The sequence below is a fragment of the Parasteatoda tepidariorum genome, chromosome 4, assembly GCF_982258835.1.
Source record: "Parasteatoda tepidariorum strain Cologne lab strain chromosome 4, Ptep-v5.0, whole genome shotgun sequence".
Taxonomy (NCBI): Eukaryota; Metazoa; Arthropoda; class Arachnida; order Araneae; family Theridiidae; genus Parasteatoda; species Parasteatoda tepidariorum.
In genome coordinates, this window is record NC_141758.1 from 101,463,907 (window position 1) to 101,524,854 (window position 60,948).

Below are 60,948 nucleotides of genomic sequence, written 5' to 3' on the forward strand. Positions count from 1 at the left end.
TAAGATTAACATTGCCAGAAAATGTCAGATCAACGACCGAAACATTGCCACTGAATACATTAATAAACTAGAGGTCATTTTTATGCCTATGTCCATAACTAATTCCTGAAATAGTAAAATCTAAAAACTTGAATTGATTTTAAATGATTTTGAATAAAAATGAGATATATATGGATTTACCCACTATGCAATTAGATTGAGTGACATTTCGCGTTAATACCGTATTTGATTGTAAAAAAAAAAATATAAGCTTAATTTTTTTTACGAACTGTTTAATAAATAACCAATTTTATTGCAAGTGATCTAACTTAGAAAACGCAAGTGAACTAACCATACTACACTAATAAGAAACTTCTCTTCGAAATGAAAATTTAATTTTCATATCTAAATATTCTTCAAACAAGAATAATAAAGAACACTTTATATACATGATTTTCCGTGTACAGCTTTATAAATAAACTCAATTTTCAAGTTTATTGGAAAGAAAATTAAATGAAATAAATACTTTTGTTTTAGGCTAAACTCGTAAAACTATTATTGAAATTATAAACAATTTTGCGTGTTTAGTTATACAAAGAATGAAAAAAAGATATTTCCTAAACTTCTAAAGTTTAGTCGAGTTTACTTTAATAATCTATAATACTTTTCAAAAGAGTTCTACATTGCCCGGTGAAATAGTGCAATCGCAATATTAACAAACAACAAACGTACGTTTGGTATGCAACTAAGTAACACCGATTTTAAAATGAAGAATTTGGATGTGTATGTCTATCACTATATTACAACTCCAGGACCCTCTGAGCTAACCTTCAGAAATTCGAACAGAGGTTTATTTACTTTACTTATACTTACAAAAATTTAATTAGTTTGTTAGAAAGAGAATTTTAAAAATGAAATCCTACTCCTGATTCAGTTTTTTTTTAATTTCAATTATTTATAAAAGAATATCAGTGATATTTGCTAGCTTACAACATTAATCTAAATAGGAGTGTTTTCAAGTTTTTTGATATTTAATTATTCTATGATTTTATATTTAATCATTTTATTTAATTTTTCGACACATGGGGCAAGCTTAGTTATCTAGTATGTAGGGGTTGCGTCACCACTTTAGTATTCCTAAAATTATTGAAACCACTTTCTTTATTTCTCTTGTAATTACTGATTTAAAATGTGTTCTATCAGACTAAATTAAGTAAAATCAAGAGTAATTGTGCTAAGGGTAATCATGTACTAAAAAGCAAAACTAATCGGGAATTAGAACTTATTCACTTAAGGGAATCGTATAAAAACGCCATACTATTCTTGACAGTAATTATGTTTAATTTTGGTAAAAGCATTGCTGTAATTCATACTGCTTAGGGAGTCATTTATATTTATATGGGTACCGAGGTGTTTATTATAGGCACCATGATAATACGTTTGTAACGGCCCCTCGAAAAGGATAAGCACGAGGAAAATTGCTTGCATCTGCTAAATATTGGTTATCATGAGTTGCTATCATGAGTTGATCATGCCTTATGACAATCAATACAGATAATATCTATTTTAGAAAGATAGATTTTGAAAATATGCTTTGCTTAAGCTAGTAGCATCAGAGGCAGAAAACAATATTTATATACATATTTAAAATAAATGAAATTATTTTGACTTTAATCTTATGGGTACATATCATCCAGGTTTTTATATGGTTTCATTATGTTAATCAACCACGATCAATTGAGTATTAAATTACCTTTCCATGCGTATTACGGATGTTGTCCTGTTCTAAGACGGACACAGACCCTCCGTAGAAACTCAATTTTTTAAAAAAAAAGGACTACTAAAGTTTTAAAGAGCGCATTAGACAGTTCGAAAACTTTATACTTAATCCTTTCAAAATGTTCTTCAGAAAGGCCTTTCCAGAACTCGTAAGCACCACGCTGGTGGAAATGAATTTTGCTCCCGGCTCGCACCGACCTTAGTGCTACAAAATATGCTCAGTGGTAGAGAGATCATACATTCGAATCCCCTTTGCCGTCGAGATGACGTTTGGAAGATTTCGTGGCTTTTCTCTCCCTGTAACGCAAATGTGGGTTAGTTCCGACAAAAAGTTTTCCACAAAGGCAGGTTTTCCACCAATGCTTAATCCAAGAGATCCCTTGTCTTCTAAATTGGGTTCAAAATTTTAATAAAACTATGGAGTTGAACACTGATTGTCGTAAACCCAGAATTGGGTGGGCGGTGCATGCCGGTCAGAAAATAAAATCGTGAAGGGTAACTTTCCCTTTTGATACTGCGCTGGCAAATAGGCAAGGAGACTTATTCACAGAGACTTATTATTGCCTCTCCATAGCGAAAAATAGATTTTGATTACAAAAAACATCTCTCTACTTTCTGAAAATTTCTTTTTTTCCTCGAAAAAATTATTTTCATCTCAACAGTACTTACACTAACTATTCATATTTTTCTTATAAGTATTCACTATTAAACGCTTCTTTGATTATCCTAATTCATCCCAGTTTCGTATATTGATTATTATTCCAAGAAAATTCTGGTGCAGCAAAAATTATAAATTGGATCTATTTTTATTTAGTTTTGTTTCCAACTCGACGAAAGAAAATATTCTACTTTAATTGGCAAGTTTTCTTTGGAAAGTTTTTTGTTGGCTTGATAGTAATTTTTCTCGTGGAAAACAATTATAACGTTAACCTTCTCAGACATTGGAAACCTCAAATTTTAGTCAAACATCACCTAAGTAACTACAATCGAATAATGAATTATATTTCAGTTCTATGTTACTTTAAGAGTAGTGGTTGCTTAAAAAAAAAGGAAACGTTTAAAAGTTTTATATTCTAACAGTTTGTAATTTTTTGCAATGAGCGGTAACAGGAAAGGGTTAAGGTAATTGTTAATATTCCTTTATATTTAATTTCTAAATAATCTTTAATATTTATTATTAAATTTCTTATATTTAAAAATTTTTTCCCGAAAATGGCAAAAGAAGCCTTAAAAAATACGCATATAGATTTGGGAAAGTAATTATCCATATTAATCATAATTATCTTAGGACTTTTGATTAAAATATTTCTCACCGTATTGCGTCATCGGTTAGTCATCATAATGATTGGAACAATTGCAACTATATAAAACAAAAAATTCGCCAATAGTTTATTTTTGACTGAAGTCTAGGTGAGAAAATCTAAAATTTTTGTTCAAACTCAAAAGTTTTGCAATTAATATCTGCTGCTCCGCCACTTTAGAGTTAAATCCAGAATTGAAATCTAAAGAATGTGTTTCAGTAAAAGCTCGATATAAAGGGTCACGGTTTACCACGAGAAGTCCACTATTACATCTAAGTTCCAAATCATCGTCAAAATGCTTATACAGTCAATTCGCTATAACTCGAAGTACGATAACTCGAATATTACTATAACTCGATTTTTTTATGAGCTCCCGACCCTTTTAACTTCAATTTCATGTTAATTATTCTCGATTACTCGAATTTTACTCCCTTTAACTCGATTTTTTTTTGGATCTTTTAAAGCAAGAAAAAAACCAAGGAGCTGATATCTTGCCCCTTCCTTTGCAACACACACACAATGTCTTTCGCACTCTTCATGGAGAAGATAAAGCTGTCCCTCTTGAAGTATGTGAACAGTGGTTAAATTAAACGTTACCAAATTTACTTCAAGGATACAGTTAAAATAATGTTTTCAATATTGATGAAATGGGTTTATTTTTTAAATGGCTTCCAAATAAGACTATGATGTTTAAGGATGAAAACTGCTCAGTGGGTAAAATGAGCAAGGAACGTTTGACTGTCCTAGTTGGAGGAAATGCGTCTGGGACAGAGAAATTGCCCTTACTTGTTTATCGGAAAAAACCAAAATCCCCGATGTTTCAAGAATGTAAAAACGTATCCTTTGGATTACAAGTCTAACAAAAAGTTTTGGATGACATCAGTTTTATTTGAAGACTATGTAAGAAAATTGGATCGGAAATTCTTCGCTAAAAAAAGAAAAGTGATACTCTTTATGGATAAATGCACAGCACATAGTGATCTACCTAATTTGAAAGCAGTAAACTTGCAGTTTCTCCCGCCAAACACCACAGCAAAGTTGCAGCCTAAGGACCAGGGTATCAAGTGCTTCAAACAGTCTTATTGTAAATGGCTTGTCAGAAAAATGATTAATAAGCATTAATTAAATAATCCGACAATATTTTGAAAGTCCAAAACCGAAACTAACGGTAAGTCGAACTTCCGATATGTCGAAGTTTTTCGTCAGTCCTATCAGATTCGAGTTATCGCGAATTCACTGTATTAAAGACGTCCAGATAAAATGTTAGTAACGACATTTTTCTGAAAGAAACGTAGCCTCTGCCTTAGATGCATTTGGTTTCACCAAGCAAACTTGCTGTATTAGCAAGTGGCACCTGAGACAATTTTCAGCTATTTCAGTAAGTAATATATATAAAAATGGCTTAAATTGGATATATCATTAATTTTTAATATCGATGTAGAAAAGCGAAAATCAAATATAGTTTCCTTCTTATAAATTTATCATTTTATTTTTATAAATGCATGACCAACCACCAGCTAAATTATACTTTCCCTTACAAAAGGAAAGTTCTGCTACTTTTAGAAATTCTGTTTCAGACTTAAAAAAAATGCGCTTTATGTTAACGAAATATCTATCACATATATTAAAAGACATGTAGATATGTCTGTTTTGCACTAAGCACAATTCAGTTTAAAAACTATATGGAAACTACTCCAGATTATTTTAGTTAAAAATACTTGTACACAATCGAAGAAAAAAAAAGAGGATAATATTATTTAGTCATTTTATTCCTATTTTTTAACATTAAAAGTGTTTTCTTATTAACGACACTATTATCTGCTATTATGAATTGTCATTATAACAAACTTTTACTGTATTTTAAAATTTCAGAACGGTGACCTTTTATTAGGAATATATTCGCTACTGCGATAGAAAATTACAAAAATACGCTACCCTGCTTGTACCTGTAAATGTACGCTACTCTGTCCACAAAACAGACTTACTTGTATCGAAAGCATAGAAAAAATAAGGTATTGCACTCTAAAGAAAAGCAACTCAAATTTGAGTTATGTACAAATTAAGCATCCCAAAATCTTTTAATGAATGCGATTTTGAGTATTAAATGTTATTGCATAAATTTCAAATCTCATAAAATTTGCACTATATTAGTTTAGAACACCAACAAAAACAAGTTTGATATTCGTATAATAATCGTTCTACGAGTCGTGCAATGAAAGGCGCTTATTGTGAAATTCTGTTAGATGGCCTGCAAATTCTTCGATTCACTATGTAAATTTATCTTAATAGTGATATTAGATAGAATAAAGAAAAAGATTCGAAAGATTATTTTTTGCAGGCTGTTGAATATCATCAGAAATTATGAGCGAAAGAATTTAATTATAACTCACTATTGGTGTCATCCACACCAAATGTGAAGTTTGAAAAATATTAATAAGGTAGAGGTAGGGAGCTAAAACCGAAATATTCAAAATAAATAGAATTTTCGTAAAAATTTTATTAGAAATTATGATCATGACTTATGATCATAATTTGAAAAGATGTCAATCTGACATCTTTTCAAATTATTTATATGTAGTGGTGAACATTTCTTTTTTAATTCTGTATTAAATCAGAATCATGCATAATCTTATCTAAAAGAAAAATATTTTCTGAAAGTACGGAAATTTCGTTATAGTTGGAGGGTTGTGACTCCTACATAAATTTTTTTTCCTTCAATATTTCGATCTATAGTTTTTCTACTTATTTTTTTTCTTTCTTTCACAATAAGCGCTTTCATTCTTAGGGTTTCTAACATATGATTCTTAACCCCTTTCTTCCTTCTTATCCTTTCCTTCATTCTTAGCCCCCTTCCTTCCAAAAAATAAGTTACCATTTTAGCATCATTCAGAAAAAAAAATCCCAGCTGTTTTTTTTTTTAAAATCGCGCCCATTTATAATCCCAGTTTTAAAAATCGCACCATCCCAATATAAAATTTCACATAACCCAGGCCATTAAGATGTAGCTAAAGATATAGATACTAGAAATTAAAAAATAAATGCAGTTAAGTATTAAAAAAAACTAAAAATGCGAAGTATTTAAGCACCGTTATATGGAGGCTATATTTACTTCAGATTTATTTAATTTAATATTTAATTTTTAGAATATTTTATCTCTTTCATCAGCAAGTAGTATGATTATATTCGAATTTCGTTTGGTTATGCATATTGTATAAAGTGATGCGTATTATAACTAGTTTACTAATATTTTCATAGAACATTTTTCATAGTCTTCATTTTTTCATAGTCAAGTCGCGAATTCAATTCAAAAATTACTTTCAAAAGTCTTGACTGAAGATTTTAATTTTTTTTAAAAAGTAGAAGACCTTTAGAATGAGATGCTTTGCGGAATTTAAAAGCAAAATCATGAGAGATTCCAAGAGGAAAAAAAAGGTATCTAAGGTGCATTTACTATAGTTTTAGATTAGTGTAAATAATTAGTAATTAAACAAATAAGCACTTTTGCTCTTGCATAACAAAAAACTGGTTTCTAGTTTAACTAGAAAAAAAAACAACTTGAAAATAGTTATTCAAAATATTGCCTTTTTGCAAATTCATAGTTTTTGAAAGTTTTTTTTTAAAATCATAAGTAATAGATCTCCCATTATATTTCCCAATATTTTTCATAATATTGTACATTCACAATATTTTTAAATCTATAAAAATATTTGCAAAATCCTTTAACTTCGGATTACTTTTCTTTTTTGTATTAGCCTTTAACCTGCTAATAAAAGCTTTTCTAAACAGTTTTCAGACTTTTGCAAAAAGCTTCCGTTTGTATGACAGAGCAGAAAAACATTTAAATGAATTCTGTAAAATTATTTGATTATTAAAGGGCTCTGTTAATTTCTTTTTGTTCAGTACGCATCACTTTATTCCACTACTACATCAGTTTTGATATAATCTAAAGGGGGCTAAGAATCCCCCTCCTTTCCCCGAAAAATTCTATTTCCCCATAAATGATGAGATGGGGTTACTCAATCTATGCAACTAATATCAAAAGGATATTTAGACATTACTGCAATGTAAATTGACCTAAACGCGCGCTTAATGCAATTCTAAATTTAAAGTTCGCGGTTACAAAATTATTTAAATAAAACAAGATGTTAATAGGAAAAAAAGAGATGTAAAAATAAAGAGCTGAAAATATCAATGCTTGAAACTTAATAACAAGGTTAAGCCTTTAATTTTTTTTAAAAAAAAAAGTAGATTTAGTAAAATCATTTCATCACAGTGTCTACTTTTACCTCTTTTAAATGTCATACAATTTAAGTTAACATACAATACACACTACCACTCATTTATTTCAAATTTTTTTCTAACGAAATACACAAAACGAAACACTTACCTTCTTTAGCATATCAACTCCGGGACTTTCCTTTTATGTATCCAGTGATTCAGTGATCTTCGACCCAACACACTCTAAGCTTTACATGAATTAGTGCGAAATTTCAATTGCACTGAATCTACACAGAAGATCTTAAACCTTCACAGATCTGTGGTGCACCACTCTGAATTTTCTTTCAATCTTTCAAAAGGGCTCTGTAGTCTGGCTATACCCTATGTCGATGACCTTTCTTCATATTGAACAATATTTTCCACGTAAACTCGAATTTTCCTGTTTTCGAATGAATTTTTGACCAATGGATGGAGAACCTTATAAAGCCAAGCACAAGTGTTGCAAGCAGTTAAAATTCGTAATAAGACTTCTGAGTTCTGATAAATTTTTACACCTTATCTTAAAAACCACGCCTTCAGATATTATTGTTGTGCTTGTTTTTGATTTTTATTTCTAATGGCAAAAGAAAATGACAAACTCTTACATTAACAGTGACCAGCAAGTAAGAGAAAAAAGTCACTGTCTCATAAACAGAAGTCACTGTCTCATTAACAGATGTCGGGCACTCCAGTAGCGCCTCACCTCAGAGTCCCCACGCAGAGCTGAGCATTTCAATAGATGGTTCCTGTCCATAAGTTCATTATTCGAGCACAACGGGCAATTTGGGTGAGCGAGAATGCCGATGCGGCAGAGGTGGTTCGCCAGGCAATCATGGCCCACAGCAAATCTGAATTCTGCAACAGCTTTATTGCGGGACTCATCGGCATTACCCTGTTCTAAGCTGTTCCTCCAACTTCTTGACAAAATACGAGAAGTGAGTAACGCTTTCCAGTTTTGTCTCAGAAAATGTTTGATATAGAGTTTTGCCGAATGAAAGGATTTAAGAGTGCTTGGCTGTTGAATTATTTGAGTGCTTATACTACTTACAATATGAGTTGTTTACCATTTAATTTGTAAATCAATTTTAACTTTAGCTGAAGATTTAAAAAAACTTTATGCCGTGACATTTTTTTCCTTAAAATGATTTATGACTCTCGACCTTAGACTTGAAAGAATACAAAAAAAAATCTTATGAAGGTAAAATTACTTGCTAATTTAAAGACAAATCTCAATATTTAAACTCCCTAGAAAACCAAGCCTGCTCGCATATCGTCTCTTGGACTTGGAAATACACAGAGAATTTTTGAAATTCCGTTAGAATCTTCGTATAGTTTACACTTAGTTCCCTATTCATGCCACAGGAAATTGTGACATAATTAAAAGTCCATATTTAGAGAGTCGTAATACCACACATTACTTTACAAACGATTGCAGAACTCTCTCTATAATTTAAAAAGCATATGATATTTCAATAATTTATCCACGTACTTTTTCCTAACTGATCATTGGTGTAATCCTTGTGAATTTACGGGTTGACCATTCATGCCGTTAAGAGTTTTTCTTGCTGACACACAGCGTCTTCAGCCAGCGGCATGGTCACAAAGTTTGATAGTTTTTAATCCATTTGTTTAGCATTGTCTACAGATAAGTACTTTATAATTTTTCAGAATCGACAAATCTTTCCATGGAACCATGCAAGAACGATATATAAGATCGTTTGCAGTAGGAACATAAATTCATGCTTAAAAAATTCTTTCCACAATTTCTTGAATCCAGTTTTTCTTTACTTACGCCCAAACAACATCACTTGAGTAGTTTTGATGCAAATAAATACTTTTCGTTTCACAGCTGCTACGCTCAAAAACGGCAGTTCTAACCATTTCTACAACCAATGTACAATGAAATAAATTAAAACTGTTAGACAGCAACAACAGTTTTCATTTATTTTCATGATAAAAAAAATTAACTCCGTCGAAAAACAGACATTTTTACTAAAAGAAAACATTTTTGTAACTGAATCCAAAACTTAGTTGAAAGTTCCTAATTAATTAGCATATTTGAATTCAACTTTTACGACCATTAAGACAGAATTTTGCTTTCTGAAAATCTGATAATGAAAGCAAAAGTTATCCGGGGTGAATATTTTATTACTCAACATACCGAATTGCGCTTTGTTTATGATGGAAAAACAAGAAATAATGTAATCGGAGGTGTATTGAAATTTCTGAGTGGTAGGTTTCATAAAATAACGGTCAAAATAAATCACCAAAAGATTTTCAGGGGATAACGTTTTTTTATTCTGCTCAGTAAACTTTTACGATGAGATATATAATGCTATGACTAGTTAAGGTGCACCAAATGAAACGAAACTACAGTTATTTTTAATGAAACTTTATTCCTAATTTTATTATTACAGTTAATTTAGAGCAGTACTACTATATATAATCGCTTAGAACACAAGATGGCATCAGCGTACTAACTCAGGGTTGCTGGTGGATCCAGTTTTCCACGGTCTTCTGTACATCTTTGTCACAGATGAACGATTGACGATCCAAATATTTGTACAGGGATGGAGATACATAAGAGTCAATTGGAGAGAGATCAGGGTTGTATAAGGGATGCTACTAAACAATTAATCGTAATTTCGCAATAAGTTTGAGGGTTTTCTTGACTTCGTTTAGCCTGGCATTTTTCTGTAGGGTGCACTAAGCCATGATAGCACTCCATTGCACCAGATGCACTCCATAGCATGCATATTAAGCTTGAATCTACTTATGAATCCTATAAGCTGTGTTTTAGCTCATTATTCTCCTTTCAAATAGGGATTTCTACCCAGGGTATTTGTATCACCTGGCATAGAGCTGTTATTGATTTCAATCTGAAGTAAACGAGATCAGGGTAGGGGAAAGTGGGGTCAATTGTAACATTTTTTACTTAACTATTTTTACCTAACAAAAAATCCAATATATTATTAGTATTAATTGACAGACGAGTAAAGTAGACTATCCTCTACCAGAAAAAATAAATAAATACCTGATTTTAAATGTTATCATATTAGTTATTAACAATTTTTGACAGTCGTGCACTTGTTACAATTGTCCCCACTTACGGGGTCAATTGTAACAGTTCATAAATTCATCTAAAACAAAGTTAATTATACATACCATCATAGTTGTGATATATTTTTTTATTGATCAGAATAGAAGTGATATTTTAGGAGTAAAAATAATAATGAGCAGAGACCTAAAGGGTTAAACTTTTAACTTTAAGGGGTTAAAAATTTTAATTTATGCTGTGAAAGGTGACAAATAAAATAATGCACATGCAACATAATATAAGTGATATAGGAAACTATTGGTGGTTCTTAAAGAGTTAAGTAATGGTTTGTAAACATAAGATTATTTATTTTCAGCTGATACAATCGTCCCTTTACTTATTGTTACAATTGTCCCCAAGACTCCATTTCAGCTTCATTTGTTAAAAACAATGCTAGTTAATTAGCAAAACTAATCTTTTTTTTATTGAAATGTTAATTAAGGTGTCCACTTACATATTCGGTTACTAATTTTCATTTGTTTAAACAAAATTACTTTGCTACAATATAATATTCTAATACCAAGAAAAGTACTTGCGTAGCGTGAAAATATCTTTAGTGATGTACCTCCTTCAAAAGTACATAAAAATGGTTGCCATCAGGGGCGTACATGTAGATTTATTAAATACACCTAGTGCGCCACCTAGGAACCAAATCTAGAACCCGACACTCGAAATTTTTGCTCTGTTACAATCGTACCGTACCCTGTTACAATTGACCCCACTCTCCCCTATAGATCATTGAAATTTCTAAGAGGTAACCCAGGTTCGAATCCCAGTGGTGGTTAGTCAGTTCGAATTCCGCTTCCAGCTCGTTGTGTTGATGTAGATCTTTAGTTGTAGACGGATCAAGGTTTAGAGTCTTCTTGTATTCTGGTTCACCGTAGGAGGCTGTCGTTTTCTTCACCTTGTGATGCAAATGTAGTTTAGTGCCATCAAAGATTTATGAAGGCTAATTTGTCCCAATACTTGATTTATCCATGTCCTCGCCTTTTGGTTTTGGTTCAAAATTAACAGTCAACGAAGTTGAAGATGCATAGTCGTAAAACTAAAAATGGGTCGATTTTTCAACTCCGGTTACAAAACAAAATAAAAACAAAGCAAATATTTGTAAAACTCTCTAGTTGGAACTTTTTGAGTCAAATTTTTCCTTGTAGATCACATTGCGTTTTTATGCCAATTTCATTTTAGTTTCCTTTAATTTTGCAATTCTATTTTACTTATTTAGGAGTGATCTTTCATACATAAACCTCCTTGGACTAATCGTCTGCTATGATTCTTATTGGTGGATTTAGAATTTTGGAGCTGACAATACTCACAGCAATTGGAACAGCAGAAGAGCGGGAGTTCTGACGACTAGCTGGCTAGCAAGAGGTCAACCAGGATTCCTTTTGTGTAAATATAATTTGCCGATAAACAGAGCTTTGAGATTTTAAAAGAGCTGTTGCGGAAAATTTAAACAGTTGAGGAAGTTGAAGACGAGACAGTCCTTGGTTACAGCCAGACATTTGTTGAGTACTTTTTCTTAAGCTTGTACTTTTCTGTTGAGTCTAGGTACGTTTTGCGTTCGTTTCTTAATTTTAAAGAACTAGTAAAACATGAAAATACAAAACAAAAAATGAATAATAATACGAGCCCTATTAGCTGCATTTGTATGAAAACGAGCAAAATTATAAACCACGAATCTTCGAAAGTACGGTAGACTCTTGCCCGTTACTTGATGGTAAGTTAATACTTGGGTAAATTTGTTCAGAATATAAATAGTTATCCCCGAAAAACCAAAAAGTGATTTATTTGTAACCGCTAATGTAACAATAAATAACAAAATATTAATACAAGCAATGATAATACTTACATATAATAACAAATAACTTCACGTCCCTTACAATTTAATTGATCCCGATTGAAGTATAGGTTCGTAAACCTTGGACGAAATTTAATTCGGGGCAAAACTTGAGAAGCTACATATTTCACACTACTTTGTTTCGCCGGCTCGATCTATAACCCTGGAAATAATGTAAATATCGGAAAAAATTGCCCTAATAGTTTTGTCAGCGGAGGAAAATTAGGAATCCAAAAGAAACATGCGGCGGAGGGAGTAAAATGACCTATTTATTGTAAGGGGTAAAAATTTCTGATTGTCACTAACATTCATCCATGCGCCGCGATGGCTCAGGGGATAGAGCATTCACCTTCTAATGCGGCAACCGGGTTCGAATCCCAATCGATACGAATTCCGCATCCGGTTTTCACCGATCTCAGTGCTGACGTGAAATATCCTCAGCTGATGACGTGAAATATCATAGGTTAGAGTCTCCTTGCCGTCAGGCTAACCATGGGAGGTTCTCGTGGTCTTCCTCTCCATGTAACGTAAATGCGGGTTAGCTCCATCAAAAACTCCTCCACGAAGATTCAATATAGTTTATCATCAATTAACAGTAATGATTACTAAAAAACATTTTTGGGGAAAATGAAATTTTCGTGAATATTTTAAATATTTTTACATTACATAATAGCCGAACATTTAACAAAAAAGAAAAAAGTTAAAAAATTGTACTTATCCATTTCCGGGTTCAGCTCAGCCGGGTTCAGCATCCATTTCCGGATTCAGTTTTCCAAATGAATCCACAAAGTCTCGTTGCAGTCTGAAAGAAACAGGATCAAATATTACAAATTAATTTAAAGAATATATAAAGAATAATAAGACTAATACCAATGAACGAAACAAGCATTACCAATAAAAAAACTGTTCAACTTTGAATAGCTGGATAATGGTTAATATAAGCTGAGATAGGTATAAAAAAAACGGATTTTTTTTTTAGAAATTTTTTCTTTTCTTTTAAATTTGTTTTTCTTTTGATTTATTTAAAGATAAAGATCCCAAATTTAAATTAACTGAACCTTCAAGAAACATTTCAGAAAATATTTTTATAACTGTTTATATTTTTAATACATAATTAAAAAAAAACAACTTTTATATTATAAATATTACATTACAAAAAAAAAATTAACAATAACTCATTTTTATAAATATATGTTTATACATTATACAACTCCACTCAAGGCTCAAATTAATATCTAATAATGCTGGTAAAAGTGCGATTCCCCCTTGACCCTATGCTTAGATTAAAAACCTATGTTTAGATTTAAAAATAAAAAGGTCCAGCTTCAGCCTCATTAGCTTTAATCATTTCATGTATATATAAAATAAACATTTTTCTTTAATCCTATGACTCCATACAAATTTAATGTAAAGAAGCATAAATTATTTAAAGTAATACACTGTATCGAGTTGGTTGGATTCGAAAACCCAATCCTTAAAACTTCAAAATTTGTAACTGTCAAAGCCTCCAGAAACTCTAGCTATATAGAGCGCTTAATTACAGTAAAACGCAGGCTTCAACGGTGAACTAACTAGCTGGAGGGAGACTCGCAGATACTATTGCAGTCACAAGTAAGTTACTCAATAAATATAATCAAGGCGGATTCAGAGTGTACATTGAAAATAAATAGGGATAATAAGAATAGGAAAATTAATACTTTCCGAACGATAGTAGTCATAAATAAATTTAACGCTTTATCATATATCAGGGGTCCGTCCAGACATTTTGTGAAAGGTCCGTTTTTGTAAAATTGTGAAAAAATTACTCGTAATTTGTGAATATAAAATAAATGTTAAGTCACATTTTTTCAACCAGGGTCCGCTTTTGTGAATTTGTGCAAATAGGGTCCGTTATTGCAAAAAACCTTTTTCAATGAGTTTTTAAATTGTAAAGACATAAAAGATTATGCTCAACACTGTAAAATTAGAATTAAAAAAATTAAAGTCTGAAAAATAAACAGCAAATGCAGCAACTAAATTAGCGATGCAACATACAAATATTTGGTATTTAGCCTATACTGCTGAACGCAGAATATTCATTTCGGACGAAATAAGGAAGAAGCGTTTGCCGAAGACAAAACTTAATTCGTTTACATGCATTTTTCTTTTTTTCTGCCCTGGGAAGGGTTTATTCAATTAACAAAACAATAATGAAGATAAGTAAATTTGTGAAGGGTCCGATTATAAGAAAAATCATTTTGTAAAGGGTCCGTTTTTAAGTTAAAATATTTTGTGAAGGGTTCGTTTTTATGAAAAGATATTTAGTGAAGGGTCTGTTAATGGACCCAAATTTCTCCTAAACAGACCCCTGATAAGAGAAACGAAATTTTTTCATCGTTTTATAAAAATTTGGTTTTATGTCCGTCAGTTGATTTTGCACTCAGAGAACTATATCTAGTCTAGTAATTTGTTTTTGTATGTACGAAAATTGAAAATTAGTAAAATAAGCCACATCTTCAATAAATAATCCCATGATCCATATTGTTTGACTATAAACATCATTCGCTACAAAAATTTACAAGTTGGAAATAACAGTCGACACGCTTCAAGCGCACAAAAGCAGGCACCCACTTTCAAGACTTGGCAGGCGTGAATGAGAATAAACAAAAGTAGTTTTAAAATATAAAACGTAAAATATGTAAACAAAAAATGGAAAAATAAAGATGCGAAACAGAACTAGAAAAACTAGAGTAGCCAAGAGAAAGAGAAAAAAAAAGACAGAAAAAAAACAAAGTGGCTGAGAGGGGCAAAATGCATTTTCCAAGATAGGGAGAGGTCGTGAGGAACTAATGTCGTCAACAAGGGAATTAACATTCATGTGACTAAAACAAGATTCCAGGGAGTCAAGATGAGCTGACGTGATTGGAGTGAAAATAATTTTGGCACTGTAGAAATTGAATTTATGCCCAAGATTCTATCAATGCGCAGTAATTGCATTTTCGAATTCTTGATAACAAACATATTTATAGTGTTCTTAACGTCTAAATTTTAAAGCGCGGCTAGTTTGTTTTTAAAATTGCTAATATCCTTTTCCATTTTGGTCTTTAAGTAATTTTTTAAGTTATGTTTTTAAAAAAATTAAATCTCTTAAGGATTCTATTAGTTTTGATAATCGCAGGGGTATTCACAACATTCCTTGTCAGTGCGACTTTGACTATACATAGGGCAAACAAGATGCGGTTTAAAATTCAGGCTTAAGGAACACGACAGATATGTCCGTTATCAAGAACTCGAAAAATCATTAATTGTTTCACATTGTTGGAATCTTCGGCATAAATTCAATTTCGGCAAAAATTATCTCCACCTCAGTTACATCAGCTTATCTTGATACCCTGGAATTTTGTTTTATTCACATGAATGTCGATTTCCTTGTTAACGACATTAGGTCCTCACCTAATATCGTTAACTGGCGGGAGGGTGATCTGGGCGGAATGGGTGAAGTACGTCGGGAGTTTACGCCTGGTAGGGCCACCCAAGACGTGAAGGCCATTCCATTGTGCCCAGCTAAATATTAGTGGGTGAAGGAGCCAATAAGACAGACTTCTACCTACTGGTGATCCGGTCCTTGGACTAACTGAAGCTGCACATTCCCTCACCAATGACTTCGTTGACTTTTGATATGGATGCTGCATCGTCCGTCGCGCAGATTAATCAGGGCCTCGATCGATAAGTATACGACAGTCTCCACAAGACTCAAAACCTTGAAAATATTACAGTGTAATATAAACAGTTTGACCACTCCGGAAGAGAACTAAATTGGACCAACTATTAGAAATTGCAATTAACAGAGACATTCAGGTAGTTGCTGTACAGGAAACTAAACTAAAGAAAACTTCAGCTCTTAAGATCAAGGGATTCGACATTTATAGAACTGATAGATCAACCAAGGGTGGAGGAGGCTTAGCCTTTTTCATCAGTAATGTTAAATATCAAAGTATTGACACTTCAATTGTCCAATCTTCGGACCTTGAAATCCAAGGCATTGTGATTTTTTTGGAGAGGAAAACCCTTTCATATCTTCAACGTTTACCGACTCTAAAAATCTCGGAAGAGTGGAAAACACCCCCAACCCATAATTGGTACAAGGGATCAAAACCAGGTTTGTCCCTTGACCTCCCGTGTGACAGACGTACCCGGACTGTTCTATCAAGGTTTGTTAGCGGTCACATCAAGTGCCTCACTTTCAAAGAGGGCAGGAAAGCCTTCGTCACCTGCACCAAGTGCCAAATGCACCTCCTGAGCACCTCTTGGATTGCATGGAACTCTCTAAGGAGGATCTCCTTAGATCATCCTCTCCTAGTCTTCGACTTCTTTTCAGTCAACGGACTCGTGGATCTTGTCCGACTCCGTCAGACAGTGAGGATAAGCAACAACAAGAACAGGTCCTCACCAAAGTGCGTGGAAATTCATTTTACCCTGATTTACCCTTCTCTGTTACTGTGGTCCATGCTCTGTTTGTCCTTCTCTCTCTCTCAGCTGTGGTTTTTCTAATTTTGTTACTAATTTTTATTTTTCCATTTTTGTTCGCAACTTTACGTTTTATATTTTAAATCACTTTTGTTTCTTTTCATACACGATTGGCAAGTTTAAAAAAGGGACGCCATGTTTTTGAACGCTTCAAAGATGCAGACAGTTATTTTTAATTTATAAGTTTTTAAAGAAAGTGAAGTTTTTAATCAAGTGAAGCCATATTATCATCATCATCATCATCAACTCGACAGCCCAAGGTGGGCCTTGGCCTTCTCAAGAAGTTTTTTCAATGCTAACCTTTTTTTTGCTAGTGTTTTTCATTTGTGTCCAAAAGGTCTTTCTTTTGGCCATCTATCCATCTCAAATTAGGCCAGCCTCTTTTTCGTGTGCAAGCTTGTCTGGCATTGAAAACTCGTTTTGTGGTACAGTCTTCTTCCATTCTGATAACGTGGCCTGCTCATTTCATTCTTTGTCGTTAAATAAAGTTAATAATGTCAGGTTCATTTTATGAGTGATAAAGCTCTAGATTTGATCTTCTAAGCCACACACTATTTTTTTTTTAATTCCTCCAAAAATACTTCTCAAAGCCTTTCTCTCAAAGGTACCCAACATAGCTTCATCCTTACAGGATATGGTCCAGGTTTCACTAGCATATGTTAAAATTTATCTTGTAAGTGATAAAACTTTTGTTTTTCTATGAATTACAATTGATTTTATGTATTTTCAAATTCCATTAAAACAGTTAATGGCAATAGTAATTCTTCTTTGTATTTCAAGACATGTTATGGTTTTCTTAAAAATAAAACCTCAAAAGAACTGCTATAAACGTTGAAAATGGTTATTAAGGAAACATATTTCTTTATAAATGATAATTATATTGTGAATTGAACAACGACGTGGGAAATCATCAATTTTTCATAAATGCATGCTCTTTTCATAATTTAGTTCAATATATTGCTATTGAAAAAATTATATGTTCTATTTAAATATTAGTCCATTTTTTTACTTCGGCATTTCACTTTCAATTATTTTCTAATATCAACCTAACTATTACAAAACAAATAATAGATTATTGATCGGATCTATATATAAAGATTTTAAAAGTTAATGCTGGTTAAAAAAAAAAACTTTCGAAACCCCTCAACATTTCCACGGAACTCTCAAAAATTCTTCTATTTTTATCAACCTATTAGAATTGCAATTAAAACTATTGATAGACTTTCAAACAAGAGATAACATTTCATAACAATCAAACCAACTAATAAAACTACCTGCATCAAGAGCAATGCTACTTTCTCATTTTCCTAACTGGCGCTTATTTTATAACTGGCGCTGAACAGATTACCCAATTCTGAGTTTAGGGCTATCAATATTCAACTCTGAAGTCTAGTAATTTTAGACCCAACCCAGAATACAAGGAAACTCCTTATTCAAGCATTGAAACAAATTAATCTTGGGGAGGAAATTTTTGATGGAACTAACACGCATTTGCGTTACACGGAGAGGAAAACCAGGAAACCTCTCATGGTTAGACCTAAGGTAAGGCGGTTCTAACCCACGACGCGTCTACCACTGATGACATTTTACGTCAGTTCTGTACTCGGTGCGAGCCAGGTGCAAAATTCGTATCAACCAGCCACCTTGGGATTCAAACCAGGGTCACCTCCATTGGGAGGAAAACTCTATATCCTAAACCACTGCAACTCAAACTCTGCTGTTATCACCTACGATGAACAGCTGACTCAATTTTGAGTTTACGAATGTCAATGTTCAACTTTTTAGTTTCGAACTTATTCCAGAAGATCAGGGAACTCCTGGATCAAGTATTGGGAGAATTTTGCCTTTGATGAGGACTATTTTTATGTAACTAACCGCATTTGCGTAACAAGGGGAGAAAAACCACGAATATCTCCCATGGTCAGGCTGACGGCAAAGGGACTCTAAATCATGATCCGTCTACCGCTCAATCAAATTCTTATTCAGTGGCACCACTGTATCGCTAATTGTGCTTCATTTTTCTTCTTCAATAAAAATTTTAGCATACCAGGAGATGTCATTTTCTACAGCAATTTTAAAGATTTTTCAGTTTTTTCTTCGATCTGTCTATTACTCTTTTGTAATTATAGCGCATAAGTGAAATCGCTTTTTTAAAAGAATCAATCGGTAAAATAGAAAAAGTTATTAGATTACGTATAACGCAAAATAATTATAGGAAAAATTACTTAAAAAATATAATTTATATCAGTGTTTTTAACAAGATTAATAATGATAAATTTCAAAATTTGAAATCTAAAACGAATTTTATAATCAAATTATTTTTTTATTTGCGTAAGGATGACAAAAAGTATTAAAAATAGCAAATTTTTAAATTCTTAGTTGAATTTGATTAAATTTTCAAAAATAGCATATTCTTAAAATAGCATGAAAGCTTGAAGTAGCGAGACTACGCGGAACCCAAACGATACTGTGTATTTCAGATAGCAAAACCGCATTTGGTAACTTTGACATAAATTCTAGTGGGGAAAAAAACTAAAAAACGAGGACGGAAATTAATAATAAAAAAAATTACTATAGTAACTAGAAAAGTTGGAAATTTTCTTTAATCCAGAATATAAATACTCGTTATGTCAAATGTCACATAAATCCTAATATTTAAAGATGTATTCACGAAAAACTCAATGTATTTCCATATGAAGAAAAAAAATACGCTCAATTCTTTAAAAGCTTCAAAGAATAAAATGTATTTTAAAAAACAGACTTAACACAAATATAAAAACAGAACAATAAGTCAAATTATAGTCAGAATAGCATTAGTTAAAATAATATTAGTAAAAAATAAGTTATCACAGAAAATTAAAAGATTACTTACCATTCAAATGAAAGATATGAGACACGCAAACCACATAAAGTTATCCGCAACCAAAGACAACACACACGAGAACTGAAATAGAAAATGCTTTTCAGAATACTGAACATCAAAAAAGAAAATCAGAGTTAGTGACGCAACAGAGCAGTCGCAAGTAAAGGGACAGCTCTCCCTTGTTTTTGCCGTTCTCTAATTTAAAATCATAGTTTCAAGGAATAGGATTCAAAATATCAATTTTTGAACTTTTGATTTTATAAATCTTATCAAATCCAATTTAAAACGTGGAAAATCTTACATCTTCTGAAAAGACAAATTTCTTGAAATGTACCTTTCAACTTTTACAAAACTTACAAACTGTAGCCATATTAATTGTATTTCAATATTTTAAACTCAAAACGTGTTTTTTTTTTTTTTGAATAATAATAATAAATTTTTTTCTCTGCAAGGAGCAAGATCACAACCTCTAGAAACAGAGGAGTGTTTTATACGCATAAAAAGTTAGATTTATTTAGACTAATGTCCTAACAAATTTAGTGTAATTTGATGTGGATATTTATCTTATTCCCCTCGCTACTTCTCTAAGACGACTTAATTATGCAAATACTTTTTTTTTACAAATAATAAAGAAATAAGCTATTAGTCAGGTGTAGCTAATAACTGTTTATTATAAAGTTATATCGCTTCTTTTTACTGTAACCATTCTTTTTTTAAATTATACTTTTCTTTTCAAAGTCCGAAATATTTTCTTTACTCTTTAGGTTTCACACTATTAATGTTTCTTTACATCGTTTAAGTTAGAGAATAACAAAGACTTCGAAACCTTCGGAAATATATTCCATTAAAAGTTTTTAATGTTAGATATTTTAATATGATCTGAGATATTCAATCTATCAGTTGTTTAAAAAAGTCATTTTTAATTAATTTAAATGAAGAAAACTCAAAATTAATGGAAAAAATAATAGTCAAAGTTCACATGTTTATTTATTTTTTTGAAGTGATTGTGAAGATAACAAATTCGAATTTACGTCGGCCTTTTCGGTTTTGATCTAGAAGTAATTTGTTTTGACAGTGATTTTTTTTACATAAGTAAAGGGACTGGTTAAAAAAATTATTCTCTTCTAAACTTTCCTAACATTAGCATTTTAAAAAATATTAAACTTTGCAAAAGTAACTTAAAATTTGATTTGCAAGCTAAGCTGATTTAAAACTATTAAAATCCTACATTAATAGTACTAGTTGCAACTTCATTATCTGCACTTATGTAATTAATTGATGGTATTTATTTCTTTGTTAACAATACAATTTCTAATTAGATATAAATATAGAAATAACATAAAATCCTTGTTCTGACAGTTACAAGATAATTTTATAATTATACTAATTCAAACATTTTAATAAATCATCCATCCTAAAATAACCTTTAAAAAATTAAATAACTTAACAACATTCAATAATTTAATTTCCAACAACTTTCAATAACTTAAATTCTTTCAATAACTAAAAACCTAAAATCAATTAAATCACAATAAACATAGTTATAAAAAAATGAAAAGAAAAACAATATATATTTAGATATAAATGTCGAAATAAAAATAAAAACTTGCAAGATAAATCCAAATCAATACCTTTAGAATGCATTGAATTTCAATTAACCACTCCACTAGAAGAGAGAGAATACTACTTTGGTTTTTTATTGTTGTTATAATCTTAAATTGTTTCCCCCTAATTTGTTATTTGGAATGATCCTAACTAAAGTCACCAACTTAAAATTAGCTGAAAACGTTTGAAGTATAATTTCATCACGTGGCTTCATCATCGCTACTTTTGGGAGATGATTGTGAACAAACCTGAACAAGATTGCTATTTGGCGATCGTATGACTAAAATAGTTATTTCGCAATCTTTATGTGCATTTTTTTTTTAACATTAAGTGTTTCATAAATTTGATTATTCTCACTTTTGAGTGAATAGTTTGTTCTTTTTGAGACATTTTGCTGTGAAAATAGCAGTTTTTTAATTTAAAATATATTTAATTAGCTAGAGTAACGAAAGGTATAATATCTGATGATAAAGCGAAGTAAGTGACTGAAAAAGGAATCACTGTTTGCGTTTGGCACGCATTAACAGCTGTCTCAATTTTTAACTTGGAGATGTTTCTCCTCTTACACCCCCGAACTGAAATGAACTCTGCGAACGAGAAGGTGGAGCCAAGTGCCAATTCTTGGTGAACGAACTATAATTGCTACATGGAATTTTAAAATTCCTGATTTTCTTTAAGTATATTAAAATAAATTGTGAAGTTCTTTACAGTTTTAAAAAAACTGAGATATATCAGAATTAGATACGAGAACGAAATGCTTTATTATGCATTTAAATCGTTTAGTCAAAAACATAATGATGCATTTTATTAAAACAAATGAATTTATAATGGTTGCGATTTTCGAATAAGTTTTATTTATTTCAAATTTCAAACCCTTGTTTTTTTCAAACCATTATTTTTATCACTACGTTTTATATCACTACGATGTGAATATATCACTACGGCAAAATAATGAAAACTAACGTAGAAATATTCTAACTTTCGACCGCTCTCGGGTTCACACTGTTGAGACAATTTTTTTTTCTTCTTCAGATTACGGCTATCCCCATACTTTGAGGATCAAAAATCTCAAAATTTATCCAAAACAACAACAAAAAATACGTTTACTCAGGGAAAGAACGTTTTTGAGTCTGAGTAACTTAAAATATCGTCTGCACTCATTACTTTGTATATTTATGGTTAAACTTGTATATAAGGCTACGTTGCCCGTAGTGTAAGACACATATATTGAACCGACTATTGCATAGAGTAACATTTTATAATAGCCTGTAGTGCGGGGGAGAATATTATTTATTGTAAAGGGTCACATATTATACGGGCCATAATATAATGCTACATATTATATAAACTATATGCAGACACATATTACATGGGCTATATTATAGGGCCCCATATTATATCAGCTATTATATAGAGCTCCATATTATAATAGCTAATAATGTCGTAATAACTACGGCTCTGTAGTATAATAACTCTATGGTAGACAGTTTAAGGTTAGAATCACTTAGACATCGAGCTAGCCGTTAGAGGTTTCCGTAGATTTCTCTTCCACGTTATACAATAGACCGCACTTGTCTCATCGATCACGATATTGACGTAAAGTATCATCAGTGGTAAATGGAGCATATTTTAGAACTCCTTGCCACTTTTCGTGTTTTCCCTCCCGCTGTAATGCAAATCCTGGTTAGTTCCATCAAAAGGTCCTCCTAGAATGTTAGTCTGCTCCAATGAGTGATCCAAAAATTCCCTTATATTCAGGGTTGGGTTCTTTATTTCAACGATGCGGAATTGAATGACAGTTGTAAACCCGTAAACGGGTCCAGATTTTATTTCATTATGTTTTAATCTATTTTAAAATATATTGACTAATATTGAAATGAGCTATTTTAAAAACTATGAAATTTTTAGAAAACCTAAAATTGGGAAGTTAGACAGATTTAAAACTATTAAAATCACAACATATATTACATTTTGTGTTCATATAATAACAGTGCTAGCTGCATATACACTATTTGCACTTTTGTAACTAATTGATGGTAATTATGTATTCGTCACCAATTCATACCATTTTTACCTGAATTTATATAAAAGAGAACATAATTCTTTGTTCTGCAGTTACAAGTTTATAATTTATACAAATTTAAATATTTTAATATAAATTATTCTTCCTAAAATAACCTTATAAAGATTGAATAAATTTACAACATTTAATACGTGATAATTATTCAATAATAACCATTCAAAAACCAATAATAAACTATAACTATTCAACTTTTCTTATAAATTAAAAAATACCATTATTAAAGAAAAAACTAATAAGAAAACGCAATTAAATCACAAATATAAGCAAAACTATAAAATAAATGAAAAGAAAAAGAAATAGGAAACAAAAAATTATATATTATATATAGCAAAGAAAATTGAAACTTATTTTGTTAAATCCTTACCATTGCTTTCAAATTTCTCAAATTTTAAAAAATATAAGCTTACAGATTAAAAAAAAATTATGTAATAAACGCAGATTTAACATTTTTCTACTATCATTCATCGAAGTGAAAGAGAATTACCCACTGAGAGAGAGAATACTAATCTATTTGCATACCTGCCAACTCTTCCGGATTTTCCGGAAGATTTTATTTTCATATTTAAAGTGGTACCAATACTCAGGTTATTCCAATTAACTTTTTGAATTATAATGATAATTATAAATGAGTTTGACCACCACTACATATAAATAATTACAACAAATATATGAAAGCATAATAACCCTTGTACAAGCGAATTTCAACGGGATCAAAATTTAAATATATTTTTGAGTCAGATTGTTTTTCGTTTATTGTTTTACAACCACTCTGAAAATCCATATTCGGAAAGAGTGAAAGTTGGCAGGTATGTATTTGTTAAAAAATATTCAATTCTGTTTTGGTTTTCTAGGGTTGCTATAATCTTAATAGAATTTCATATTTGGAATGTTCCAATCTAAAGTCGCCAATTTAAAATCCCCGATAAATAAAATTTGAACTTAATGTTACTTACAATTTCGACAATTAGATTTTCCTATAGAATATTAAAATGTGTTGAAAATTCTTTGCTATTTTAAAAAATGCTGACAAAGATCAGACCTAGAAAAACATTTTAAACTCAATTTCAAAACATTTTAAAACCAATTTCAATCATATAGTTTATATACTTTATTTTATTAAAACAAATGATTTTGTATAGGTTTATGATTTTCGAAACAGTTTTTTCTATCTCGTATTTTTAAACCGTTGTTTAGAATAAAACAATATCTATCTAAATTTCTTTTCTAATCTATGTAAATTTCTTTTTGATCAAAAATGTTAATTTTCTTTGAAGGTTTTTTTTTACAGAATAACTTTGTTACTACCTTTTAGTTAACTTGTTTCCCTGCCTTAAAGGATAGAAAGTTATGATGAAAAGTTCAACTTTCCGATTGACTAGAGCGCTTAAATTTTATTCAGTACACCTTACTTCATCCTAATTTGATTCCTGTCTACATTTTATGACTAAAATGAGTTTATCGTCATAATAATTTCTTTTGACGAATAAAGAGCTTTTAAGAACTTTTTAAACGAATCGAAATATTTTTAAACAAAGTACTAAAATTCTTTTAACTAAACATAGTTATAAACTACAAATGATTTTTCACACGTATTTCTTATTTATTAATATTTTATTTAATATTAGTAAAAATAAACTTTAAATTGTAATAAAAATGTTTACATTATTTCTAAAAAGTGTAATTTTAAATGGCAAAATGCAAAAATTGAACAAAATGGGTCGAAAAGTTTTTGAGCTGCGGTTCTCAAATGGCGTTCCGTTAAAAGATCACAGGAGTTCCGTGCGTTGAAACATTTTTAATTAGTACCTAATTTAGTAACTAAGTGCTAGTTAATATGCAAAGCAATAAAACTGACTGTAAAACTATTGAGAAAACAGCGCTTTTTTCTAAAAAAATCTAGTTTTTATAGATTAATAGTTCATCTCTCAAAATATTTTTGTAATAGTTTTCAAAATAAAAATCTAAATAAGGAAAAGGAGAGAAATGAAGAAATTTAATTGTACAAAAGAGAAAATGAAGTTATTTTCAAAGGCATTGTAGTTATTTACTTTTAAAAGCTTTGTAACAAACATATTTAAAGATTTTTGAAAAGTAACAATATTCAAGTTAAATAGTTTTGTTAAATCAAAGTAAATCTAATCCACGCAATCCTGGATAAGAAAATTTTTTAAATTACTATAAAAAAAATAAAAAAAAGATTGGGAAATTTATCGGGTGGCCATTGTCTACTAGAGGTAGATTTATTGGTAGCCACTTTTTTTCCTTTCCACTTTTTTTTTGTTGCGTTATAAGCATTTTAATTATGATTTTGCTTCGAAATTTTTATAAAAATATTATTCTTAGTTCAAAAAGGATGTTATAAATTTTAAGAAATTATTATTAAAAAAATATATTATATATATTATTACAACATCATGTTTTAAGGGAAAATAAGATATAATAGGTTTGATTTCAGAATGGTTTTTCTCATAATTTTAAGTTTCTCTATTAGAATGAAATATAATAACTTTTTGGAAAATGGAGCCTCCTAGTTAAACATAAAATATTCAAATTTCTGCAACTACTGCTCACAGCTTTATCTCTGTTCTTTCATTGTTTATTTTTGTTCCTTTTTTTATCTTTTACATTTGATATGAATTTTTCAATTTCTATTTTATTTCCAGATGAATTTTATTCTTCAATCATTGCTATGCTTTTTTTATATGCATTTTATTGCTAAGCTTTTTCTTGGAAATTTTTACTTTTGCAGGTTTATTTACTGTTTCTGTCATTCCCAATTCCCGCTTCATTGTTATTTGGAACGGATGCGCCAAAGACGGGCCACCTGCCTTTTCCCCCAGTTTCATCTATCAGCAAAGTAACAAAATCAAAAATCTGCCTACTTTTTGAGAAGTTTCTTTTTGTCATTAATTGTAGTTTACTGCATCAATTAAAAACAAGAATAGCTACGCTACATCTGAAAACATGTTGAAACAAACTGTCAATAAAAAGGGGCTATATATATGTATATACATATACAGGGTGCGTAGTTAAATCTTTCAACAAAAAATAAGCACCTTTTAAGTACTTTTTAAGCACTCAAAAAATATTTTTAAGCACTATGCACATTAACAAAGTGCAAAATAATTTTCAAAGATCATGATAAAATAACTAGATTTTGACGAAGAACTCTTTTCTTGATTAGCCATTAAAAATTGATCAAGAGATTTTTCGGTTCGATTTCAGAGGGTGGAAAATAAAGCTTGAAACTGTGAATATCTTGCAAAATGCAGCAGAGTTGCACATCAGGGTGCTAGAATCTCAACGAACCCAGCTCACTAGACGCACATGCGGACTCACCAAGCATTTCACCAAACCTGTAAAATGATTGGCGCTTTCATACGTTATGGACTGACGATACGGTACACTGAAATTGATTGTGAATTCTGAAAACGCTGAATAGAAAAATATGAAAAGCACGTTTTTACATAATACGTGACGAAAATCGACATTCCCCTTTCATAAATCTCATTTTCGAAAAAGGACAATTAAGCACTTTTTAAAAACAACCAATAAAAAAAGTACCATTAAGGGCTTTTAAAAAACGAAAATTGAAAATAAGCACCTTTATGCTCTTTTTAAAAACGCTACGCACCATGATATATATATATATATATATATATATATATATATATATATATATATATATATATATATATATATATATATATATATATATATATATATATATATATATATATATATATATATATATATATATATATTTCCTTCGGCATTTCGGCTTTCCATTTTTTTCTTTCGGCATTTAACTTTCAATTATTTTCTAATATCAATCAAATTATTACAAAACAAATAATAGATTATTGATCAGATCTAAATATAAAGATTTTAAAAGTTAATGCTGGTTAAAAAAAAAAACATTTCCACGGAACTCTCAACATTTCCACGGAAATTTTTCTATTTTTTTATCAACCTATTAGAATGTGCATTTAAAACTATTGATAGACTTTCAAACAAGAGATAAGATTTCATAACAATTAAAACAACTAAAGAAACTACCTGCATCAAGGGCGATGTTACTTTCTCATTTTCCTAACTCTGCTGTAATTTTATTTTATAACTGGCGTTGCACAGATGAGCCAATTCTGAGTTTAGGACTATCAATATTCAACTCTGAAGTTTTGTAATTTCAGACCCAACCCACACGACAAGGAAACTCCTGAATCAAGCATTGAAACAAACTACCTTTCTGGGAGGATTTGGTTTTTTGATGGAACTAACCCGCATTTGCGCTATGCGGAGAGGAAAACCATGAAACCGCTAGTGGTTAGACCAAAGGTAAGGTGATTCTAAACCACGATCCGTCTACCACTGATGACATTTTACGTCAGTACTCAGGGGTCTGTTTAGAAGAAATCTGGGTCCGTTAACGGACCCTTCACAAAATATCTTTACATGAAAACGGACCCTTCACAAAATATTTTAACTTAAAAACGGACCCTTCACAAAATGATTTTTCTTTTAATCGGACCCTTCACAAATTTGTTTTATCTTCATTATTATTTTGTTAATCGAATAAACCTTTTCCAGGGCAGAAAACAAGAAAGATGGATGTAAACGAATTAAGTTTTGTCTTCGGCAGACGATTCTTCCATTATTCGTTCGAAATGAATATTCTGCGTTCAGCAGTATAGGCTAAATACCAAATATTTGTATGTTATATCTTTTATTTAGAAGAGCAATTGCTGTTTATTTTCAAAAATTTAATATTTCTCATTATAATTTCACAGGCTGAGCATAATCTTGTATCTAATTGTATCATGTAACGCAAATTGATGGTCAGCTCCATAAAAACATCCTCTGCGAAAGAAAATTTCTCCCGATACTTGGTTCAGAAGTTTCCTCGTCTTCCAGATTGGGTACAAAATTACAGTTTTGTCGGCTACAAGGCTACGGTGTTGAACATAAGTAATCGTAAACCCACAAAATTGGGTTGGCTGTTCAACGACGGTTATAAAATATACATTACTCTTGGGCCGGTATAGCTAGATTAGTAGGGCGTTGGACTCTTGCTCGTGAGAACGGGAGTTAGAATCCAGATGGCCGAAGAATCCCCCCCCACAGTGTATTAAATGGTGCCTGGTACATGTTAAATCTGTTGGGGTCAAAAAGCCCTCCAACTTCCCATAACAAATCAATGCCTCTGGAGGATACTGATCCAGGAATTCCATTGTCTTCTGGATTGGGTTCAAAATTGCAAGGCTAGTTGAACATTGGTAGCCGTAAACTCAAAATTTAGGTCTGCTGTTCAACGACGGTTGTTATATATATATAATATATATATATAATGTTAAAACAATTATATATTAAATATAATCCATAAATAGAGCATTTATCTTACGCGCAATCGTTTAAAACCTTTCCCACAAAGAAAGTAATAATATTGATCTAATTATCTCAGAAAATGTGAAGATGTGTCTTTAGTAGCTTAGGAAATTGATCAGTCCCACGTTACTAAGACATAAATGTTTAAATATATTGCCCAGAATGATATGAAAACCCTCTTTCCAAGGTCAAATGTGTTCTTCTCTATCTATCCACCAACATGTAATGTTCTCATTTGTGGGCCTCCGGCCCTAACTTTAATAAAATTATACGATTCCTGCATTTTCCTGTATCTTTTTCAAGAAGCACCGGCCACAATACGAACTTACTATGTTTATGCTTTCAAAGCGTAACAAATAAGTCGGCAGTGATAGTTTCCTGTCGCGAAGAATTATTATTGAAAACTGAAAATGATATTTAATTTAACAATGGAATACATATTTTGATGATCGACTTTCTCTTCTAAAATGATTCATAACCTTGGATTAGAATGCGTGTGGAAGAGAAGCGAGGAAAGTATTTTTTTCCCTTTAATCACCGATTAGAACTTTATTTTAATGACTTGGGAGTTAAGAAACAGAAAAATTCAACGAAGATTCTGAAGAAACACAGGTGGACGTTCCAGCAAGCTTTATTATTTCTCCGTGTGAGGATAAAAATAATTTCCCCAACTGGATCAAGTATTTCATTAAAAAAATGTGAAATACTACATTTGGAAGAAAACTGGAATAACATATCTGAATTCCTGAAAAAAGACTTATTTACCTTCTACATAAATGAATGCATAGAAATTGAGGAATGGACCGAATTCGAGGAAAAACTACAAGAAAAATTTTCTCTAGAGAAAATAAGTATGAACTTTTTCTATCTATGAAGCCATCTCCAAAAAAGTCATTTTCAGAATATGCTACAGAGAAGCGGAAAGCGTCGAAAGATCTAAACATAGATGAAGAGCTGTTGCTAGAATCCATCAAAGCAGGCGTACCAGAGAAATTTCGTAATTTTCTGAGTATAGCATCTCCATCTACTGTTGAAGAAGTTATTAAGTTGTGCTCAAAATTAGAAAATTATTCAATTCTAATAGGATTTTAATTTCTCAATTTCAAGGAAATGTCAAGGGAAACCTCCAAAAGGTAAGTGTTAAAAGAGGAAACATTGCAAAAGTAATAACATGCGCCTTTATAAACACCCCTCTTAATTTTGCTATACTTGGTCTTAATGAAATATCATTATTTAAGTTACATATTGATTTTAAAAATTTTAGAGTTTTTCAAAAATTTTAAGATGTTACATATTATGATAAATTTTCTCAGTCTAATAATTATTACAGTGCTAATAAAATATCATACAAATATATTTTTCAACAATGAGAATAAAAACGATCTTAAAAATGTGAATTGTAATGCAAATGATTGTATTAATAATAGATATATCGAAACTAATAATTTTTATGATGAAAGAAATTTCAATAGTTTAAATATTCATGAGCATAGGCTCAACCGACCCTCAAAATTTCAGGATAAAATATCTGTAACTTCTGAAGAGGATAGGGTAAAGTTAAATTATCTTTTATCTAGTTATGATCATGTATTTTCCAAAAATAATTTTTATATTGGCAAACTTAAAACTTCACCTGTTAAAGTATAGTTAACTTCTGAACTGCCTATATCATTGCGCCCATATAGAGTATCTGTTAAAGATAATGCTGAAATTAAAAATCAAATTGATAATTTATTAAAAGCTAACATATTTAAACCCTCCTATAGTCCATACTCCTCCCCAGTTACTCTTGCTTACAAAAAAGATGAATGTAATAAAACCAGATTGTGTGTAGATTTTAGAAAGCTTAATCAGATAACCAAAACTGACTCTGATCCTGTACCTAGAATTGATGATTTAATTGATAAATTGTCTAACGCTAAATATTTTTCAACTATTGATTTAAAATGTGGTTACAGGAATTTAACAATAGATCCAAATGATACTGAAAAATTAGCATTTACAACCAATTTTAGCCTTTATGAATTTTTACGCTTACCGTTTGGTTGAAAAAATTCATCCGCTATTTTTCAAAGAGCTATTCGTCAAATTTCACAAAAAGATAAAGTTGATTTTGCTTTAAACTATTTTGATGATATTATCATTTATTCTGATAATTATTTAGAACATTTAGATCAGTGTTTCCCAACCTTTTTTGTGCCATGCCCCACCTAAGCCTTTCTAAAATTCTTATGCCCCCTATGTAACATATACATAATTTTAAATATTAAAAAAATTGAATTGTTCGCTTAAGAAACTTAAATGATAGGTTTTAGGAAGAAATCACTGGGGAATTGTTAACGAAACACAGTAAATTTTCAGACCATATAATGAAAAACTAAAATTCAAATTTGAAATAATTGTAATAAAGATTTTCTATAATAATTTAATATTTTAACTTAGTGAAATCCGTGCGCTTGATGCTTGGTGCACAGAGATTTTATGTTAGGTTTCAATTTGGTTAGCTTCAGTCTCAAGTCTCACAATTGTGTTATATCCAGCTGATTTCTTTATTTTTACCAGTAAATCATTTACAGCACTAAATCCTCATTCAGCTAAATATGAAGATGGGAAACGTTAGCAATAGTTTTCTAGCATATTTGGTTGAATTTGGGTATTTGATTTTTGTTTCGACACACAAAACCATGCCATCACTCCTTTTATATTAAATAAAATTTTAACTGACTCATCATTTTGCATTTCTGCGAGTTCTTCTTGATATATCAGACAAATCCACTAACATTGGCCGCATCATCCATATAGGAAAATCAATTTGATTTAAACTCGAAAATCTTTCTTTTAAATCAGCCGAAAGAATTTTCAGATGATCGAGAATAACAAGTAAAGCGGTACCATTTACTTCACACTTTTGGAACCAATAAAACTGTTCAAAGTTTTTGTTGTTAATAATGAAACCCAATATATTCGCTTTTGCAACCACAAGAGTTTTATTTGTTCCTTGAAGTTGCTTATTTAACATATTTAGTTTTTCAAAGATATCGACTAAATAACTCACAAATGCTTTATCATCGACTGTTAACAGATACTTCATTTCAGGTTTGTCACTTAAAAAATCACCAAGAGTATCAAACAGTTTCCTAAATCTTTTCAAGCAGTTCCCTTTAGAGAGCCATGTTACTTCAGTGTGAAGTAAAAGTCTCACATGGTCTGCATTTTGCTCTTCACAAAATAGCTTGAAGAGACACTCTCATTTGGCATTAGTTTTAATAGCATTGATACACTGAATGTAGTACTTCATTTACTGAATGTAGTACTTCATTTAGAACAGAGCTGTTTTTAGCTACCAAGTTTTCCCTATGAATAACACAATGCACAAAAATCATTCCTGGATTCTCATCTTTCATCAATTTTTAGCAGCCATTTTTCTTGCCCATTTTATTAGGATCGCCATCTGCAGCATAAGATGTTATATTTTTCATTGGTATATTATTGACATCTAAGTTTTTTAGCTTATTATATATATGTTTGGTGTCTAAGTTTTTTAGCTTATTATATCTAATCTTTTACAGAACAACATGTCATCAGCAAAATGCCCTTTATCAGTATATCTTACGTAAGTTATCAATACTGCCACACTGTCTATCAAAGTTGATTCATTCATATGCACTGAGAATTTTCTAGTTTTCAGCTATTCAACAAGTTGTTTTTCAATATCTTCACTCATTTCGTCTATTCTTCTGCTAACAGTATTGTTACTGAGTGGCATAGCTTTTGCATCTTTCTCGAGAACCATTTTAAGAAATGCTGATATTGACGGTTTTATTAAATTCTCTCGCATTGCATTTAAATCATTGGCATTGGAAGCAAAAGGGTTAAACTCGTGTTGAGTCCATTTTCGAATTGCCCACCTTAACAATCAAATTGCCCCCCGGTGGGGCGTAGGCCCCACGTTGGGAAACACTGATTTAGATCATTTAGAGAAAATTTTCAAGATATGTGAAACTGAAAATTTAAAACTTAAATTTTCAAAATGTCAATTTTCTAAAACTAAAATAAAATGTTTAGGATATGAAATAGAACAAGGTCAATATTCACCTGCAAATGCTAATATTGAAACTATTAGACAGTTAAAACCTCCAAAAAATGTTAAAGAGTTACAACAATTTCTTGGTAGTAGTAATGTATACCATAAATTTATTAAGAATTATGCAGAACTTAGATTGCCACTTAATAATCTTCTTAAGAAAAATGTTAAATGGAATTGGACTGCAGAATGCGAAACCTCATTTAATCAATTAAAATCGTCTTTAATTTCTAAGCCTGTTTTAACTTTGTATAATCCTAATTATCCATTTCATTTGTTTGTTGATGCCTCAACAGAAGCAATTTCTGCTGTTTTGAAACAAAAACATCCAGATGGCTCAATGCATCCAATAGCTTTTCACTCCACATGTTTATCTCAACACGAAAGAAATTATTCTATTACTGAATTGGTATGTTTAGCTATTATTAATGCTTTAGATAAATATCATTGTTATTTGCATGGAAATAAGTTTATCATTTATAATGATCATTCCGCGTTGACTTGGTTAAAGAAAATAAAAAATCCTACAGGTAGACATGTTAGATGGTCTTTAAAACTATCTATGTATGATTGTGAAGTAAAAAGGGTCAAAATAATCATGAAGCTGATATGCTTTCTAGATATTCTGTATTTTTTAGTTTATTTGATATAATAATCCAGTTGTGACCCATGAGGAAATTAAAGAAGCACAATTAAATTTAAATAATCCTAAACGATTAAGAAAAAAGGTTTGCATAAAATAGTAATACCATTTTCTTTAAGAACAAAAATATTAGAAAAAACTCATATTCAATTTGGTCATGTTGGTTTTAAAAAAATGATAGCTTTAATCTCACCCTTTTACTATAAGCCTAATTGATATCTCTAACTATGTTAAATGTTGTGAAACTTGCCAAGTTAACAAAAAATCTCACCAAAAAAGATTTGGGTTGTTACAGAGCAACCATTTGAAATTTTATCAATTGATACTGTCGGAGGGCTCAACTATTACAACTCAACTAAAAAATATTTGCATTTAGTTATTCATCATGCTACTCGACATCTTTGGACTTTTCCTTCAAAAAGTATAACAACTGAAACATATACAAATTGTTTATAACAAATTTTTCAAATTGAAGTTCCAGATAAAATTTCAAGTGATCGTAATGCCGCATTTACAGCATCTAGATTTAGAAGATTTCTTAGAAACTATAATGTTAAACAACCATTGACTTCAGCTCATCCTCCGCAAACAAATGGAAAAGTTGAAAAATCTAATGCGACAATAATCTCTAGGTTAAGATGTAAAATCAATGAAAACTCTAAAAAATTCCGTGGACAAAATTTACACCCCTCGTTTTGTAACTAAATTTCCTTCTGCTTATTTAATGTATGGAAAATTACCTTGTGATTCTCTTGTAAATCAAAATATTCATCCTCCAGTTGATGAAGCAAGAAAAATAGCTGCTGGAAATACCCAAAAGTTTATTAAGAAAATCAAAATTCGTTATGACACTCATTTTTTGGAACCAAATTTTAAAGTTAATGATTTTGTAATATTTACGAAGAATTCCGTTATCCTAACACTAGGAAGTTAAGTTCACCATATTCTGGTCTATACAAAATTTTAAAGAAATTTTCTGACGTGTCATTTGAAATTGATAAACCTAATTTTCTCACTAAGAAAGAATCAGAAATGTAAACAAATTAAGGAAATTTTATCCAAATCAACAGTTTCAATTGTATGTAAAAATTCATAATAGCTTTTCAATGCTGGTATTTTCATATGTTTTTCATTTTTATTTTCTGGCCCTATTTTTGGAGTCCCGTTATTTTTTTAATGCATCTATCTATCAATTTTTTTAAATTTAGAATTATATGATTCCTGTTTTTTCCTGTATCTTTTTCAAGAAGCACCGGCACACTAAGAACTTACAATGTTCAAAAATTCAAGATTAGGCGAGTTTGTAATAGTCATGTTGCGATGAACGGAAAATTTAAATATTTACAATTAAAAATATTTCAGATCATTATGAAACTAAATAAAGCAATACAAAGTGTACTTACTCCAAGCGCTATAGCAAAAACCATCTGGCGTCATAGCAAAGCCATCAGGCACCGCAGCGTGAACGATGAAGCATAATTATGACTTCCATCTGGCGCTATATTGAGAGTCCAATCGGGCACCTGTGCAAGATTAATCAGGTGCCTTGATAAGCTTAGAAACGGCATTTAATTCCTGGAAAATAAAATTAATAATTTACTATTGAAAGATAAAATAACAGCGATTATTCAATGTTTGATTAAGCCAAACTCAAAATAAATATGGGAAAACACAACCTATTTGAGGGGATATATATATATATATATATGTAATAACAGGGCTCCAACCCTGTTATTAGTGTTGTCTTTAGCTTGAAATAATTGCAGTCATAAGCCATCAGACGTTCTAAACAGGTTTATTAAATGTAGGCTGGCATTGCTAACAGTTGGCGTCCAAGCTCCCTACGGGAGGGGAATGGACAAGACTCCGGACAATTCCGGCACAGCTTATCAGGATCACATTATGATGAAAAAGGACACGCAAAACTATGCGTTCTTAGGTTTTATACCAACATAGATTTTAGGTAAAAAGGCACACTGTCGTACATTCCTTGTAACCTTACGCATTAAGGAAAATCATTTCTGCTTCCTTATATGGAAGTGAACGAGGGAACGATTCTAAAAATAACTCTTCCCTTGAAATATAAATCTATTTATATTTCAATGGAATGTTTTCAGCCTTGAATTCCCAAAATAGAATCTCTCTACGCTTATTCTTTAACAAAGACATTTTATGAAAACGAAAGAGATTTAATTCTTTTATTAATACAAAAGTATTTACTTTTTGTATTACATATATATATATATATATATATATATATATATATATATATATATATATATATATATATATATATATATATATATATATATATATATATATATATATATTATATATATATATATATATATATATATATATATATATACACTCAAATAGCCTTGTTTAGAGTGATAGGGGTGAAAGCAAGCTGTCCAGGTCGAAGAATAAGTTGTCCTGGCGAAATCTGCAACTGAAGGCTCTGGCCCACCTTTGGCTATCGTGCCAAATAAGTTGAGTAAAAACACAAATAGACTTACTTTGCAGCTTTCCTACTGATTGGAAGCAGCTTTAAAAAAAACTTAAGTATTTTGCAAAAAAATCTTTCATAATACTAATAACTAAGTTCACACTGATACATTTCGAACACTACTATAAAACCACGTTTTTCTTCGTGAAGTGAGCATAAATCCAAAGTTACAAAATAAATTTGTACGTTTTTGTTTAGATTGACTGTATGGTAAAACCCTGAGGTATTCAGAGGTAAAAAATGCAAAGTTGTAATACAGCAATTTTTTTTTTTTTTTAATATAGCTATCAATCTTGATACTTTTGAAACTTTGAATAACTTAGATTTAATTTTCAAGCTTACGTTACAAGCTTAAACATTACTTCAGTCTAAATTAAAACCGTAGCAAATAAAATTTAGAAACGCTTTTCCTGAAAAAGCAAGTTTAATCAGTAATATTACTTTTAATAAAGTTACAAGAATGTATATCTAAAAGTTCTTTTTCTCTCGATATCTCAAAGCTGAAGGGACGCTAAAAATAATTTCGAAGTAGCGAGTTTTCGAGATGAGTTCAAAAATATATGCTCTAAAAAGTAAAAATAAAAAATAAAAAAAATAATAAATTCTTAAATAGTATTCTGAAACGTAGAATCATAGTACTTAATAAATCTTAATAAAGATAATAGTTGACAATAAGTCTAAATAAAGCAATTATAATTCATTTTTAAAAACAACAAAAATACAAAAGAATTCGTTTACAATAAACTTGCATTAATAGAGTTTATTAAAATTGATAATTAATTTGATAATTGTTATAATTCGCGTTGATAATTCATTTTTTACTTCGAAAAGAGTTCGACATAACAAGGCTCAGACAAGAAACTCATCGACATAAAAATCGATATTAATATTAGGTGAAAATATGATGGAAAAGGATTTTTTTGACAAAGCAAGGTTTTTGAGATATCAAGTTTTTACCGTAATAATTGCATTTTTAGTGTAATTACATCGATTTCTAATTTAATAAAAAATTTCCTTTTAACACAAAGATAATTTTTATCAGAAAAAAAGTTCAATTTATTTATTTCATTATTAGTGATCAAAATAAGGTAAGCGTAAAATAAATGATTTTAAATGAAAAATTCGAAATTAAAATATCGAAAATAAAATTAATAAATAAATTTAAAAGTGAGGATTTTACTTTCAGTTCAGTTAAACTTGATTCGATAAAATCGCATACTTTTCTAAAAAAATATAAATTACCTTTAGATGCCGTAGTTAATATAAATAAAAAGTACTGAATATTTTGCATTAAATTAAATTTAAGTGTAAATAGAAATTGCAATTGTATTTTTTTAAAAAATTCTTATTCAATTTTCTTCTTAGTCAACTTTTAAGTTGTTAACTCAAAATTACGTCGGTTGTTCAGCGACGGCCATAAAGTAAAATCCAAAATGTATCCGAATTCAATTTAAGTAAATGTTCGGGTATAACCTAATTACTCAAGTAATTAAAACCCCTAAATAAAAATAAATGTTTAATTGAATAATCATTTAAGTATTTAAAGCCAGGTCTTCAAATAAAAAAATATAAAAGATTACTTACATTCAAAACAGAACTTCAAAGAAAAATGGAAGAAAAAAATTTTCTTTTCACAGTTCAATACATGGAACATTCAAAAGGTATAAGATAGAAGGAAAATGCAAATTAAAGTACTTGCGGTTTTCCGATTCGCTAAGAGTTAGTGACGCAATACAGCTGTCACCTCCTTCCTCCCTACTACTACCTTGTTTTCAATCGTAGTTGCAAAGAGGATTAAAATGTTAATTTTGAAATTTGAACTTTTATACATCTCGCCAAATCTAACTCATGGAAGAAATAATGATTATGGAGAAATATTTAACTAAATAGAAGCAATCTTACGACTTTAAAAGAAAGTTTTCTTTTAAAATTAAATTTCAACTTTTGCAAAATTTAGCAACTGCTGTTAATAATTATTTTACTCATGTGTCATTCCATCTGCAAGTTACTCAAAACAAATTGAGTGTTTAATTATATTCAAGCAAACTCTAAATTAACAGTAAAATAATAATAGGCTTACCCATTTTGGTTTAGTTCTAGAAATAATTTGTTTTTACAACAATTTTTAGAAAAATTTATATGTTTTTACAACGATTTCTTGCAAAACAAATGTATTGTTTTTACAACGATAACTTGTGTTCACGAATTTGATTTTACCATTTTTTATAAATAATCCAGGAGAGAGGGGAAGAGATATCTCCTGAACTTTATAAAATTAGCATTTCTAAAATACGAGCTTTTGCAATGGTTAAATGTAAGATGTCCCTGAAACATAAGAGTGGGGGACATCGGTTAAGATTCCTTCTAAATATTTACCGAACTTTCTCAATATCTTTCCCCTTCCAAAAAAAAAAGCTCATTTTTATTTAGTAAAAATTTCAGATGCTCAATATATGGTCAGTTAGTTGCACTCATTGATTAGCTCCATAAAAGTGGAAAATGATAGGAAAAAAATGTACAAAAAAAGTGAACATCCTGATAACTTTTGATCCAATAATTAAATTTCACTTATGATTCGAGAGTTTAATCTTAATATGCAAATTAATTCGTGCAGACAATATTTTTTGTTACGAAACCAGACACAATAGCATACTTTCTCTAAATAAACATGTGATGCGATGGATAAAATTAAAAAAGGTTGAACAAAATCGGTCGAATAGTTCCTGAGAAAGCTAATTAAAAAAAAACTCTTTAAAATTTGATTATTCAGAATCTGCTCAACCGAAATCGCTAAAATGTTTGTATCTAAAATTATATTCTTAAAAATGATGTAAAAGTTGCGAACCTTACACTTCAAAATATTTTTTTAACAATTATTACATAAAATAATAAAAAATATTATATATTTACTAATATTTATTTTTTGCGTCTTAGGATAAAAGAATTGGATATCTTAGGATAAATGTATCTTAGGATAAACAAATTAGGATAAACGAATTTTTCAACAAATTCGGATATTTGATCACCCAAAATATAAAGGATAGTCGCAACTTGGGAAATATGGTTTCCATAGTTTGTCAAGAGAGTGATCCAAATTTTGATTCCCATAATGTAAATTTCATTTTCTGTGTATTTCGCCATATCTCAAAAAGTTTTTAAGTGAAATAAAAAAAATTTCCATGCAGAAAATAACTTTTTATAGATATTTATTATTTTTTAACAATTTATTTAATAATAGTGTGTCACTCTATCTTTGCGAGACGTTTCACAAATTTGGTTCGTTATGTAAGCCCACTTAATGATGACAAAGGATTTTGCAGGTATTTATTTCGTCATCTCTGGATTAATTATGCATTAAAAATAAAATATGAAATTATACGCAATCTACATGACATTTAAATTCCGGAGCTCTACCGCTCCCTTCTAGTTCATACTCTCCCTAGTCCAGCTGACCCTCAGGTCAGGGGTCAATCAAATGCGTGGGAGAGGAATCAGGATCCTGGCAATCCCTATTGAAAAAGCCTGTTCGCATCTAACAAGGGAAACTAGGGAAGTGTGACTCGCCAATTTTGAAATAAACTAGTGGGATGTATGCCTTATGAGAAATAATTTTAGGGGGCAACATTCGTTTCGGCCCATAGAAGGTCTTGTGAGAGATAAAAAATAATTCAATAAATAGAAAAATCGGTATTTTATTACTTGTTGTTGTTGTAGTTCATTTACGTCGCACTAGAGCTGCTCAATGGGGTATGGGCGACGGTCTGGGAAACATCCCTGAGAATGATCCGAAGACATACCATCACAATTTTGATCCTCTGCTGAGGGGATGGCACCCCCGCTTCGGTAGCCCTACGACGTGCACGTGAAGTCGAGCATTTTATTACTTCAATGCAGACTATTAGTTATTGAAATTGTCTCATACTCCAATTAATTTGTAACTAATTGGTTCATTAATTACTTTTCTAATTAATAAATTAATTGGCAAGCAAATTAATTAATTAATCATTAAGCAATTATTAATTAATTAATAATTAATTGTGTATCAATTATTAATTAATTAATTTATTTATTTGCAATTACGTACTCCAATTAATTTAGAAAAAAAAAAATTTTTTTTAAATTTTTTAAAAGTTTGATGTCAATTTTTTTTTAAAATTAACCTAACAGGTTTTTCTAAAAAACTACAGATATATAAAATTTTCGAAATTAATTTTGACAATAAATATGCATTATATAGTACGTGAAAGTACCACAAAATTAATTGGAGTATGAGATAATTACAATGACTAATAGTCTGCATTGAAGTAATAAAATACCTATTTTTCCATATATTGAATTATTTTTTATCTCTCACAGGACCTTCTATGGGCCGAAACAAATGTTGCCCCCTAAAATTATTCCTCATAAGGCATACATCCCACTAGTTTATTTCAAAATTGGCGAATCACACTTCCCTAGTTTCCCTTGTAAGTGCAAACTAAATGGATGCCAAGCTCCTAGCGCGAACACATATCAACGCCAACTCTTGAAACGAAGTTGTTAAGTCTTCTTTTCATTTGCTTTCATAAATCGTGTGAAATGAGGGGGGAAAATACTTCTTATATAATCAATTAACAAGCAATAAGAATTAATAAAAATGGTATCTAAAAATCTCAACAAATCTACGCCATTCTGTTCGCATTTAAAGAAACTGATGAAAAAATAATAAATGTTGTTTATTGCAGACGAAATTCTTCTACAGCGAAACATAAATATTCTTTATCTCGCACTTTATTTTTGTTAAGGGTAATTTGATTTGTCAGCATAATATGCGCAATTTTTAGTGGTCCAATCAAAGCCAATGTTCTTGAAACGTCATATAGTTGTTTCTTTTAGAAGAACGAATGTTCTCCTTAGTTATCGAAATTTGTCACCAAGTCTAGCATTCCAGTAAGACCAAACTATTACCTTTTCAAATAATTCTAGAATATACATCGTAAAGGATAGCACGAATTAAATTTCTGTCGGACGTGTTTAACTTTTAACAGCTTTTATATTGTTTTTAAAGCATACTTGTATAATTTGATAGCTAAATAAAACGGAACTATACACAGTGACGTTTGATTACTTAAATCCTATACTGCAGTGGTCTTGCAACGGAGTACAAACATCACTAATAAACACAAAAATAGAATTGTGGGTTGGACAAATAAAATAAAAAATGCAGAAATATGAAAAAGAGTTTCAACAAAAAATATTTGGGACAAATATATGCTCATTTTTTTTTTCTTTGAATAATATAAATTTAAGGTGTTTTACGAGTTCTTGACTAAATTCTTCATAATTTCTACCATTTTTATCAAAAAAATCCTAACTCTGCATTCGACATGATATTAATGCGAACAAGATGGAACATTATACATATCGTATAGACGTAAAATATCCTCAGGGGTAGACGGATCATGGGTTTAGAATACCCATGCTGTCGAGCTAACCTAAGCAGGTTTTCATGACACGCATTTATGCAGCTAGACTAGACGTATCAACCAAATTCTTATTCTGTGGCACCACTGAAGTGTGAATCGTGCTCCTTTTTTTTTTTTTAGCAATAAAAAATTTAGCATGCCAGGAGATGTAATTTTTCTATAGCAATTCTTATAGATTTTTCAGTTTTTTCTTCGATTTTCTATTACACTTCGTGTAATAATAGCGCATAAGTTAAATCGCTGATCAGTTATCCCACCTGATCTTTTTTTTTAAAGAACCAATAAGTAAGTAAAATAGAAAAAGTTATCAAATTACATATAACGCAAAATAAATAAATGAAGAAAAAACCTTATTAAACAATAGAATTTATATCGGTGATTTTAACAAGATTAATAATGATTAATTACAAAATTTGAAATCTGTGTAAACGAATTTAATAAGTTATTTTATATTTGCGTAAATTATTTTATATTTGCGTAAATTATTTTATATTTGCGAAAGTATTATTTAGTGATATAGATAAAAATGACAAAAAATATCATTAAAGATGGCAAAATTTCTAAATTCTTAGTTAAATTTGATGAAATGTTAAGCTTAAAATAACATAAAAGTTTGAAGTGGCGATACTGCGTGGAACCCAAACGATACTGTGTACTTCAGATAGCAAAACCGCATTTGTTTACTTTGACATAAACTAATTCTAGAGGGGTGGAATAAAAAACGAGGAAGGGAATTAATAACAAAAATATTACTAGAGTAAATACGAACGGTTTTAATTTTTTTTTATCCAGAAAATAAATACTCGTTATCTAAAAATTTAAATTGTCACATATCGTCGCTTTGAAACTAAACCGTGGTAAATCAAAAAAGCAAGTTTTTCAGGAGAGCGATTTCAAACTTTCTGAGCTAATGCTAATCGCGGCAATGCGATGACGATTTATCTGCTCTCTAAATTAACTTTATGGAACTATAAAGATAACAGGTTGTTTTTCTTTAAGAGTGACTTTTTTTACACAAAATGACCCCAAAATCTCATTTTTCGACTTTTTTGAGTTACAACGGTTTAGTTTCAAAGCGACGATATATCAAGGCATTTAAAGATGCAGTGATCAAGAAAAACTCAAAACGTATTTCTTTATAAAGAAATAAAATATGCCCAATGCCTTAAAAGCTTCAAAAGTAAAATATAGCTTTTTAAACACAGCCTAATATAGCTTAATTTATAGCTTAAAGTACAGTAAAATATAGCTTAATTTAACACAGATATAAAAAATAACATTAGTTAAATCATCGTAAAAATAGCATTAATAAAATAATAGTTAAAAAATAATATTAGCTATAAATAGGTTAATACAGACAAATAAAAATAAAAGATTACTTACATTGAAAGGAAAGATTAAACAAGCAATCCACGCTTCTCAACAAAAGACAAAATCGAGAACTGAGCAAGAAAATGCTTTTCAGAATACTGAAGACTCATTTAGAGTGACGCAACAGAGCAATCGCCTAAATCAATTAAATAACAATTTTAAACATAGTTATAAAATAAATGAAAATAAAAACAAACAGAAATTCAAATATACAATAAATGTATAAACGAAAATTGAAACTTGCTAGATAAATCCAAAACATTACCTTTAATCTTCTCTAATTTTCAAAAATCTAATATATGACGCTCTTTCAGATAGATAATAAAACCAAATAATAAAATTTCAACAATAGAATGCATCGAATTAGAATTAATTACTTCACTAGAAGAAAGAGAATACGTACTAACTTGGGTTTTCTAGGGTTGTTATAATCTTCAACTGTTTCCCCCTCATTTGCTATTTGGAAAGTTCCTAACTAATGTCGCCAATTTAAAATTCGCTGATTAAAAAAGTTTGAAGCAAATGCTGCACGGAATTTTAAAATCCAGATTTTCTTTAAGTATATATAAGTTGCGCAAAGTGCTTTACACACAGCTTGAAAAATACTGACATAAATCAGAACTAGATACGAGAACGAAATAATTTATTACGCATTTAAATCATTTAGTCAGAAACATAATGATGCATTTTATTAAAACAGACGATTTTATATTGGTTATGATTTTCAAAATAGTTTTATTTATTTCAATTTTTAAACCCTTGCTTTTGAGTAAAACAATAAATATCCAAATTTCTTACGATTTTTTTTCTTCTTTTTTTTTTGCACCATGATTTTGTCACTACGTTTTAGTTAACTTGCTTTCGTGCCTATGAGGACGTGCCTTACTGTAAAAATTCGTCCCATTTCCGTCTGACTAGACAGTTCAATTCTCATTTGTAGCGCCAAACTTCATGCTAGTTTATATCGTTACGCTATTTCCACACATAAAATGTATTACCATTTTGTGACCAAACTGGAATTTATCGTCAGTAGAAGTTTCAACCAATTAACTAATGTGCTCAAATGCTATCTTGAGCTTTATAACTAATAACAATGCATGTTCCAATTATTTCAAAATATAGTTTAATCCTAAAAGCAGGAGCATGGCCAAAAGTTATATTCCTTCATGTGAATTTTACGTATTTCTCGGCATCTTGAGATTTTTTAAGATAATTGAAAAGAATTTGAACTCAAATATTAAATTGTTTTAATCTAGAAAGTCCCTGCAAAAAAATAACTTTTTTAAGCTTTTTTTATTATTTTATATAATAATAGTAAAAAAAAAATAGACAAATTTTCACGAATGTTATTTTTGATGTCAAAACACAAAAGGTGAGTAAAATCAGTTTCACAGTTTTTGAGCAATGAAATAATTCGATTAGCTTTATATGCAGGGTTGGGGTTTTGGACGTCCTAAACTGGTTTTGGACAGGACACGTGGGTTTCACTCTCTTAAACTGGGTAAAACTGTCCTAAACTGGGTAAAACTGTCCTAAACTGGGTAAAACTGTCCTAAACTGTCTTAAAGTGTCCAAAACCATGAACTCTGGTACAAGGTAAAAATTCTATAGGTGTAACCATTGTACGCATAATAATTACATGTATCAATAAATATTTGATATTTTTTATACAATTTACTATAACTTATTAAAGGAAAATAGTATAATATAATAGGAAAAGGTTTATAATTTTTGAAGCTCCCCAATTCATTGAACAACAAAAGTGAATACCTAATCCTTTAAATATAAATATGCTTTTAATACTGATAATTAATATTTTTGCATAAGGATAAATATGGCAATATTAAAAAATAATACTTTTTCTTAAAAAAATACTAAATTTGTTCAAAAATTAACCTTTTCTTTTTCACAATATTTTTTTTAAAAAAATGTTAATTTCTGCATCACAGGATGATAAAAAAGACATCTATTTTTTAAAAAAACTGTTTTTGAATATAAATATATTAGTTTAAATTGAAAACATAAAATAACTGAAAAATGTATTAACACTTTTGAAGGGCATAACATCAGTTACTGACACTGGTGATGCATCACCACTATGCTAAAAGAATTAAACATGAATGAAATAAAAGTATTCTTGAATAGTACTATAGATAAATAAACCTGTTTATGATGAACCAAGCACTTAGTCCCTAATATTTTAACCTGTATGGCAAGGCCAAACTTCAGTTATGCACTATTGAATGAGAGGACCAATTGAACTTGATTACTGATTCATCTTCCTTTGTTTAAATTCAAACAATATTAATGAAACATTATACTTTTAAAAACAAATATTCTCTAGTATATTTAATTATCAATATGTTATTAGTTCTATATTTATTTTACCTCTTAAATATTGTTCAGATAAAATTGTGACATAATTTGAGTAAAAGGGTTTTGGACAGTTTAAGACAGTTTTGGACAAAGGGATTTTGGACAGGACGGTTTAAACCAGGGTTTAAACCGTGGATTAATCCATTCTGTCCTAAACCTTGCCAACCCTGTTTATATGTTATCAAGATATGGCAACATATTTAAAATTAAAGTAAGGATCTTCAAACTTTTGACCGCTCTCTGGCTCAAACTATTGAGACATATTTTTTTTCTTCAGATTGCGGCTATCCCCATACTTTGAGGATCGAAAATCTCGGAATCCATCCAATAAAAAAAGGGGGGTACGTTTATTATACAGGAGGAAAGGAACGTCTTTGAATTTGATTCCTAACTTAAAATATCGTCTGCACTCATTAATTTGCATTTTTATGGTTAAATTTATATACAAGGCTACGTTGTCTGTAATGTAGGACGCATATATTGGACCGAATATTCCATAGAGCCACGTTATATATAATGTAGCATTTTTTGTTTTCTATTTGTTTTTTCTTTTCATTTATTTTATAATTTTGCCTAGATTTGTGATTGAATTGGGGTTTTTTTCGCATTGTTTTTTTTCTTTAACAATGTTTTTTTTTTTTAAAGATTTATGCCAAAATTTGATGGAAGTTGAATGGTAGTCGTTTATTATTGGTTATTGAATAGTTATTATTGAGTAATTATCACGTATTAACTTGTTGTAAAGCTATTCAATCTTTACTAGGTTATTTTAGGAAGGATAAGTTATTAAAATGTTTACATTTGTATAAAATTCAAAAATTATTTACTCGCAACTGGCAGAACAAGGAATTATGCTCTTTTTATATTAATTCAGTTAAAAATTGTATGAATTGGTGACGAATACATAATTACTATCAATTAGTTACAAAAGTGCAAATAGTGTATATGGAGCTAGCACTATTATTTCATGAACTCAAAATTTAATATTCATTGTGATTTCAATAGTTTTAAATCTATCTAACTTCCCAATTTTAAGTTATTTTCTCAAAATTTCATACTTTTTAAAGTAGGTCATTTCAATATTAGTCAATATATTTTAAAATAGATAAAAAACATAATAAGTTAAAATTTAGAGCCATTTAAGGGTTCAATGTTCCCCTCCGAAGCAGTGAAATAAAAAGCCAACCCTGAATACAAGGGAACTTTTGGATCACGCATTGGAACAAATTAACCTTCTGGACGGCCCTATTGATGGAACTAACCAGAATTTGCTTTGCAACTGGAGGAAAACCACGAAAAGTGGCAAGGAGTTTTAAAATAAGATCCATTTATCACAGAGGATATTTTAAGTCAACATCGTGATCGATGAGACAAGTGCTGTCTATTGTATTACATTGAAGCGTAAACTGCGGAAACCTCTTACGGTTAACCCGATGCCAAAGTGATTTTAACCTTAACTGTATACCTTTGATACCTCAGCACCGTAGTTGTTGCTACTTTATTAGCTATTATAGTATGGAGCTCTATATAATGGCTCACATAATAAGGGGCCCTATAAAATAGCCCATATAATGTGGCTGTATATTATAGTTTGTATAATATGTAGCCCTATATTATAGCCCATACAATATGTGGCCATTTATAATTAACATTTCCCCCGCCCCCACTCTGCGAGCATTATAAAATGTAAAATTGAAACCTACTTGTTAAATTCATTAGTTTCAATCTTCTTAATTTTTTAAATATATAATCTTAAAATAACTTAAAGTAATAAACGCAGATTTAGCATTTTTTTTACTAGCATATCTAGAAGTGAATACGATTTACTCCACTGAGAGAGAGAATACTTCTTATCTATTTTTAAAAAAATATTTCAATTCAGTTTTGATTTTCCAGGGTTGCTATAATCTTAATAATGCAATTTCACATTTGCAATGTTCCAATCTAAAGTCGCCAAATTATAATCCCCGATTAATAAAACTTGAATTTAATGTTACTTACAATTTTTACATTTTGGGTTTCCTAAAGAGTATTAAAATGTGTTGAAAATGCTTTGTTATTTTAAAAACTGCTGACAAAGATCACACATTGAAACGAAACATTTTATTTCTAATTTCAATTTTATGGTCGAAAACATAATAATGTCTCTAATGGGCTGATAAAGCGGCGCAACTCAAAAAATCATGTTTTGAGATAAGTGGGTTTAAAGTTTCGTTGCATAAGAAATGCTTTAGTTTGCTTAAACAAAAATTATCTTTAAGTTAAATAATAAGTTGTGCTAGTATTGCTGCTGAAAAGAATGTGTATTTTCATATTTACACCTGTTCTTAGTCAAAACTAATGTTTTTTGAGTTGTGCCACTATTGCAGTCCATGAGTTATGTATTTTATTTAAACAAAAGATTTTGTATAGGTTTACAATTTTCGAAATCGTTGTTTTTTATCTCGAATTTTTAAACTGTTGTTTCGAATAAAACAATACCTTTCTAAATTTCTTTTCAAATCTATATAAATTTCTTTTTGATCTAAAATTCTAAATTTTGTTGAAGTTTTTTTTTTACAGAATCATTTTGTTACTACCTTTTAGTTAACTAGTTTCCGTGCCTGTCAGGATGGAAAGTCGTCAACTTTCCGATTGACTAGAGCGGTTAAATTTCATTCAGAGCACCTTACTTCATCCTAGTTTGATTCGTTTCCGGTCTACATTTTATGACTAAAATGAGTTTATTGTCAATAAAATTTCTTTTAACTAATCAAGAACTTTTCTAAGAACTTCTTAAGCGAATCGAACCTTTTTTAAATGCAATACTAAAATTATTTTAACCGAATATAGTTAAAAACTACAAATAATTTTTCACAAGTATTTCTTATTAATTACTATTTGATTCAAAAATAGTAAAAATAAACTTTGAATTGTAAAGTTTACAAATGGCAAAATATAAAGATTGAACAAAATCGGTCGAAAAGTTTTCAATCTGCGATACTCAAATAGTGTTCCGCAGACCCCTATGGGTACCGTGGAAAGATCACAGGAGTTCCGTGAGTTTGGACATTTGTACCTAAATTTTAGTTAATATGCAAGCAATAAAACTGACAGATAAACTATTAAGAAAACAGAACTTTTTTTTAAAAAAAATTCTAGTTTTTATAGATTAATAATTCCTCTCTCAAAACATTTCTGTAGTAATTTTTTCAAAATAAAAATCTTAGTAAGGAAAAGGAGAGGAATAAAAATTTAATCCAACTTAAAAAAATGAAGTTATTTTCAAAGTCATTGTAGGTATTTACTTTCAAAAGATTTGTAACAAACATATTTAAAGATTTTTCAAAAGTAACAACAATATTCATGTTAAATAGTTTTGTCAAATCAAAGTAAATATAATCCTTTAATATAGTTAAATTACTATAGAAGAAAAATAAAATCCACCGATAAGGGGCAAGATTGTGAAATTTATCGGGTGACCACTTACCACTAGAGGTAGATTTATTGGTGGCCGCTTTTTCCTTTCCACCTTTTTTTTGCGTTATAAGCATATTGATAATGATTTTTCTTCTAAATTATTATAAAAATATTATTCTTAGTTTAAAAAGGATGTTATTTAAATTTTAAGATAATATTATTTTAAAAAATGTATTATATTTATCATTATAACATCATGTTTTAAGAAAAAACAATTTAAAAAAAAGGAAGAAAATATAATAGGTTTGATTTTGGAATGGTTTTTCTCATAATCAATTTTAAACTTCTTTAATAGAATTAATTATATATAAAAACATTTTGGAAAATTGAGTCTCCTAGTTAAACATAAAATATTAAGGTTAGAATAAAATATTAAGGTTAGGATACCCAGAATAAAATTCAATCAGGAGTCGACAAAAATAGGCGAACAATATTTTATTTAAAACTTGCATTTCAACCGGTTACCACTCAATAAAAAAACACCGTTGTATTAATAACTTAATCGCCAAATTCAACTTCACGTACTAAGGATTATAAATTTCGTTTTTAAATCACCAAATTCATTTTACCGTGAAACCTTTGTATCACTAAATTAAAAGGTTTCTTGATTTATTTGTACTTTTTAAATTTTATAAGACAATGCATTGCCAAAATGTCATTTTCTATGCTTCAGATCGGAAACATCGATTAAGCAGATAGAGAAAAAAAATTTCACTTTAAATTAGTTACTTCAAATTTGAGAACTATAATAGAAGCTGTATTCTAAAATAAAAACAACTATTTTTATCAAATGTACTACTATACTTAGACACATAAAAAGAGATTTCATAATAAATAAAATTAAAATTTTAAAAATTACGTTTTTTAAGTCGAAGTTGAGCGAAAGAAGAAAACAATTCATCTTTGCCTTAATTAAAACCATAAATGTAGGGCTAAATGTTCTGAAAGACGGGAAGGGGTAATTTTGGGTATTAGCATTTATTACAATGGAATTACTTTCTTCTTTAAAAATATTAAAAACTTTACATTTTATAACTTTTCTTTTTCTTATTGTTTGAATTTACGTCAGAAAGTGGTTAAAATTTCTATTTTGGATAACAATGGAGCTTTAGCTTACAAATTTTAAAAAAAAAAAAAAAAAAGTTACTTGCTGTAGCCAAGGTCCGAGCACCATTGAAAATTTAAGAACTCTAGCTAGGCGAAAAGTGGTCAATTTCTTTTGGTAAAAAAAATTCTATCCAGCAATAAAATTAAGGTGACATTTGCTTGAGGATTTGAGGGATTTTGTAACACATACATTGTCAATTTTGTGAAAAAGCTCCAGTTGAGATTCTAGCTAATCGGAAAGATGACGATATTTCGATTGACGATAAATGCTGCTTTTAGCGATCAGAAAAATGATCAAAACTGTCCATTTAGCAATAAGTACCTGTTAAATTCTGAGTGCTCGTCGGAGAAATGTCGAAGTTTTCAAGATTCCAGCCTAATACAAACGATATAAATTTTAGAAGATCATTAACTTTTTATAGTAGGCATGTTAAGATAAGGAAAATAAATATGGAACAAAATTGGAGATTTGATGAGTTACGCACATTAATTTTGAAGTTCCCATAATAAGGAGGGAAAAAACTCAAAAATACAGAATCAAATATTCTTAGATCAATAAGTTTCAATAACATTAAAAATTACGACGAAGAAAAAATAATAAACCGCTAAACAAAGCTAAATTCGATAAAAATGAGAATTTACTTACAAACTCTATTTAAATATACTTAGTTTTGGAAATGCCTTAAATTTTCTGCATTTATTTTCGACAGAAAATACATTAATTCTTTACAATTATCTGAAAACGTTGAAAAAATCGTTTGGAATAAGCAAAAACTAAAAGATTCGAAATATCCATACTGTCACGCCTCTGAAAATTGTCGCTATTGTATAAAAAATGTGTTTTAAGTTTTTTACAAAATTCACAACAAGAGATAGGAAGAAAATGAAAGAAATATAACTAAAATTAATAAGAAAAATCGAAAAATTACTTACACTCAAACTTAACTAAACAATAAAAATGTCTCAAATTCGAACTTATTATTTGCCACAGTACGAGAAAAAAAAGAAGAATTCGAAAGGAAATGTTTTAAATGAACTTTAATAAATCTCGCCAAATCAAACGGCATCATATTTCACCTCTTTAGGAGTTGCGCGTGCGCAGCAGGTTTTTGCAACGACGTGATATATATATATATATATATATATATATATATATATATATATATATATATATATATATATATTGTGTGTTTTTCACTTATTTATTTTCAAGAGTTTTTTAATACGTTTCTTGTATTTGTTTCCATTATTTTTATTATTTGCTTTGCATTTTTTAAAATTTTTATCCCTAAGTTATAAAAAAAAAAGATAAAACTGTATATTATGAAGAAAATTTCATTCAATTATACTTATATTATTGCATATAATTGCACGAAGTTACTTGATCAGCGATTAATTAAATCTTTGGATGTTTCAAATGATTTTAAATTGTTCCAAAATAATAACTGTTGTTCAGGAATCAAATTTCCAAGGTTTTTTATTGAGTGTCTTTTTTATCATCTGTGGAAGGAGCCCTGTGGCAGAATTTTTTCGAGCTATCTGCGACAAAATTCTCTAGCACTATTATCGTTCAGCAAGATACTTTTAATAATAACAGGGGTCTATCTAGGTTTTTCTGAGAGGTACCTATTTTGTGAAAATTTAGAAATAATTTGTGAAAAATTAAAAATTATATAAAAAAAATCAACACAAAAATATAGTAAAAATATGAATTTATCGTGTCTTAAGGGTTACAAAAATAAAATTTTAAGAAAAGTATTTTTTTCCTAAAGTTGAATTTGTGAAACTACCGTTTTTCCTAAAGTTGAATTTGTGAAACTACCGTTTTTCCTAAAATTGAATTTGTGAAGGTACCGCTAAACGGTAGTAAATTCGGCCTGGACAGACCCCTGAATAACTACTAATATCTTACTGATTTAAAATCTCAAAAGCGCTGTGTTTACAAAAAAAAACTTTTTCATTTTATAATAGAACTTGTAATAATTTTTTATTCCAATATTATGGGTTATATTCTCAAAAAAAAAATTGGGGGGGGGAGCAATGCAGAAATCATTCCTTCTTCACATTTTGTAAATAATCATCACAATAAAAAAAAAAATTAAAAATCATGAAATCGCTAGTAGTAATAGCCGAAAAAAAACTGACGACGAAATCATGCGAAACAGAGTTCTGAAATGCGTATTTCGTTTGGAGATTAGGTTGTTATAATAAATAATATCGTAAAAAAATATTGAATTTAAAAATTATGGAGAAATCAATAGCAATAACTGTCAAAAATTATTGCCTTAAAAAGTAAATAATCAAATGCACGATTCGAATTTTCCATATTGTTTAAATGTAACTGGATATTAAATCCACGTGAAAATCAATAATATACAATCGAAACATTACATCTATTTACGATACTATCGACGTAAATTGAGCTAGTCAAAAAGTGATTATCTAAATGCATCATTCAAATATTACGTGTTAACTTTTGTTGAAAAGAATAGTAATTTTTTTTTTTTACTTCTTAAAAGAAAATCTTTCTGCAAGAACTTTGTAATATTCTGCGACAATGTCGCTGTGTCGCTACGATTCTGCCACAGGGGTAAGGAGTGTCTCGTGTAGAAAGTTTAATTTTTTCTTTGCAACGGACGATTTTAAGAACTCAACATCTGTCTAGTTGTCATCTTTGAAAGAATTCTTCAATTATCAATTCAAAAATTTTAATCCTTCTTTGGAATATCATCTTCACCATCTTATTCAAGTATGATAAAATGCGGTTAAAATAAATAATCTATCAGAATTTATCACATTTGCTAGCTGCTATTATTAACCCCTTCCTTCTCGCTCCCGTGAAAATGACGGGGTGAGATTTCGCCTGCTATTTCTCGCTCCCGTGATATTGACGGGCTGGAGTGTTCAGTAGTAACGCGCCAATAAGAATAAAACTAATTCATTTCTTTTGCCTGGAAAACATTTCATTTCTCATTTTACACGCCTGGTGGCAGTACCAGGATATTTTTAAGATAATTGTAGATAGTTTATTTTAAACTACTTGCAGCACTAATCAAATACGTAATACAAATACAAAAGCCAAAAAATAGGCACTTTTATGACCGTTTTCTTGAAAATTAACCGATCGTTAAGGGGTTAATACAAATTTGAATACAGCGTTATCTTATGGTTCTCAGAGGATGACGTCACAAATCTACTGAGAGACCTTGACTCTCGGTGGCTATGAATTAACTTGCTCTTCTCTTTAGCCTTGGTTGCGCATTTAAAGTTTCTTTCCATTAAATATATATTCAAATGTTTCTTCATTACTTTACATAGTTAATGTTCATATTTTTCGTCAGGTTTCAGAACATAATGATATCAAAACAAAAAGTCTTTGCAAATAGAATAGTATTTTCAAAGAAAAGTTTGCAATGTTAGATATTTTAACATGACCTGCCAGCTATTCAGAAAAAAAAGTCATTTTTAACTGAAGAAAACCCAAAAATAACAGTAAAATAATAGACAAAACCTTTTTGGTTTGGTTCTAGAAATAATTTATTTTTACAACTCTAGGAGAGAAAGATTAAAAAAGAAGTGTAAGGCAGCTTGAGAGTGGGTTTCAAAACAAAGCTCCTTCCAAATATTTACCAAACTTTTTCAATATATCCGGAAAAAATATTTGTTCATTAAAAAAATATAGATACTTAATGTATGGGCAGTCAACTGCCCGCATAAATTAGCTCCAAAAAAGGGGAAACTTTTATGAAAAAATGCACAGAGGGTGAAATTAAAAGTGAACACCCTGAATACTTTTGATCTAATGACTGGATTTTCACGTACTAGGAGTCACTTAATACAATTCGAAGGTGTAATCTTAAATATGCTAATTAATTCGCGCAAGCAATATTTATAGTTATGAAATCAGCCACCATAACTTACTTTTTCTAAATATAAATGTATTTTTTTCTATGTATTCGAACTCGCGATCCTCAAAATATAGGTTTTAGCAGTAATCTATAAAATATGTTCACAATAGTTTTTCCTAAATCTACAGGGAGACAAAATGTTTCGGCTGGAGAGGGGTCGAAAGTTTGGACCCCTTAATTTTATAACATCCTTTTCATGAGGGTTTTGCGTATTCGCATTTTCTAATATTTGAATAAATATTTTTACTTTTTCTCAAAGCACATGAAAAAGACATTTTGATTTTTAAGGATTAAAACGTCCATATTGAGATTTTCCATTGTTTCACTATATATGTTCCTTCTAATCAATGCACATCAGAATATGTTACGACCCACGAGAGAATTTTTTTTTAATTATTGCCGATATAAGTTCCAAGCTATTTCTTAAATACTTAAGATTATTCTTAAATGTTAAGCATTAACATGTTTTTTCAGCGTACCTCTTGCTAAAAAAATATCGATAGATAGCATAAAATGCATGGCATACCTTTAAATAAATAGGCAACAATTGCTAACAAGGAAATGCTCCTAAAAGTTAGAATTAACAAAATTAATAACCCTTAGAATTAACAAAAAAAGAAGAACTGATAGAAAATCCATAGCCAGAAAATTAGCTGCTGAATTACAACGGCAAAATTATAAAATAATTTATAACAAAATTGAAATTTTCAACTCAACTTTGCATGACGAGAATCCAACGAGAAACATCCGAGAACATAAAGTAATCCAAATTTTTAATTTAGGATTTTAAATTTGGAGAGTGAGTTTGCATTCGAAACTATTGGAATTCGGATTTAATCATACATTTTGCGTTTCCGCCACCCGTGCCGCATTTTCTATTCGATAAGAAATTGCAAGATTTTAAAGGAGTTATAAAACTGATTTTGATTATACAGGGTGCGTAGCCAAATAATTCAACAAAAAATAAGCACATTTTAAGCATTTTTCAAGCACTCAAAAAATATACTTAAGCACTTAAAAAAAATATCATAATTAGTAAGGGTTGGAAAGATTTTGACAATCGACAGTTTTATATTGTTTTAACCGTCATGTCAAAAAAAAAACCTTTTGGCATTGTTTTTGACAATTGTCAAAAATCATGAAATTTTGAATTATGTAAAACGAATGACGTTTTCCTACGTTACGGACTGACTATACGCCGAAATAGATAGGGGTTGAATTATGAAAACGTTGAATAGAAAGAACAATATTAACTGTGTTTTTTGCATAATTTGAAGTGAAAATCAACATAGTATAGGAAAAATCTAATTTTGAAAAAGGGAAAATTAAGCTCTTTTTAAAAACACCCAATGAAAACAGCACCTTTAAGGGCTTTTAAAAAACGAAAATCGAAAATAAGCACCTTTAAGCACTTTTTAAAAACGCTATGTACCCTGTTATATTAAACACTACGCATAAATTTCAGTCCTTGTTAAATCCTTTATAAAATTAATTTTGCTTATATTAAACACTAAACATAAATGACAGCCCTAAGTTATTCTAAGTTCTCAGTTAAGTAAGTTATTTCCTTTGATACAGGAAACAACCGAGACTAAAATCGTTCTTCTTGAAGATTTGGCAAAAATGATAGGTCAACATTTTGAGTCTTTCAGGTTCCATTAATTGTTTCGGTATTTCTTGCTCTATATTCATTAGAGATAGATCAGATTTGAAGTGAAAAATAGATTTGAAAACACAGATGCCGCTCATTATATGAAATTATGGACTTTTACAGTTTCGGAAAAAAGGAAACTTTATTTTTGATGAATTATAACCATTTCTTAAATATGACAAATACAAGAAAACTTCATTTTAAAAGACGGCAATTTTTATAGCATTTTTTACTCAAAAATAATATATTCTAAATTTAGAAGAAAGGCATTTTAAAACGAAAGTATGTATTTAAAAATAAATATAAAAAAGACGACAATTATTTACTTTGATTTTTAGAAAATTATGACAACTCACATTTAGGCGCATACGAATCAAATTAATCAATAATATGCCAATTACAAAAACAAAAATTATTAAATATGTTCGTTTGAATTACGTAATTATAAACTTCTTTTTTTAAAAAAAAAGTTTATATTACTGTGGGGTAATGAATTTCTCTCATAGAAGCTTTAACCTTTAAAGGGTTTAATTGAAATAAATTATTTTTAATACGATATTTACTATTTTGAAAAGATAGGATTTTATTTCATCCTTCTGCTATTATTATTGTTATTAATGAACTGTTTGGTTTTGAATTAACATCTGAATTCAAAACATCTACTAACAAATTTTTTATCCAGATAAAATTAGTAAGTATACTGGTGAAAATGACTAGTTAGTAAAAAGTAATATTGTAAATATTAACTACAGTTTTGTAAAATAAAATTATGTTTTATTACGAAACATTAATATTAATAATACAATTTCAATAAATAATTTTTCTATCATCTTAAAATGAAAATATTCCATTTATCTTTAAAAAATGCAATTAAAAAAAATGGATAGAAAAAAAATATAAAATTTGTAAAAGGATTAGGGAAGGATTTTAAAAGACTAAAATTCAAATTTTAAATGAAACAAACGATCTTGTTTTGAAAGATCAAACTTATGGAAGAGTACATTCCAGAAAATGGATGCATCACCGAATTCTTAATTAGTAATCAACAACCCCTTATACCCTTTCAAAAAAAATAGACTGATATTTACTTAACCTGCTTTTTCAAACAGCTGCTTTTACTAGCACCCACAATATAGAACAAAAAATCGTAAATAGCTTCTTAAAGCAGACGATTATTTCGGAAGATAACGATTATTATTTATCAATAATTTAAAATCTCTTCTAAACCTTTCGTCTTTGATGAACCTATTAGAATTAGCCAAACTAAGTTAAAAAGGAAAATAAGCGGAAAAAGATAAATAAAAAAAATACAATACGGGATGTAATAATTATAATTTTTTAACATGTTTACTAATGTTACATGTAACAAATTTAAACATGTGTGTTTAAACATCTAACCTTCCTAAAATAACTCTAAAACAGTCAATATTTGTAAACCATTTAATACATATTCTTGTAAAATACATTTCCATCAATTTTTTAAAAAACGAAATTCGTTCTTATTAAAAAGAACTGAAAACAAAACTATTGACAAAAAAACAATCATACTAAAATAAATGGGGAAAAAAACGAATACAAATACATACATAAACATCTTTAATAAATGTATCAAGAAAAATTGAAACTTACATTATAGATTACGCCAGTCCTATCGAAAATTCAAATTCTTCACAAATGAACAAGAAATTAATATTTATTTAAAATTTACTTTCACTCTACTAGACGAGAGCGAAGACTGAAAAGATTTTCTAGGGTTGTTATAATCTAATATTGTTTCTGTCTGCTAGTTGGAACTTGCCGAACTAAAGTCGCCAACTCAAAAGTCGCCAATTCGAAATTCGCTAATTAAAAAAGTGTGAACTTAAATGCCACATAGTATTTTTTAACATCTTGATTTTCTTGAAGTGTATTAAAATAAGTTGCGAAATACTTTGCCACTTTAAAAAATTCTAACATAAATCAGAAGTCGATACGAGAAAAAAATATTTTACTACACATTTAAATCGTGTAGAAAACGTAACGCATTTTATTAAAAGAGATGATTTTATGTAGGTCACGATTTTCGAAATTAAGTGTTTTTTCCAATTTTTTGTTATTGAATAACCTTGTTATTGACTAAAATATAACGTGTTCAAATTTCTCTCGGAGTATTTCCTTTATTTCTAGCTTTTTCCTTTGCTACCTACTTCATCAGAATCACAAAAAACTCCTTCTCGTTAGTGGAGTTTTTTCTTAAACATTTTGATATTTCAATGTTAGAGTGTGTTATCTAAAGATTGGCTTAACTTGAATATGAACAAGAGAAAAGCCATTTAAATCAGATTTCCATTTAAAGGATTTATTACATGCGATACACCAGTAAAGGCCGGGATAGTCTGGTTGGTAGGGCACTGGGCTCATGCCCAAGAGGTCGTGAATTAGGTCCCCACCGGCCGAAGACTCCCCGTGTAGTAAATGGTGACTGATGCACGTTAAATCTGTCGAGTCTCAAAGTCCTCCATGTTCCTATAACAAATCAATACCTCTGGGGATAGTGATCCAGAAGTTTCCTTGTCTTCTGGATTGGTTCAAAATTACAAGGCAACGGAGTTGAACATTAGTAGTTGTAAACCCAAAATTGGGTCGGCAGTTCAACGAAGGTTATAAAATGAAATAATATACACCAGTAATTGGTGGCTCAAGGAATAGAGCGCTTGCCTTCTAATGAATTGACCCGGGTTCGAATCCTAGTGATGGCTGGTCGATACAATTTCCGCAGTCACCGCACAATGACCACAGTGCTGACGTGAAATATCCTCAGTAGCAGACGGATCATGGGATAGAATATTTTCGCCATCACGCTAACCATGTGAGGTTTTCGTGTTTTTCCTCTCCATGTAGCGCAAATTGGGGTTAGTTCCATCAAAAAGTTCCTCACTAGGCAATTTCTTTCCGTCCAGTTCCTTTGTCTTCTGACTTGGGTTCAAAATTAAAAAAGCTATGAAGTTGAACGTTGGTAGTCTTAAACTCAAAAAAAAAAAAATGTTCCGACTGTTCGACGTCAGTAAAAAATGAAATGCATCAATAAAGTGAAACGTAATTGAGTACTTGAAATAAAAAAGTTCCTTCTCATTATAAAATACATCAATAAGGAGCCGCAGTGGCTCAGCTAATCGAGAGTTCACTTCCCATTAGGCTGGCCCAGGTTCAAATCCCAGCGGCGGCTGGTGGATACGAATTCTTCTAGGAACGATCACAGTTCTGACGTAATATATCCTCAGTGGTTGACGGAACGTGGGTTATAATCCCCTCGCCGAAATGCTAACCATATCAGGTTTTCCTGTTCAGGTAGCTCAAATGTGAGTTAGTTCCATCAAAACATCCTCCACGAAGGCTAGTTTCTCCCAATGCATGATCCAGGAGTTTCCTTGTCTTCTGCGGTGGATCAAGGCTACGGAATCGAACATTGATTGCTGCTAACTCAGAATTGGGTCAGTTGTTCATCACCGTTTATAATATACAAATGTACATTTTACTTTTTTTTATAACCGTCGTTGAACAGCCGACCCACTTTTTTGAGTTTACAACTACAATATTCAAATCCGTAGTTTTGTAATTTTGAACTCAATTCGGAAAACAAGGGAACTCTTGGATCAAGTTTTGGGAGAAATATGCCTTATTGGAAGACTTTTAGATGGAACTAACGCGCGTTTGTGTTACATGGAGAGGAAAAATGCGAAAACCTCCCACGATAAGCCTCGCGACAAGGAACTCTATGCCATCAGTCTGCCACTGAGAATATTTAACGTCAGCACTGTATTTGGTTCAAGCCGTATGCTGAATTCGTATCGACCAGCCATCGCAGGGATTCGAACCCAGTCCACCTCATTGGACGGCGAACTCTCTATCCCCTGAGCCATCACGGCTCTTATATTATACATTAACAAGGTTTTCCTTAGTCTAAACAAGAGAGGATTTATTAAAACTGTAGTGTATCTACCACTACAAAAGTACAATTCCCATTCACTAGTATATAAGCCATGTTAACTCGATTCTATGATGGGATACCTTTTCATAGAGGAAGATCGATATGGTCTGTAACTTCCCTTCCCACAAAAACAAATTTATCAGTGAGAAAGTTTCTCTTTTTATACACATAACACTCATTTCTACATATTTTTTATGCACATTTCCTTTTTATATACATTTACGCTGCATGAAGACAGTTTTTCCTAGTATGAAAAGTTTTTGAGCATTTTATACTATACCAAAACCCTTTTTGTGAATGAAAGTACTGTTTTTATATATAGAACACCTTATTCACGCTAAATTAACGAAAATATTGAAAAAGAAGTTAAAAAAATAATATAAAATAAAATAAATAAATTATCCAGAATTTTTCCTTTTTTTACTCTTTATACGCGATTTCCCGAAGGAAAAAAGCATTTTTTATCTATAGGACCCTTTCAAATATCGAAAAACACATTAAAAATATAATATAAAATAAAATAAAAACCAAAAAAAAAAAAAAAGAAATTTAAAGGGAGTTACATGGTTTCGACATGACATGACAGTAATTAAAATATCACTTGCTTTGATTGATCCTTTTATGTTTAAAAAAATATGGATTCAAATTTTGTTTCTTCTGTACATTTTATTTGCATAAATTATAATATTTTTAATCTTCTTTCATTAGCACAAAGGCACCAACAACTTCAATGCTTTTAATCAAGAAGGAGACTTTGGAAAAAATATTGTTATAACCAGTGACGAACCTATTGATAAAAATATTTATTCTGCCGAAATTACCAGAATTCCAGAAGGTTATAAACAGTTTTTTCACACTTGAAAAGTACTAGTTTCAAGAACAGCTTACAAACAAGGAATGTGTATAGTTTCAAGTTTTGAGAATGAAGAACCTGTGTTTGGAAAAACAATTATTATTTTGTGAATAGGCTCCAAAAGTTTTATTTGTGTGAATTTTTTTTAAATCTTGTTGTGTTTTTTACAATCAACTGAAAAATGTGATATAGTTAAAGTGATAGCACCAGAAAATGTATAATAAGGAATATGTAATAAGAATATTGGTTTTTCTCCAATACTCACCATCATTTACTAATTTGTAAAAAAAATTACAGTATTTTTTTTCCAAGCTGTATAAAATTTTAATCTTTTTATCCGGTAGTAAATTATGTTTGTAAAAAAGCAATTTAGTTAAATTGTAATTTTGAATTCAGATGAGGCAGAGTATATCAAGAAATTTACTATCTAGTATCTTGTTGAAATATTGAAAATTATTTTCAGATGAATCAAAATTTCAAAACTGTAAACATTGAGGTCATAACATAATTTTTATTTTAAATTACTGTAAATGAAAAAAAAGGTTTGGGTTGAATGTATTCTCTTAGTAACAAAAACATACTATCTATCATATTTTTGAGTGAATAGTTTGAACTTTTTTAATGAATGCTGTGATATGTATAAAAAATATATTATATTTAAGTTTTAAAATTTTGTTTAAAAATTATTACTTCTGTCTATGTATACGAACATTAAAGTGATTGTGGATGAATAAATTTCGTTTGAATATTGATCTGGATCTGTATATTTTTTTTTAATATTTCCAAGTTATGTTATTATTTTTACACTTCTTAATTTACTTCAAATTTATTATTTTCATACGCTAATGTAATTAATATTG

The 60,948-nt window shown here is 29.9% G+C and overlaps 1 long non-coding RNA gene across 1 annotated transcript; it reads right to left on the minus strand.

The window, feature by feature from the left end:
• Window positions 1-12,732: 12,732 nt before the first annotated feature.
• On the minus strand, window positions 12,733-56,986 carry LOC147812090 (uncharacterized). Its single transcript, XR_015432896.1, has 5 exons — window positions 56,898-56,986; window positions 42,780-42,903; window positions 34,826-34,997; window positions 19,632-19,703; window positions 12,733-13,055 (listed from the first exon to the last, which is right to left on the minus strand). It is a non-coding gene; the product is annotated as an uncharacterized LOC147812090 (long non-coding RNA).
• Window positions 56,987-60,948: the final 3,962 nt, after the last annotated feature.